Source organism: Quercus robur, chromosome 12 (genome assembly GCF_932294415.1).
Source record: "Quercus robur chromosome 12, dhQueRobu3.1, whole genome shotgun sequence".
Lineage (NCBI taxonomy): Eukaryota > Viridiplantae > Streptophyta > Magnoliopsida > Fagales > Fagaceae > Quercus > Quercus robur.
The window spans coordinates 29951276-30023364 of NC_065545.1; the positions used below are offsets into that span (position 1 = coordinate 29951276).

General features: G+C 36.4%; 4 protein-coding genes across 4 annotated transcripts in view; all 4 read left to right on the plus strand.

Moving 5' to 3' along the window:
• Positions 1 to 3239: 3239 nt before the first annotated feature.
• Positions 3240 to 5064, plus strand: LOC126709231 (zinc finger A20 and AN1 domain-containing stress-associated protein 1-like). Its single transcript, XM_050409369.1, has 2 exons — positions 3240 to 3470; positions 4340 to 5064. Exon 2 carries the CDS (start codon positions 4358 to 4360, stop codon positions 4895 to 4897), a length of 540 nt encoding a protein of 179 aa, XP_050265326.1. The 5' UTR covers positions 3240 to 3470; positions 4340 to 4357; the 3' UTR covers positions 4898 to 5064.
• Positions 5065 to 34162: 29098 nt separating this feature from the next.
• LOC126708364 (uncharacterized) lies at positions 34163 to 38248 on the plus strand. The gene has a single exon (XM_050408153.1). It carries the CDS (start codon positions 34163 to 34165, stop codon positions 38246 to 38248), a length of 4086 nt encoding a protein of 1361 aa, XP_050264110.1.
• A 1844-nt stretch (positions 38249 to 40092) lies between these two features.
• On the plus strand, positions 40093 to 56904 carry LOC126708571 (kinesin-like protein KIN-UA). The gene is made up of 19 exons (XM_050408360.1): positions 40093 to 40651; positions 41475 to 41575; positions 41668 to 41790; positions 42515 to 42700; positions 42900 to 43121; positions 43245 to 43398; positions 45828 to 45977; positions 46463 to 46551; positions 46861 to 47064; positions 47633 to 47779; positions 50889 to 51023; positions 51137 to 51268; positions 53016 to 53151; positions 53250 to 53342; positions 54507 to 54632; positions 54750 to 54875; positions 55669 to 55812; positions 56051 to 56179; positions 56262 to 56904. The coding sequence occupies exons 1-19, from the start codon at positions 40465 to 40467 to the stop codon at positions 56420 to 56422; spliced, it is 2745 nt and encodes a 914-aa protein (XP_050264317.1). The 5' UTR covers positions 40093 to 40464; the 3' UTR covers positions 56423 to 56904.
• A 13496-nt stretch (positions 56905 to 70400) lies between these two features.
• Positions 70401 to 72089, plus strand: part of LOC126708365 (L10-interacting MYB domain-containing protein-like) — a 3613-nt gene continuing 1924 nt past the window's right edge. Inside the window, exons 1-2 of the mRNA XM_050408155.1 lie at positions 70401 to 70733; positions 70823 to 71300. Coding sequence (XP_050264112.1) covers positions 70401 to 70733; positions 70823 to 71300 — 811 coding nt within the window. The remainder of the gene's footprint in view (positions 70734 to 70822; positions 71301 to 72089) is intronic.

Here is a 72089-nt window from a genome sequence, read left to right on the forward strand (position 1 = left end):
CAACTTCCTCGGTCTTGTATACCAATTGGCAATGACTCTATTTTCATATGGGTTTTGAGAAAAAAAAAAATTTATTTATATATATATATATTTTTTTGAAACTATTTATTTATATATATTATGTAGATAAGTAAACTTAATTAGTGGAAGCACATTCACACTAATTAAAATATACATATTGAAAAGATATCAAGCTCAATTCTAGTTAAGGCCCAATCTTTTTTTTCTTTTTCTTTATATATATATATACAAGATAGAAATTCTACTCTGGTCTAAATCTAAGTATATATGTATATGAAACTTGGAAACTTGAACCTCAACCCTTATCCTTCACATCCCACAAGCACTTATACTTGTAAAGTAACCATCACGCCAAGTATACAAGCAAAAAATACTACCTATGCTACAAGTTTATTAACTATGGTTTAATGTATAGTTAGTCTACAGTAAGCCTCTTATAAATACCCCATATTGGGTTCATTGTAATAGAGTAATTAAGTATAATAAAGATGTAGTAATCAAGAACTTTCCTTCATAAACATAGACATTTAGGCCAAACCATGAAACCTATAGCACTCTCTCTTGTATCTATACTCTCTCTTTATCATTCATAAATGGTAACCCATATAAATTTCCATTGGAGCTTATGACATATCTATTTTATATGCTTTAGAATATATGTTATCTATTTTAACATGATTTAGCTAACAAAACAAATCTTGAAACCTTAACAATGAAAAAGATATGCCATAAGCTCCAATAGGACCATCGGATTGAACATTATAGTCATATCAAATTTCAATTGATAAAATGTGATTAAGTTCAATCACATATGATTATGAACAATTAATTGTGATTGATTTTATGATGACTTAATTCAAATTAATGATGTGTCGCAATCATATTGGATTAAATTCAAAATTATCATGAGGATGCACACATCAAATTAAGTCTGATCATGATTATGTTGATCATGTTTAATACTAATATGTTTTAGATAATTGTTAAAATTATTCTTAAGAAAGAATATTAAAGAATATTGAAAGAAATTAAATTTTATATAATGACATCTTACTCAAAATTGGCTAAAAATTGAATTTAAACTCAGATTATGACTCACAAAAGATTTGAAGATCATTTAAATCTAAATTCGAAAACAAGGCAAGCTCAAGATCCACGTGTCAATGGACCATTCCCTCAATTGATGACCGACAGACACAGAAGTATTTCAAGTACCGATCAGCACTTGGATCTCCCTCATTAAAATTTTGCATCCTATCTCTCCCTTCAATATAAGTTCTACTTGAATTTTGAAATCAAAACTAATGGCTTGTTTGGAAGTTTATAAAAGGAGGGGGACTAGAGTAGAGGGAGGGAGAGTAATTCAATTACCTTGTTTGGAAGTTTTTTAAGGAAGGAGGGAGAGGAATTTGGAGGGGTTTCAACCACCTCTAACCTCTCATTTTTAATTCCCCCAAATTGGAGAGATTTGGAAGGAGAGCAGAGTAATAAGAAATAACTAACCAGTGGAAGCAACTAAGAAATAATTATTGTGCGATCGGTGATCCTTCATTCGGTTTGCGACCAATTCTTTCATTGGCTCTTTTCTAGAACTCTAGTGAAAATTTCTCCTTTTATCTTGTGCAGGTATTAGTTTATTAATTTTTCTTCGCATAATTAAATTGTATATTTGTTGCATGATTGATTTATTATGGCTTGTATGATCCCTTTGTTTATATGAATTTCTAAAACTATTCACATGCTAGATTTTTTTATTTTTTATTTTATTTTATCTTCATGAATAACATGCAATCACATGTATTTTTAAAGAAAATTCCTGACATAGCATATGCTAGATCTTTAATTCTTGTCAATAAAAATGTAATCATATGTTCATTCTTAAGGATACTTCGCATGTTTAGATCAGGTTCTTGTAGGTCATGCTCAAATCACATGATTTCAATTTATTCATATAATGTTCATGATCGTGCATCCAAATGATTTGATTGTTTGATTTAGGCGAGGTCGCAGTCAATCACAAAGAGCTAAGTAAATGTTTTAATAGATCTTTTTTGTGTAAAAAATTTGTTAGTTGTTTGCATGAAAAAGAGAAAAAGTAAGAATTTTCATTTTAGTTATAATTAAAATCAGAATATGTTAATAGATGCTAAATTGAACTTTTTATTGGACCAAGCAGCTTCCAATATATTTAAAAGTAGTAAAAGAAAATAAACAAAAGAATATGTTAGCAAATGCTCAATTGCACTCATTAAGGAGGGATCATGCGAGTTCCACCGCATTAGAAAGTAGCAAAAGTAAATAAATAAATACCTCTTAAATTGAATGTCGTGTGACTCCCCTAAAAAATGTACTTGATTAAAAATATAAATAAATAAAACTCAATCTTAAGTAATGTACAATTAGTGCTCATTAACCAAACTCATAAACAAATACCCTTATAATTTTTTTTGGCTAAAAAAATACTCTCTTAACTAAATATTGTGGTTGTAGTTGGATTTTCTTTGTTATTAGAATCAGCAACTTGCTAAAAAAAAAAAAAAACAAATGACTGATTCCAATAACAAAGAAAATCCAACTTCAACCACAACCGTATCTAAATTAGTTCACCAGACTATTAAAATTTTGATAAACATGGTGTGAATGGTCTGAGGATATGTACGCAGGCTTTACCAAAAGACAAAGTAACTCTTATAGTATGACTTTCTGATCTCCCACGCCAACGGTTCATCTCATGAATGGAAAAATTGTGTACATACTCCCAAGTCCCAACTGCAACGCCAGCTGCGATCGTGGGCCTCGTGCTCGAAAAGTAATACCCCAGTTTCAAAACAGTGGGACCCGCACCTCTAACCGGACCGGAGGGTGATGGTCCCAACTGAACCGGGTTCGCCGTAGCCACGCCCACGCCACGCCTCGGGAAGAAGCGTGTATACAAAGTATTTTTTTTGGGTAAAAGGATAAAGGCTCCACGAAAAGCCCAAAGAGAAAAGCAACTTTGTACTAAAAAAAAAAGTATAACGAAGGCAAATTACCCAAAATGACCCTTTATGGACCCCACAGAATTACACTAATCGTGACCGTATGATTGTTAAAAAGTGACGCAGGATTACATAAGATCTAATCTGACAGCTAATATTTGGTGTGGCATATAATGTTACATTGTACCTGACCCGTATGTCGTCATAGAAACCGTGGGATGCCGTGGGAAAATAAAAACTGTGGGTGGCACTAAAAATTACTAATACCAATAGACAATAGTGATATAGCCCTTCCTTCGAGACCATTTTCCTTAATCCTCACAAAATAAAAGCGGGTTGCTTGTTCCTATCTTTCTATGCCTTTGCCTTTGTCATCTCAACCTTTGTTAATCGAATTCCATTAATCTCAGAGCAAACCAAAGTGGGGTTCAAAAGAGAGTTCGGGATTTTGCATCTTCGTATTGAATTAAGGTACGAAAATACATCCATAACCTTTTTTTTTTGTGTTTGAGATTTGAATTCAATCAATTTTGTTTGTTTTGCCTATCGTCGATACATGCGATTAACATATGCATATGTTACAGATCCGATTGTTTGGTTTTGAAAAGTTTTAAATCTTTCTTTGTTTCTGATCTGTTTTGGGTCTCCTCGTATTCATCGATGGTTTTTGGGAAATTATGCAATTTGACTTTTTTCTTTTATACGTGCTAGTTGTTCTACGATGATGAAAATTGTTTGATGGTTGCCGTTTGATTGTGAAAAAACTGTTTCTTGTGGAAAAATCAAAGGGCTTTGGACGGTCCAGATCAACTTGGATAATGAAACGAACAACGCATCTGGTCGTTCTGGACATTCTGGCTTCTTCGGGAAGGTTCCCGATGTGGCTTTTCATGATGTCGGCCGAAAGGCCGAGACTCCTTAGGACAACTGGGTCTTTTTCTTCTTCTTTTTTCTTTTTTAATAATCCCACCCGTGTGTGTGTACAACTTTAATTTAATTTAATTTAATTATTATTCCTTTTAAAATTTAGAATTTTCCAAACGCCCACGAGTCCCAACTTTTAATTCTAAAAGGTCACGGTAATTAATTTCGTCTATATCCCCCCGAGGATTATGGGGGTATATTCGTCAATTACTTATAACTTTTTTATTTTGGGAAAATAAATATTATTATTTATAATATAACCTTGTTCATATCGTATTCGTATTTGGTATTCTATTTCTAGTCCAACCGAACCTTATTGAACCTAATACTATATAAAGAATCGTAGAGTCATTGAAATTCAAACACACACCACAACGCTAGCGTTCTAAGAAATTCTAATTTTTCTTTTTCAACAGAGAGAGAGAAAGAGAAAGATGAGTTCTGAGCAGAACGAGGGAACAAGCTACCAGCCATCAGAGCCAAAGCTCTGTGCCAACAACTGTGGGTTCTTTGGCAATGCAGCGACCATGAATCTTTGCTCCAAGTGCTACAGAGACTACCACATGAAAGAAGAAAACGCGGCTTCTGCTAAAGCCGCCATGGAAAAATCTCTCAACCCACAACCTCAACCAACTCAGCCCCTACAATCCAGTTTCTCAACGGAGAGCTTCAAGCCTGTGGGATCCTCTTCTTCATCTTCAACGACGTCGTTGACATTCGGAGCTACTGCTACTGTCGGTGTTCAAGAACAAGAAGAAGAAGCGCAACCTCCAAAGGTGTCGAATCGGTGTTTTAGCTGTAACAAGAAGGTGGGTCTGACTGGGTTCAGATGCAAGTGTGGGAGTACTTTCTGTGGGACCCACAGGTACGCGGAGAAGCATGATTGTACTTTTGACTTCAAGGGGGTTGGACGCAATGCTATTGCCAAGTCCAACCCTGTGGTTAAGGCTGATAAGATGGTCGAGAGGTTCTGAAAATATGTGAAATCTGGGTTGGTGATACACACTTTATTGGGTTTTATTTTGCTGCTTAATAGTAATAGATAATAGTAGAAATAGAATTTGTTTAGTTTGTGTTTGGATGGAAGAATTTCGATTTGGATTTACATTTTAAATCATCCCTGGTGCCCACTTTTTTTTTAGCTCCTATTCGAGTCCTTAAATGTTGGAAATTGTTCTCAATTTAATTCTTACGGTCAATCTCACTAACAAAAACGTCATAAATAATATCAGTATTTTAATTGAAATTAATTTTAAAAATAATTTATGGTAACTTTCTCGACATCTTTCTTGACAACCAAACACATCACAAAAATTAAGGGATTGTTTGGTACCAGTATTTAAACAATAAGTTTCAGTGTTTAAATAATAATAATACTTCTGACACATATTGCTATAACACTTAAACACGTATTTTCATAACATTGAAAACTGAACAAAGATATTAGAAATTTCCATGCTAACGGGTCCCAAATCTCAGGGGGTGTTTCGTAGAGTAGTTTGAGAAATGTTATTTGCAGTTTTTTGAAATACATGTGGGTGAAAAAGTATATGAAAATGTGTGTAATATTGTTTAAAATGTGAAACTGTGAGTTTGAGATAGAATACCAAACAGGCCCTCACATTCTAATTTCAGTAGACCAAAAATCATACTTAATCAAAAGTCTTTTGAATCCCCAAAAATCCAAATAAAAAACCCTTTGAATCTCCAAAAATGCAAATAAAAAACCCTTTGAGGCAATTATTCCCAGGTAGTTTTTCATTGTGTTGACTTGCATATGCTTCATGGCTCGTTTGCGATGAAGGTGCTACCCCATTAGTAGGTTCTACATGGCTTGAAGATGTTCCATGATCTTGGTTTTCCAAACTCTGTGTTGTTATATTTGGCTCCCTCACCTATAAATGTTACATCATAACTTAATAGTGCATTATCAACAAGGGGAAAAAAAAATCTAATTGTTACAAGCCCTACTCTATTGTTTACTAGCCTGAGTTGCTACCCTGCATTTGGCTCTCTCACCTATAAATGTCACATCATAATTTAGTGTAGCATTATCAACAAGGAAAAAAATCTAACTATTACAAGTCTTACTCTTTGTTGTTTGCTAGCCTAAGTTGCTACCCTACTTGCTTCATTCGTAGCAGGATTGCACCTCCTCTTGTTATGGCTTACCATCTCACATTGGCTACATTTAATGTTGAAAAAAATTGCTAAATAAAAAATTTTTGATTTAACAATATAAACCTCAAAAAATTAGTAATGACAAAAAATAAATAGATGGAGTTTGAAGGAGCTGAAAAAATCTGAAGAGAAAAGAGTGGAATTAAGGGTTTTATATGCCAAAACAAGGAAAACTAGTAGGATATCTAATGGGCTAGACCTTCAACGGTCGAGCAGCTCATTAACTAACCAACGGGCTAAACCAAATTTGGGCTAAAAGAAAGAAAGGGAAAAGGATAACATCCAAGAAAGATATAACAATCCCAACACAAGTCAAAGTCCAATACCTAGCCCATTCATTTCAAGTTACCATTTAAGTTGTGCAATAGTTTATAAACACACAAGAAGACTCATCTCTAACCAATGTGGGACACTATGCACAAGGCTAAATGTTTGAAACACAGCCCACTCCAACATTTAACATGGCTACTTTTCCTCTTCATCTTATATGGATTGTTATGGTCCACCAATACATAGATGTGGTTCTAACATGCATAAATTTATTATAAAATAAACTTTTTTGAGCTACACAACATATATTTGCATTACTAAGATATGGTTCTGACATGCATAATTTATTATAAAATAAACTTTTTTGAGCTACACAACACATATATTTGCATAAAATAATCTGACCCTTTATAATTTCAAAAGAAAGAGGGAAAATATTAAATTATATGCACTTAGTGGAAAATTTGTTTGACTTGGCACAAACAAAAATGCATGAAATTTCATACGTGGCTTAAAGGTTAAGTTTGTTATATAAATTTTCATTCTATTCTAGTGAATTTGTTTGCCTTGAGAACTGTAAGTAAAATCCCCATAGGTTTTTATTGTGAAAAAAATTGTTTCATTAGTTTTACTAGATCAGCATTTTGGTTGTCTTTGTGTGATTCATGTTTATGTGATGTTCATCGGTTTATATCCTAAACATAATTAATCTAATTAAATACTTGGTTGAGAATTGATTAACTTTATCCATCGGACCTAAAACCCTAATGTAGGGACACAAAATTTAGCCCCAGTGGAGCTCACCTCGAAACTCTACCATAACAGTTTACACAACTTAAATATAAATAAACAACAATGAATAAACACTCCACAATGGGAAACACAAGTAGTGAATTTCTTTGACTATTCATGTAACGATTATAATTACAGATGATATTATAGGAAACTATAATGTTCCCATGGTGACACTCTTGGTGTTCCTCTTTCTCTCTTTCTATTTCTCTCCCCCAAGTAGATTTTTCTCCCTCTCCATACTTTACCTCTCCTTCTCCTTTTATAGGTTCAATCCTTGCTCTCATCACTACAGTTGTCCTGTTGCTTATCATAACCTCAGGGATATTTTTCTCCACTTTATCGGATTCCTCCTCTCGCTTATCCTGGAATTCTAACTTTTAGGTGTTGCTGCTACTGTTTAGGCTGTCTCACTTGCATTTAATGTGGCAAGGGTGAGGTAAGAACCTCATCATTGATGCAGAGGTAAAGATCTTCAACCTTCTTGTATATTCCTAATCATTACCGTGGTTTCAGGAATCTTCTAGTGATCATACGTGGACCACTTACACCTCATACCTCAGATAAAATGACACTTTGCCATATCCACGAGAATTAATCTTTTACGTCACTTGTTTTTCCTGTGATGCTGGGGATGGCCCTACTATTCTCCTTGCATGGTGCGCTATCCACCGAGCTTTCCTTCTGAACATAGGTCAGGCCCAATTCTTTCTCGTGGCCTAATTGGTCCCTGGGCTTCAAGCTTGGGGTGTGACTATTCCACTCCCTACAGTAGTCCCCCACGATCTCCAAGTCATAGTAACTGACGTGGGGATCGTGGTTCGAGAAAAAACAGCAATCATTAACTGGCATTTATGAACAGTGGCAATGTCAGGCATTAAATGCCGCAGACATGCCCATGGCTCTCATTCCACGTTCATTAGCACGTGTCACTGAATAGACGGCCAGATAGGCCCTTTGGAGAACGGAAAAATGGGCAGGAAAGGAAGGGTCTCATCTGTCCCTTCCTCTCCCCTACCTCTCCTATATAAGGGAAAGGCCAGACCCTTTTCCAAGCTCCTCTATTTTTATACTTTCAGCACTTTAAGAAAACCTTCTCTTTCCCTTCACCAACTCCTTCTCTGACGAACCTCAAGTGACCTTTAGCTACTCTCTTCCTCTTGCTCCTCTTCCTTGTTGTAAGTGCCTCTCATCCATTTTCTTACAAATTTTAGCTTCGCCTTATCTCCTTCTTCCCTTTTTTTTTATTATTTTATTTTTATTTTTTTAAATCCATATCATAGAGCTTTCTTTAGTCTTATGGGGAAGTTTAAACCTATGGTAGATACTCTGGAGGGTTTAAGAGAGCTTAGGAGGAAATATTATTTTCCTAATGATGTAGAAGTAAGTTATTGCCCGAAATTTGAGGCAATACTTTCAAGGGGAGAGGGCAGAGTGGTGATCCCTCTTGTTGCCATTGTGGAGAGAGGAGTAAGGATTCCTATGAATGACCTCCTTACCAACTTCCTACATCATTTTAAGGTCTGTCCCGACTAATGTACTCGTAATCTCTTTAGGATCATTAGTCGCATAGACACTCTTAATAAAAAGCTTGGATTGAGGCTTACCGAGCCCAACATCAATTACGTTTATTGCTTCCAAGATAGTAAAAACTCCGGATATTACTTTAAGATCCAATGAAGGGAGGTAAGGCTTATCTCAGGCCTTCCGGATTCCGACAAGGAAACAGAAGGAGACTACCTAATCATCTCAGGGAACTAGTACCCCGGCAAAATTCATTACCCCACTAGTGCGGGTAAAGCAAGTGAGTAGAATTTTAATAGGATTTTCTTTTATCTAGCTTATCATTTCTACCCTTTTCCCGAATTGTATTTCATATTCTACATGACTAACCTTCACTTGTTTCTTTTTTTAGACAAACAAGCCCTTAAGAAGAAAAAGCAGTTAATCAATTCTATGGATTTAAACAAGTTGCTAAGGTTTCCAATTTACCCGCACAACAACGGTCAACTCCATGCAGCCTACTTGATACTCGGCTACTCTCCCGTGTATCAAAGTTTTCAGGCCCTGGGAAAGGCTATAACTACAAGGCACCCTCTTCTCCCTTACATTGACATTCATTGCAAGGGATACATTTTATCCCCGTCTAAGCAAGCCCGCCAAAAAAAAGGAAGGTATAGAAGCAACTCTCCTCTCCCTTTCACTTCTGAAGATCTCGAGGTTACTATCATTGAGACATCTCCAACTAATCGCCTGTGATGCTAGAGGAAGAAAAAAAAAAAGGGCAACGCTCCTCCCCGTAGTCCTTCCCCTCCACGAGACGAGTTTGACCTTCAGGAAGTCATCCCTTCAAAAGAATCCCCTAGTAAAGATCACGTTCCAACGAAGTGGAGTGACCCTTGCACAACTTCTAGCTACTCCTACAACACCTAGAACTCAAACTCCTCTAGTCCCAACTACTAATGCCCCCATGGTTACCCAAGCTGCCCCAGCTACCGTGATAGCAACAATTCCTATTTGAGAGACTAGGGTTGGACAAAAGCATCTAAGGGGGGCGGCCCACACTTCTACAGCTCCTAACTCTAAAAATTATCCTCCCGACCTAGGTGATTCTCGTGTTAATGTTGCGGGAGCTCCTGCCTACACACACTTTTTCACTATGGCTGGAGTCCCCCTTCTTGCAACCGATAGGGTTAGGCCAAGAAAGGAAGGTTGTGGGGGCAAGGTAGTTAAGAGTGTGGCTGAAGCCCTCCTCTTCCCCGAGGACATGAAGCATTGGGCCAAGTGGGATGATGATTCCCTCATTCTCAACATGAAGAGAGAGGCTATCATGGTAATAAATTATTTCCTTTCCTATTACTAACTTGATTCTTCTATCTCCCTTTTTCCTTATGAAGCCATTATCTTCATTAATTGGTAGGGGTACTAATGCTCCATGGTGATTGAGGAGAGGTATCAGAAGGCCAAGGCTAGGGTCGAGGATTTGAGTAATGACAACAAAGACCTCCTAAAAAAGATTTTAGATGTCATGAATAAGGTCTTGGAATCTGAGAGGTTGCGGTTCAAGGCTGAAGAAAACACAAAATCCTTCATGGAGAAAGTGGAGGTTTTGGAGAAGGAATTGCAAGAGGCCAGGACTGCTCTTGCAGGGAAGGATGCCGAGCTAAAAATTTTTGTGGCAACTGATGATGCCAAATTTAAAAGGCCTATTACCAAAGTCAGAATGACTGTATTGCAATAGGTGTAGCAAAACCTTCAAGTCTATTTCACCAAAGGGTGGACTACAGTTTTGGATAATCTTGAAGTGGAGGCTACATCTTCTCTAAGGCAAGAGCGCAATATTCCTATTCCCGAGGAGTTGGTCATCATTCCAAATCTTGAGATCCAAGCAATCATTAATGATGAATCTTTTGCCCGTGAAGCTGAAGGAGCTAGACCTACTACATCTCCAAGAGGGGGAACTATCTCTGCGGCTTTATCTTCAACCGAGGAACCTCCTCGTGCTTAATTTCTTGTTTTTAGTCTTTTCATGTTTCAAGACAATTATATAATTTTGCTCGATTTTGGAGGCTTTTGTTTTAATACTTAGCATTTGATGTATGTGCTCGACAATACTTATGCTTTTCTTTTATTCATCTACATTATTTGTTTGCATTTCCTGAGTTTATTTAAACATCCAATGGCTTTCAACACTTTTCTTCCTGTAGAAGGAATGTGGTCGCTCTTCTGTCACATTTACAGCTTGCTAAATCATGACAAAATTGGATAATTGGTTAATAAACCAAATGAAAAAAATTTCCAACTACTTACCTGGGATATTTACCTTAAGACATTATTTTCATTCAAGGTATACTTAAAGCTTTGTCCGAGGTAACCTCAGAGCTTCCCAATGCGGGATTTACATCTAATAAGGTTTTAAGCTTATTGTGTTAGCGACCTTGAGGCCTAGTTAAGGCAGGAAACTCAGCTTAAAATTTACCCAAGGTAAAGACATGATCTAATACCATGGGGTTTATATTGAAAGTTTTAATTTTGTTTTCTGTTAGTGACTCTAAAGTCTTGCTAAGACAGAAAACTCAGTTTAAAACCTACTTGAGGCAAAGACATGGTCTAGTACCGTGGGGTTTGTTTCTATTGAAGTTTTAATTTTGCTTTCTATTAGTGACTTCGAAGTCTAACTAAGACAAAAAAAACTCAGTTTAAAACCTACCCAAGGCAAAGATAGGGTCTAGTACCACGAGGTTTGTTTCTATTGAAGTTTTAATTTTTCTTTCTATTAGTGACTTTGAAGTCTAACTAAGATAGAAAACTCAGCTTAAAACCTATCTGAGGCAAAGATAGGGTCTAGTACTGCGGGGTTTGTTTTTGTGCTCTTGAATTGTCCAACTATTCACTGAACCTTGACAAAATAGCATTGTTATACATACACACCTTACATTATAATCAAAAGTAATACTTCTTCAAATTAAAAACATTCCATGGTCTTGCTACAAGTCTTTCATCCAAATCTTCTAGCCGATATGCACCAACCCCAGCAATTGATGTGATCCTATAAGGCCCCTCCCAAGTCAATCCTAGCTTTCCCATTGTTGGATCAAGGGTATTTCCTAAAACTTTCCTCAGCACCAAATCTCCTAGAATGAACTCCTTGTTTTTGATTCCTTTGTTGTACCTTTGACATATTTTTTGTTGATAGTTAGCTAGCCTTAGAAATGCCATATCTCAACTTTCTTCTATTAAATCCAAATGCTTGCAAAGTAATTGATCATTTTCTTCCATTTAAAACATGTCAGTACGAGAAGTAGGGAGCCCATTTTCCACGGGTATTACTGCTTCTGCTCCATATGTCATCGAGAAAGAAGTCTCTCTCGTGGAGTGGTTTGATAAGCCCATAGCACACTTGGAAGCTCTTCCACCCACCAACCTTTTTAGTCATCCAGTCTCTTCTTTAGGCCACTTACTATGGACTTGTTGGTCGCTTCTGCCTAATCGTTGCTCTATGGATAAGAAGGAGTAGAATACCTGTTGATAATTTCCAATTCTGAGCAATAGTGCCGAAAGGCTTTGCTATCAAACTGTAATCCATTGTCTGATATAAGGACCCTTGGCACACCAAACCAAGTCATAATATTCTTCCAAACGAACCTCTTCACATCTGTATCCCGGATATTAGCTAGTGGCTCCGTTTCCACGCACTTTGTGAAATAATCAGTCCCGACCAGGAGCCATCTTCTACTCCCCATGGCCTTTGGAAAAGGTCCAACTATGTCTAGCCCCTACTAAGCAAAAGGCCAAGGACTAGAGATAAGGTTAAGAGGACCCCTAGGTTGATGAATGCTTGGTGCGAACCTTTGGCATTGATCGCATTTTTTGGAATACTCCAATGATTGTCTTTGCATATTTGGCCACCAATATCCCTGAGTAAGGGCTCGGTGAGCCAATGATCTGCCTTCCATGTGACTTCCACAAATTCCCTTATGTAACTCTTCCAAAAGTGTTTCAACTGCCTTGGGATGTACGCATACCAAGGACTAGAGATAGGGTTAAGAGGACCCCCAGGCTGATGAATGCTTTGTGCGAACTTTTGGCATTGATCGTATTTTCTAGAATACTCCAATGATTGTCTTTGCATATTTGGCCACCAATATCCCTGAGTAAGGGCTTGGTGAGCCAATAATCTGCCTCTCATGTGACTTCCACAAATTCCCTTATGCAACTCTTCCAAAAGTGTTTCAACTGCCTTGGGATGTATGCATTCCAAGGACTAGAGATAGGGTTAGGAGGACCCCCAGGCTGATGAATGCTTAGTGCGAACCTTTGGCATTGATCGCATTTTCTGGAATACTCCAATGATTGTCTTTGCATATTTGGCCACGAATATCCCTGAGTAAGGGCTCGGTGAGCCAATGATCTACTTCCCATGTGACTTTTCACAAATTCCCTTATGCAACTCTTCCAAAAGTGTTTCAACTGCCTCGGGATGTACACATAGCAAGTAGGGTCCTGAATACGATCTCTTATACAATTTCCCTTCCTTAGATACCCAATACCGTGGAGACCTACACCTAACCCACTCAGACTCTTTCTTATCTTCGAGCAAAATCCCGTTTCAGAGATATGCTCCAATCGGATCCATCCAACTTATAGACAGATGTATGCTCAGAACTAAGTTCTTGTCGGAAGGAGTTAGGCTGGAGAATGGCAAAAGTTCAACCGTCACCATCCTAGGGGAGGGGATCTTCCACCGAAGAAGCTAGAGTGGCCATAGAGTTTGCATGACTGTTACTGCCCCTTGTGATATGTGATATCTCTAGCCCCTTAAATTGACATCTGAGCATCTCAACCTCTCTTAAGTAGCTCACCATTATTTGGTCCTTAACTTCAAACTCGCCAGTGATCTGACTAACAACTAACCGTGAATCACAATATAGTTTTACTCTGTCTGCCCCTACTACCCTGCTTCCTTCTACTTGTGAAACTTTGAGTTGCTTAGGTGTGAATTTCGCAACGAAGTCTACTAGCACTTGCCCTTTGATAGAGTTTTAAGGCCTATACTAAATATCAAAAGCATCCAAAGAAGCTCCCCACTTGGCTATCCTCCCCGTGAAATCTGACCTTCTGGCAACGCTTGTAAGGGATGCTCAGTTAGCACAATTACCTTATGGGCCTGAAAATAGTGGGGTAATCATTGTACTGTATGAATTACTGCCAGTGCAGCTTTTTCTAAAGGGAGATACCATGTTTCTGCTTCCACCAAAGTCTTACTGACATAAAAGATTGGCTTTTGCATCCCCTGATCCAATCTTAACAGAACAACACTCACCACATAATCAGTCACAGCCAAATACATATAGAACATTTCTCTAGGGACTGGCCTTGACAAAATGAGAGCCTGGGCTAGGTACAACTTTGGTTCTTCAAATCCTTGCTAGCACTCATCCGTCCACTGAATGCCCTTCCATTTTTTCAACAACTAAAAAAAAGGTCAACATCTATCCGTGAACCATGAAATGAATTGACCAATAGCTGCAGTCATCCTAGTAAGTCGTTGCAACTCTTTAGGGCTCTGAGGAGATTTTAGACTCTACAGAGTAACAATCTAATCCGAATTAACCTCAATACCCCGATGGGTCACCAAGTAGCCCAGAAATTTCCCCGAGCTGATCCCAAAGGCACACTTTGAGGCATTCAACTTCAAACGGTGCTTTCGCAAGGACTCAAAAGTTTCCGCGAGATCAGTGATGTGATTCTCAACTGCCTTACTCTTTGCTACCATGTCATCGATGTATGCTTCCACATTCCTGTCCAATTGCTTTTTGAACATTTTGGTTACAATTCTTTGGTAGGTAGATCCCGCATTCTTCAACCCAAATGGCATAACCTTATAGTAAAAATTACCAGTAGGGGTTATGAAAGAAGTTTTCTCTTGATCCTTCAGAGCTAAGGCTATCTGGTGGTATCTTTGGAAAGCGTCAAGAAAACTCATCTTGGGGTGCCCAAACGTTGCATCAACAAGTTGATCTATCTTTGGCACTGGAAAAGGATCCTTAGGGCATGCCTTGTTCAGATCTGTGAAGTCTACACATACTCTCCATTTTCCATTCTTTTTATTTACTACCACCGTATTAGCCAACCACTCGGGATAATAAACTTCCTTGATTGCCTCGGCTTCTTTAAGTTTGTCCACTTCTTCCCTTATTGCCTTAACATGTATATCTAAGGGCCTACAAGGCTTTTGCATCTTCGGTTGAGAACGAGGGTCAACATTAAGTCAATGACGAATAAAGTCTGAATCCACCCCGGGTGCTTCATATGGACTCCACACAAATACATTTAAATTTCTTATTAAAAACAAGATTAACTTAACTTTTTCCAACATAGGGAGATTAGCTCTTACCTAGAAATACTTATCCCCGAGGTCGATGTGTATTTTCTCCAGTTGTTCACAAGTATCCTCGGGTGGAGACTGTAGTTGCTACAAGGGGTTTGTTGACTCGAACTCGGTCTCCTACTTGTGCCCCACAATAGCTATTCGGGCACTTCCGAGCCATACATTGGTCTTCACGTATTTCCACAATGCCTCGCTCAGTTGGGAATTTCACCTTTTGATGCAATGAAGAAGGTACAGTTCCCATGGAGTGGATCCATAGTCGTCCAATGATTGCTATATATAGAGAGTATGAATGCACTACTATAAAGTGGACAATCTCCTTTCATCCCTCCACCTCCATGGGAAGGGCCACCATCCCCACTGGCATAATAATGCTACCATCAAAGGCCACCATAGGACTATCATATCTTGTTAGATCCCCAGGGGTAAGTCCCAATCCCTCGTACAGGTCCGAGTACATTATCTTTGCCCACTTCCCTGATCTATCATAACTCTTTTAAAATCAAAGCCCCCAATTCGCAGTGTAACTACCAGGGCATTATCATGAGGCTGAATTGTATCCCTGAGATCCTTTTCCATGAAGTCGATGCTTCTATCCTCCCATCGACTTCCTTTGTGTATGGGTACTTCCAAATCTGTGTCAAAAACCAAACCGTAGGTGGTGTTTTCATAGTCTCCACATGTTTCCTAGCTACATGTATTATGCCTATGAGCCCCTGAGCTAGTGTCGAAGTTCCGGTAGTGGTTCCCCCTTTTAAGTCCTGCAGGCGTGAATCTTCCTGAACTAGGAATTCTGCTAGATAACTTGCTTTCTCAAGCTGACGCAAATGTTCCTTCAGAGTTTAGCAATTTTTAGTTGTATGTCCATGATCTCGGTGGTACGAACAATAAAGGCTCTGATTCCTTCTGGTAATATCCCCACTCATCTTGTTAGGCCAACGGAAATATGACTCATTCTTTATCTTTTCCATAATTCAGTAGACGGGCTCTTTATACAATGAGCTAACCATTTCTATCCTTTGCTTCTGAGCTTGGGGGAAAAAATCCCTCCGAGGTCTTGGGACTTGATCTACTTTAACCTCTTTCTTTTCTTCTATGGGTACTTTTGCTTTAGCTTTATATTGCAATTGATCATCTTCCAATGTTTTGTACTCCTCTACCCGTTCCATCAGTTTGTTCATGATAGTTTTTAGACCCCTTAAAACATAATTGGATTAACCTAGGTAATTAGCCAAGTTATTACTTAGTCCAATTTATCAACTAGTGGTTACCACAATCAAAACAATCATATCATGCAAAGCAGCGGAAAGATAAATAACACAAAGATATGATCACCTAGGAAACCAAACCGGTAAAAACCTGAGGAGGATTTGACCTAGCTATTCTCAAGGTAAACTTGAATCCACTATCTTGAAAGAATCGAAGTTCATACAATAAGACTTACAAGCCCCCACGCTCGACTTCTTATTGTTACCAACCAATAAAACTTACTAACATAACCACGTGCAAGCTCCGAATCCATGAACTCCTTCTTTCTTGGATTCACCACCAGATACAAGCACACCCGCTTGTGTTTTCTTTAAGCTTCAATGGCAACAAACTGAGTTAATCATCAAGGTGTAGATAATATCTCCTCCTTGAAAACCCTAAGTTTGTGTAAAGGAAAGCTCCTCTAGATCTCACAAGAGATTTACACAAACAGCAATATGAGCCACACTAAAACATGGCTAGGGTTTGCCTTTTATGCTTAGGACAAATTAGAAAACCCTAAACGTTTTAAACAACTAGGACTAAGTTGGAAATCTGCAGAAAAACACATTCTGCCTGAGATTCGATCGATCGAGCCTAAGCTTCGATTGATCGAGCCAAGCCGAAATGCACAATACTTTCTGCATTAGCTCGATTCCAACTTTACATAAAATATACAACTTTGAGCAAGACTAAAACACTTCTAAACACATTGTTTTTATCATGGTTTGCCAACAATACACATTAGAGTTCTAAATACATAAAAACCTAAGTCTTTAGAACCTAACAGTTCATATCCATGACTGGCTTTAAGGCTAGTGAAGCCTTCAAGTCGGAATCAATGGAGAGGCCCACCTTAAAGGTACTTGCAGCGATTCCCCCGTTATCTCCCCCGATCTCGTTGTACAATTCCCAATAGCGATCTGAGTAAGCTCTAAGGGTTTCACCTTCCTTCATTGCTAACGAGAGGAGTAAGGCGAATGGTTTCGAGGTCCTGCTGCTGCATGTCACAAACCTAGCCCCGACTGCCCTAATCAACTCATCATAACCTCAAATAGCCCTTTTTCTCTAACCGATCAAACCATCTCATAGCTATCGGTCCCAAGCTAAAGGGAAAAATTTTATACATCAGGGCCTTGTTTTTAGAGTATATGGTCATGCTTTGATTGTAATAACTAACGTGCTCTACGGGATCCATCTTGCCATCGTAAATTATGAAAGTTGGCCTAGTAAATCTCTTGGGTAGGTTTTTTTTCTCTATGTCTTCTGAAAACGGGGATTGAGATATTTGATGTAGAGCCTTACTCATGACATCTTCATTGGTAACATAGGGCGTTGCATGGACTCGGGAATGATGAATTGGCCCTTTAAGCCTCTCCCCATCCAGCTCCTCCCTTTTACTCTTATGTGGAGGTGGAGAAACCGTTTTGTCCCTGAAGGGAGTTTTCTCTTGCTCCCTATAGGGAGGAGGTGATCTCCTATCCTTTTTCTGATTCCTATCACCCACTCCACGTTCATCTCCTTGGGAGTGACTGGGTGCTGGACTCGGTCTCCTTTGATGATGCAGCTCCTTGTCTTTACGACGAAGCAATTCTTTGTCCTTCTCCTCATCCCTTTGCAATAGGGCCACTTGCTTCCTCAACCTTTCTACCTCCATATCCCTATTAGCATAGGATGGGCTCTCTAGATTGGTAGCTAGCCCTTCTCCTTGCGAAGAAGGGATAGGTTGTCGTTAAGTCTCTTTATGAACTTCAAATCTCACTCGTTGATCCGCATGAATAGATTCTTCCAATACACTGGGCCATTCCAAATGAACAGGACCGCTCTGTGTTCAGTTGGCCATAGTCCCAGACAATCCAACTCTTGTGTCTTCTGCTTAATAGAGTGATTCCCACAAATGACGCCAATTGTAGGGACACAAAATTTAGCCATCGTGGAGCTCACCTCAGAACTCTACAATAACAGTTTACACAACTTAAATATAAATAAACAACAAGGAATAAACATTCCACAATGGGAAACACAAGCAATGAATTTCTTTGACTATTCATGTAACGATTACAATTACAGATGATATTATAGGAAACTATACTATTCTTGTGGTGACACTCTTGGTGTTCCTCTTTCTCTCTTTCTATTTCTCTCCCCCAAGTAGTTTTTTCTCCCTCTCCATACTTTACCTCCCCTCCTCCTTTTATAGCTTCAATCATTGTTCTCATCACTACAGTTGTCTTGTTGCTTATCATAACCTCAGGGATATTTTTCTCCACTTTATCGGATTCCTCATCTCCCTTATCTTGAAATTCTGACTTTTGGGGGTTGCTACTATTATTCAGGCTGTCTCACTTGCATTTAATGTGGCAGGGGTGAGGTAAGAACCTCATCACCGATGCAGAGGTAAAAATCTTCAACCTTCTTGTATATTCTTGATCCTTCCTGTGGTTTCAAGAATCTTCTGGTGATCATACATGGACTGTTTACACTTCATACCTCGGATAAGATGACACTTTGCCATATCCACAGGAATTAATCTTTTGCGTCACTCGTTTTTCCCGTGATGCTGGGGATGGCCCTACTATTCTCCTTGTATGGTGCACTATCCACCGAGCTTTCCTTCTGAACATAGGTCAGACCCAATTCCTTCCCATGACCCAATTGGTCCCTGGGCTTCAGGCTCGGGGTGTGACTGCTCCACTCCCTACACCTAACATCATTGTTTTCCTTTCATTCTTGCGTGAACAGAAGCTGAGGCTGCTAAGCATGCAGTGTTTCAGGCTTTTAGCATAATAGTTGGCCAAACTTTGTCTCATTTTTTTTAAGTGTCGTTTCTAACCCCTTCTGTTAACACACTTTGGCAAAAAAACATTACAAATAGTAGATGAGTATGTTGTATTACAGTCTATTCCCACGAGTCTGGAACAGGTAAGTCAAGCTGACACCAGTAATAAAATTTAGGCGAAAACACTATTTTGGTCCCTATATTTTGGAGTCATAGTCAATTTAGTCCTTACATTTTGGTAACAGTTAATTTGGTCCTTGTTATTTTCAACTTGCAATCAATTTAGTCCCTACCGTTAACTCACTAACAGAAAATGTCTACGTGGCAATCAGTTTGCATTGTTGGCATGTCCAATATTTAAATATTAAATAAAATGCTAACATGGCAAAATTTTAGTGGCTACATCAATGCTTAGATGGCAAGAAAACTCCACATCAGCTTTTTAGAAAATAATTTTCTTTTCTTTACCAAATTTTTTCCTATCTTTATTTTTTTCTTTTTAATTTTATTACAATTTCTTTTAGCCAAACACCCATTCGCACCACCAATCTTTGACAACAAGTCCTCTGTAGCACCTAAAAATCTCCTCCATCACAGATCTAGGAAACCCATGTGAGAGACCGAGAACAGGAGCCTCGTGTTTGGACAGAATTAGAATAAGTGATAAAGGGTTAGATTTAAATTTGATTGTGAGAATTGAGGGTTTATTTGAGGAAAGGGGAAGAGATAGAAGCCACTGACATTAGCGGTGGTGGTAGTGCAGATGTAGCCATGGTGGCTAGTCAAGAGAGACAAAGAGGGCTTAGAGAGAGAGAGAGAGAGAGAGAGAGAGAGAGAGAGAGATTAAAAAATGAAAAAGGAGCTTCAGCGGTGGCAAGATCCATGTAGATTTGCAGACAAAGAGAGGCAGATGCAGTGCTGGCTCAAGCATATAAGCAACTGATGCAATCGCCTAAGGCCTCAAATGAAAAAAGGCCCCCAAATTTTAACCAATAATTTTTTTAAAATTTTTTTTTTTCTTAGAGAAAACCAACCAATAAATATATGTCTTTAACATATATGAGTATTAATTAAAACCCAAATTTTTATTATTAAAGAATCATCTGGAAAACAAAAACAAAAAATTGTTGGATGTGCTAAACGATTCGTTTTCTTTATGGATAGTGTAAAAATCATTTAATTTCCTACATATATTGAAGCTGAAAAATCACACACTATCTCTCTCTCTACAAAGCAAATTGAAAGCAAAAAGCCCAAAATAAATTCAATCTCAAACCTCAATTTTTTTACTGATTGTTGACAAATTTCTACGCTCTTTCCATTTTAAGAGAAAAAGTGGTTTTCTGAAGTCTTCTTTGGAGTCGGCTTTGGATCTTCAAACCTCCCTTCTTTGTTGAGCCATAGCCTTCAACATCCAGGTTTGGAATTTTAACTCTAAAATCTCTATTTCTTTAACCCTGTTCTTTCTTGCTTTAGTTTGCCTTCTTTTATTTTTGGTTGTTAGTGGTAGATAGCCCTCACACTTGTCAATGATCCATACATTTTGATAAATAAATAAAAAAAGGGTACGTGAGTATTGGGTACTAGGTTGCATAGGTTTACCTCCACACTTTAATAGTTTTATATGTACTTCCCTTTTTGTTTGTTATTATTATTATTATTATTATTATTATTATTATTATTATTGTGAGAGGATTCTTTTGGTTTTGTTAGTATATAAATTCTTAATTTGTTAAAAAATAATAATTAATTATATCTTTATATATAACAAGATCAAGCTATGTTTTTGATTCCTAGTACAGTAAACAATGATGATAGTTTGAAAAAGTATTGTCTATAATATCTTGAATGTTATTTCAAACATGATATTTATGATATTGATGGCTTATATTTATTAATAACATATTATTTAAGATCAATTATGCCATTATTCTCCTTCACAAAAAAAAAAAAAAAAAAATTATGCCATTATTCTAAAAAAATGTGGATAAGCCAATTATCATTTCAAATGGAAATGTTAGTAGAATTTGATTACAAAAACTTGATTAATACTTTTACATCGCAAAAATTAATAAAATTAGGCTTTAAATAAAAAAAATGATATCAAAATTTAAATAAAAATTATTTAATTCATATTTGATTAATAAAAAGGCCCATTTAAAATTGTTGCTTTAGGCCCCACAATTCATTGAGCCGACCCTGGGCAGATGCTTATGCTGTGGTGTCGGCGGTAGTGGCGGCAATGAGCATTGTTGGGAGGCCGATGCCTCTCTCTCTCATATTCTTTGTTGTCGTCACTGTGTGATCTGCAAAATGGATACATGGATAATGAATTTTATTGAAATGTGTTTCAGTTTTGGGTTCTCTTGTTGTGTATTCTTTTTTAGATGTAGTGATCTTCTTGATTTGTAAGCATATTTTGATTATTGGGATCACTAGGAAGTGAGTATTGGTTTCAAAATGTTAGACATGCCAACAATGCAAACTGTTTGCCACGTAGACATTAGGTTTACTATCTGAAGCAACCTATAAAGCAATTGGGTCCATTATCTTATTGCAGGTTCCAAATGAAGTACTGACAAAACTTAGAAGTATATTTGTCATACACAAAGCATCATCTTGTAGAACATTCAGTTCTGCACTAAAAAATTAAAAAATAAAATAAAATAATGGTGCAATGATTCACTTACTGTTGTTTGCAAATGCTTACTTCTGCCGAAAATGGAAGATGACTGATCAATGCTTGTTAAGATTTTTACATAAGAAATGCTTATAAAAGATCACCATTACCGGTGACGCTAGGGGTGTGCAAAAAACCGACGAACTGAACAAACCGACCAAACTGTTGCCAAATTTTTGGTTTGGTTTCGGTTTCATTTTTTAAAAACTGAAATTTTCAGTTTTGGTGCTGGATTTTTTCACACCGAAACCAACCGAACCGACTGAATATATATATATATATATATATATATATATATTCATGTAACTCTAGTACATAATTGATCAGTGGCTTAGTGGTATGCTCCTTGTGGTTTGGCTAGCTGATCCCAAGTTTGAGCCTTCGAGCGGGGCGTGCGTTTTTTTTTTGGCTATTTAATTTTTTAAAACCCTAGAGCATGAGATAAATACGGAAATACCCCTCCCCTATTTTATTCTTCCCTTTTCTTTTCTTCAATTCAGCCGCCCCCTTCCCCAACTTTTTCTCTCAAATTTTTTTGTCTTTTTCCTTGGAATCATCGATGTGATTGTTTAACACACACACACAGAGCAAAATGGAAGAAGAAGCTTTCTTCACTCAAATTCTTCAGTCTCTTTCTTCAGTTCAGCCGCCCACTTCCCCAACTTTTTCTCTCAATTTTTTCTATCTTTTTCCTTGGAATCATCGGTGCGATTGTTTGACACACACACACAGAGAGCAAAATGGAAGAAGAAGCTTTCTCAAGCTTTCTTCACTCAAATTCTTCAATCTCTCTAACTCGTATATCTCTGATTCTCATATAATCAGTGAGTTTTTTTTACACTTTAGACTGTGTTTGTTTTGTTTTGTACTGTGATTTTTTTTTCAAGTGAACGGTGATTTTGCTTTAGAGTGATCTGTGTGAAAAGGTTTGAGCTTGTGGTTTTTAACAATTCTGAGTGTGATTTTATATGCTTTGGTTTTTGCTTTATCGTTTGAAAGAGTGTGGTTTTGAAAATCTCAATAACCCTCTCTTTGAAAAACCGAAATCGACTGAAACCGAAATACATCGAAACCGATTGATTCCTAGCCATTTCAGTTGGTTTTGGTTGAGAATTTCACAAACTGAAATATTCGGTTTTGGTTGGCCATACCCATACAAATCGACCAAAACCGAACCAAGCACACCCCTAACTGGTGCAATGTTCTAATTTTTTCAAGATTGTAAGATAAAAATCGCAACAAGTAAATTGGCATTTAGAGTTATTGGTCTAAAAAATTGCCACTATAAAGCACAAATCTGTCTCCAATGATCCCATCGCTATAGAATTCATCGATTATGAGTACATCAAATGCATGTACCATAAGTACAACTTAAAGCGGTGGCTTTGTTTTGCCTCATTTTCTATATTCTAGCAATGCCTTATTGTGTTATTGAATGGTATTTCAGCAACAAATTATGATAGTCATTTAGGTGATGTTTGGATGAAGAGAGTTTTGAGTGATATCATCCTGTTTTCATAACTCATGATCCAAAACTGGTGGGGCCCATGGAAAAGCACTTGTTTGGACTCCATGACTCATGATCCGTGACTCAGTTTCCGTCACTCAATTCTTTGATTTTTGAGTTATGAGTTATGGAAACTGAAAACACATTTTAGCTGTTTTCAGTTTCCATAACTCATAATTCAATGACATTTTTGTAATTAAACACACATGGAGGGACCCACAGCCGCACCTTTTTACCTTTGACTCTTTTTTTTTTTTTTTTATTCCTTTCTTCTCCTAGGTTGGGTTTTTTTTTTTTTCCTTTTTTTTTTTTTTTTTTTTTTTTTTTTTCACTAGGTTCGGTTTCTAGGTTTCTTCTTCTTCTTCTTCTTCTCTCACTGGGTTCAATGAGTTTGGGTATTGGTGGTTGAAGGAAAAAAAAAAAAAAGTAAAAGCTGCACAAGGTACAGGTATGGGGTCCACAAATAGTTGAAAAATATTGAGTGATGGTGCCAAACGGGGTGGGGTGTTTTAAGTGATGAGTGATGAGTGATGAAAATTGAGTGATGAGTGATGGGTGATGAAAACTGAGTGATAAGTGACCATTTTTTTTAAACCAAACAAGTTAGTAATTTAATACTTCAAAGATAGGCAGATAATCTTGCCTCTACTTTAGCTTCAACAAAAACTATCTGCCTTCATTTCTCCCAATCTGGGAGTTTATAGACAGATCATTCAGCTATGTTTTGGGACCATTCAAAGCGAGGAAAATTCTTTTCATGTGGTGCCACATGCTTTTTCGTCAAGGAAAATTCTTATGTACTCCTGAAGTATAACGAAATGGTGCTCTCTTCTCTCTCATTCATAGTGGACTTCACCATAAATTTAATGAGTGGACCTCACTATAAATGTGAGAGGAGGGGGCCACTCACTATGCCCTGACTAGGGGTGTTAAATGGGTAGGTTTGGGTGAGTTTGGGATGGGCATAATTGGGTTGGGTTATAAAACCCATTTACCCATTAAAACCCATTTAATTAATTGCTTCTAACCCAAATCCATCCCAACCCAATTATTATGGGTAAACCCCAACTCACCCAATTACCCAATTATCAAAATTACCAAAATGCCATTAAAGTGAAAATGACCATTTTGAAGCTGGAGGATCTGGTGGCGTTGATACTTCACAGGGATCGTCTGATCTAATAATCTCATCCTACAATTTCAAAATTGCTCGGACTTTCAAGTGACTTAGTAAAGGCCTCGGCCAATACTGAGTCACTTGCTTCCGACTTAGAATACCCTATTGTTCTCAACCTAGATGATTTTTTGCCACCCCTAGAAGTTCTATACTAAGCTAAAGCAGAAGCTTAAGAACCCGATAGATTTTGATAAGGATGAATTTTTACTAATTTTGAATCAGTTTCTTGAGAAAATTATTGGTTGGCAAATAGGCTTTCAAGAATGGTGGAGATTTGGCGATGGCAGAAAGGGAATGGACAGCGGGGATGTTGGGATCAGAGGGCGGAGTGTTCTCTGCGTTGGATTTGGAGTGTTTGGAGAGAAATCTGGGGAAGGAGGTTTCAAATGGACGAGGCGGATATGGTTCCTAAGAAGCGAGACTCGATGGTCTCTGTGCTGTGTTTGTTGTGCCTCATTGTTCTCTATGAGAGAGAGAGAGAGAGAGAGAGAGAGAGAGAGAGAGAGAGAGAGAGTGAGAGAGAGAGAGAGAGAGAGAGAGAGAAGTGTTTGGAGGCCGAGAAAATGAAGGAAAATGAAAACCCTGAAATACTAAAATGTCTGAGGGTTTTTTTTTTTTTTTTTTTTTTTTTTTTTTTTTTTTTATGGAAAGGGCTGGGTTGAATTTGGGTATATTGTTTTTGAGTTAAATGGGCCTCAATGGGTTTTTAGTTAAAACCTAATAATCATTGGGTTTAATTGGGTTGATGCTCATTTAACCTAACTAATAATTTGGTGGGTTTGGGTTCAATTAGAGTGAGTGGGTTTGGATGAGCAAATGGGTTTAGGCTTACTTTGCCACCCCTAGCTCTGAGAGAGTACTTAAGAATTACTCTTCTGTCTAAGTTAACGGCAAACTTAATGTCGATGTGCAAAGTGTAACAATGATCATAGTTTATATAGAGCAAAATGTGCATTTAAAAAGTTTATGATACAAAGCATAATTAAGAGTATAATTTAAGATGATAAAGTGTAATATTCCCTAATAGAAGTCCTAAAATCTTTTAAACACAAAAAAAAAAAAAAAAAAAAAAAACCCTAAAACCTATGAACCCTAAACCGTAAATGCTAATTGCTTTAACCTTAAATCTCAAACCCCAGGGTTTGATGAATAACAGTTTTCATATAAATATAACTAAATGTTAATTTTTTTTTTCTCAAGCTAAAACTAAAAAAAAAAAAAAAAAAAAAAAAAAAAAAAAAAAAAGAAGTCCATAATCTTTAAACTTCTAACCTTAAACCATAAAATTTAAAGTCAAAATTCCAAAGTTTGATAAATACCATTCTTTATTTACATGTAACACAAAGTAGTTTTATAATTAATTTGTATAAACAAAATGAACAATGCTAGCTAGCTCAAAGTTCGGTTGGACTATAATATTTATCCATTTTATATAATTTTTTTTTCTAAGAATTTTTTTATTTTTATTTTTTATAAGTATATATATTGTTGCACATTAATGGAACGGAAGTTTGCAGTTTAGACATTAATGGTTTTTTTTTTTTTTGTTTAGTTTCTCTTGTCCTGGTGTCTCTTGTTTAGTTACATTTGTAAAGTCTATGATGGTTGTATATATAAGAGATTTGAGGTTCAATTCTTATTTATACTAAAAACTAATTGGTGTCTTGAATCTCTTGATCTATGATAAAAAACTATCATCAAAAGTAAATGTTATAAGTTAAAATTCCTTAAAAAAAAAAAAGAAGTTATATTTTCATAATAAAATAGTGAGCTTTACGTGAAATAAAGGTGGGGAAATCACATTGAACAAATCAAGCACAAAATCAGTGATCATAAGTCATAACCACTCAAAATTTTGACGTGTCACCAACATTTTATCTTTTTATTCTGGATTCTTTTTTTTTTTTTTTTTTGAGAGAATTCTGGATTCTTATTAGTTATTAGTTTCTATATTTTTACTTTTGGATCTTGAAAAATTATACAAAACAGAAACGTACAATTGAGAGCACCTGAGAAGGCGAATAGTGGCACATTTACGAGTATTTTATTCTGGGGATGTTTTTTTGTTTTTTAATTATTATTATTTTTAAATTTAAATTCCTATGTGCTAAATGCATGACTTCCATATGCCGATTTCAATTAAAAAAGAAAAGAAAAGAAAAAGAAATGCATGACTTCCATATGCCGACTTCAATTAAAAAAAAAAGAAAAAAAAGAAATGCATGACTTCCATTCTAGTCTATGGCTATATAACATAAATAAAAAAGCCCTAAAATCTTAAGCAACCTTAAGGCTTAAGGGTGATCGCAATATGGTTTGGTGTGATTTTAAGCCATTTTTAGCACTGCATTAATTTTGTGGTGCGCTTTAACCAAAACCATAATTACATCACACTTCATTTTTACAGTTACATGTACGATGCAGTGTATAAAATGCGGTTTGAAACCAGTTTGTTTTATGAATTTTGGGTTTTTCCTACCCAGCTTAAAATTGATTTTGCCCTTTGTTTTGGACCAAATTTTAAACTATTGAGCTAGTTTTTCTTTATTTTGGGTTGACTTTCCTAATCAACACTTGCTAGGGTTATTAAACTTTTTTTTTTATTTTTTTGAAAATTAGGATTATTAAACTATTAATAATATATTTAGTATTAAAAAAATAAATATATTAATATATAGAAAGGGTGTGGTGCGGTGCAGTTTGTACAGTTTTCATATTATAAAACCGCAAACTGCATTGCACTATACGGTGTGGTACACTATTACTTGCTGTGTATTTTGCAGGTGGTTTTGGTGTGGTTTGTGTGGTTTGCTGAACACACTTACTAAGGCCTAAACCATAAAGCAATATAAATCCTGAAAATCCCAAAAAACCTAAATCCTACACCTTAAAAAACTTAAGCCAACTACACCTACATCCTACGAATCTCTAACCCGTGCCTTTAACTATAACTTTTAAACTCTCTACACCCTAAAATTGGACAATTTTCTCTCTTTAAGCCAATTGGTGCGTAACTCTTTCATATTTCGATTATTTAATAAATAAATAAAAAAAAAAAAAAAAAAAAAAAAAATCTCTTCATATTTCTTCCTTCGTTTAAGTAACAAATCAAGAATGTTTGCGACCATTTCTGCGTTTCACAACTTCATCATCGTGACCAAGGTATCCTCTTATTTGGTGGTCAGGATGAGTGAAGATTGGTGTCCAAAAATCTGTTGCGTAGCGCCGTGAAGAATGGTCATATATTTAGTTAGCATTGTTCTGGCAAATAATTATACTGGCAAATAACATGATTGTTTACAACATAATTAATGTGAGAGTGCTGTTAATTTCTATCTCATTAATCCAGGGCTTAGTCCCCCGTTTGCACATACTTGGTGTTCAGTGCTTCTATTATTGTTTGCAACTCAGCTAGTTGTCGTAGATCATGAACAATATATGTTCTTTTCCTCAATTACCAGATGATAGATTGAGTTGGTATATGATATAAGAATTATTGCTTACACATTATATATATACATGGGGAACACTGAAGCATTTAACATGTACTTGTACCATGATTTCAGTACCACTTGCTCTGAAACTTTGTAACTTTAAAACTGATTGGTCTTTGTCAAAACAAAGTGAAAGTAGGGGGCTTATCAAAAAAAAAAAAAAAAAAAAAAAAGTGAAAGTAGGGGGAAAAAAAACTATTAAAGGCAGCCTATAGCTTAAGAGGTTGGATCAGACTTCCCCATAAGCCTGCGGTGATGGGAACTCTGAGTCTTCTCTCTCTCTCTCTCATACTTCTCGTGCCATTCAATTATGGAAGTCTCTATCAAAATAAGGGGTTTCCTTTAATTTCTCCCTTTCTCTGAGGCTTCCAGCCTTTAGAACTGAAAGGATAAGAATCTACTTTATATAAAGAACATTGTAATCTCATGATGTGAGAATTCGACTGCTCAATTATAAGTGCCCGTGGCCATCTCCTTTGGACCAGGTAGTACGATGAGCACTTACGAAACTTTGTGGCATTCATTTTACCCTCCTTTTTTTGGTTATTGTCACGAGTTTTCATATGACTCCCTTTCTAAGAACCAATTATATAGTTTTTGTTTTGTCAACCAAAATCGTTATAGTTTTCAATCTAGATGGTATATAAAGATGAGTTTTACTAACGTATGGCTATAGTGCATATGTCAAACTATTTTAGGATTTTTTTTATATGAAAAAGTGAAAGAGTAATTAATTTTTTTTTTTTTTTTTTTACAGCCTTTTCAATTTTCTATAAAAAAAAAATTTCTAAAATAGATAATTAATGTATGCCTTAACTGAACCTTATAAAGATATTGAGTTTGATTGTAAAAACCAAGATTGATATTTATGAATAACAAGCTAATATATCAATATCAATAATATACTATAATATCGAGTTTAGTCTCCTTAACCCACTTTAATATACTAATATCATTATAGGTTTTTTTTTTTTTTTTTTTGGTTGGACTAGATGGGTGTATAGAGCTTTTAAAGAACTTGACTAATCCCTGAATGAATGTAATCTCATCTCCCACACATATTGAGTAATTATATGTATGGAGAAATTCATTGAGGTAGCCCAAAGTGTTGTATTAGGAGAATTGAATCCAGGAATTCATAAATTTTATGAGGCTTGGAAACCATGGCAGAGTTAGGATTTCAGTTAGGAGGCAAGATTAAAATAAAAAGTTGAAAAAAAAATTTCCAAAATGTTAATTAGTATAAGCAAAAAGCATTTTAATTAATTATGAAAAGTTTAATTGACATGGAAAAAAAATGTAAATATTAGTTATAATTTAATTAATCATGCTTAAGGATAGAGTTGAGACTTAGTATAATATTTCTTATGCTTAAGGTACTTTATAATCTAAGGTGACTAGAAATATTTATCTGAAATAAGTAAAAGGTATAAATAAAAAGTTAAAAAAAATTAATATATAGTAATTAATAGGTGAAGTTGAAATTAATCTAAATACATGATATTAAAACAAGTCATTTAATAAAAGCAAAATGGAAAAAATAAATTAATATAAAACTACTATATAACGAAAATATATTAAAAAAATTTAAAATTTTCTATGTATGTCTTGATTTTTTAAAAAGATTGTATGAAAATTTTATTAATTTTAAATTAACTAAAAAGAATCAACCTTTATCTATTTTATCTTAGCTTTCATTTCCAACTATAAAAATGTGAGATTATTGAAAAAAATATAAATAAAAAATAATGCACTATCAAAGTTTTTTTTTTTTTTTTTTTTAAGTAAACAAATAAAATTTGATATAGTGGTCAGAGGAAGTTGTGATAATATACACTTTTAATGATCACTTTAAAGCTTCATATTGGATATTTTCCCCCACATTTCAAACCTTGCCTAGCATTTGAGGGGATATGTAGACTATGTATAGCTTATGTTTATATTGTTATTATGCAACATCGACCTCTCATGTCTTTTGAATAAATTAACAAAGATGCACATGCCTTCTCTTCCAAAATGTAAGAGCCGTATATGTCTGAAAGGGGTTTAATTTTGTTGCAAGTTTTTAGTCATCATAGGGCTTCATTGTGTTGTCAATAGTCAGTGTCAAACTTTTCCTTCGTATTGAGTTTAATCCTTTAAGAGGGGCCCTGATCAATGGACTTGTTAACCACTAGATGGTGGATCTAGTTCAAATGTTAAATCATACTTATTCTTTGCTAATACATTAATTCGAGCTCCTGAGAATTTGACAGTACTTTCGACCACCCGAAGAAGTTGGGAATCACTGTCTCTCAAGTTTTGATTTAGGCTCTCCATCTGTGTTAGCTATAGTTACATTGTATACAAATTGATTGTCAATCAATATAAGGTACCATGACCCACCATGTGATTAATAGAGGGATGGATTAGAAGTGAGATGATTTATACCACTAACTAAAAAACATTATCTATCATGGAGCATAATTCGATAGCAGAAGTTCTCGTATCGCTTTACATGATGTTTAGTAGGAGTTGAGTAGTTTGAGACTTTGAGTAGTGGTACTTCAAATGAATGTGTTATGCCTACAACGATAGTTTCATCAAGGTCTTGGTAGTACACATGGTATTACTCTTACCCTCACATGATGTGGACTAATTTTTTATTCAGTAAAAAAAAAAAAAAAAATGATGGCATAGAGATTATAAACATTTTATACCATTTTGGTGGGTGCACCCATGATTTATATGCAGAACTGGACCTTCTTTCTTTTCCTTTATTGAGTCAGAACGAATGAATGTCAGATGAACTCCTTACCCTTTTATTGTCCCTACAACTTCTGCCATTGGATTTCAATGAAAGAATAAAGATTCCAAGGCGTGTTATAGTGAATAGAGAAGGCTCTTTTAGAATGGGAAAGAGGCGGACGTTCTTTCAAATGAAGGCGTGTTAATAATGAATATGAATAGAGACTTTTATTTGAAATCATAGTAGAGGTTGATGCTCTTTTTTTTGGCTCCATAGTTGAATTCGAAAATTGTATGTCAGTAATAGTAGATTCAAAGCAGTCCATCTTTACTCACTTTTCTTCTTTTTTTTTTTTATTTATGCAAAAGCTATCTCTCTCTCTCATGTACTTTCCTTATCACTTTTTTCCTTTCTATCTAGTCTCAAAATTTCGAAATCATAGTGCTGAATCTCGAAGATTTATGACTGCCCTTCTAGTATCTGATATTGGCTCAAACATCACTCAAGGTTGTCGTATGCCTTTGTTTTACTTTTTAAGTATTTTTTTTTTTTTTTTTTTTATTGAGTTTTACTTTAAGTATAGAAGTCAATAAAGTTGATGAAAGATTTTGAGCTATCTTTGTCCCACTGTACTGAAATATTGAGTTAATTCATGGGTCATGGCATCAAATTTCCAACCAATTGGGTGTTTTCCTGGTTATCCTCTCTCTTTTACTGATACATATCAATGGATGTATAGTTATGATAAAGCACAGTTTATTATCTTCTAACAAGAAAACTTATAATCTTTGTTCTTTGCATATAATGCAGGGATGACAACCAAAAAGAGAAAAACATTAAAAAAAAAAAGTTATAATGAAAGTAATTAACGCAAAGTGGCCATAAGTCTTGAACCCAATACTTCTTGGTCATATGAAAATTGGAACCACTAATCATTTTCTTGAGGTTTCACACTCAAAACCAACATAAGACAAATATTCAATTCTTGTGTATTTTTTGCTATGTAAATAGTGGGGAAAGTATTGGGTACCATTGAAAGTCTTTGTACCATCGAACTATTGCTTGAATTCCAATTAATTGTGTTAAAATAATTAAACAATAAAGTTTTTATTCCTAAATAGTACACATTTTATTAGGAAAAAGTACGTCTTTGTAACCAATTAACAAAAAAAAAAAAAATGTAATTGAATTCTCCAACTATCTTCCTTGATGTGATTTAGAGCTTGTTTGTTGCTGCTATAGGAAGTAAAGCTTTAAATTTTGTAACTTTTGGGATAAAGAGTTCAAGAACTTGGTTTGTTTAACAAAACTACAGTGATGAAGTGTTTTGAATTTGTTATACTTATGTTTGGTAACCAGATTTGATTGAGTTTTTAGATTTGAGAAATGAAAGAATCGAAGAATACATAATAAGAATTTGTTATACAAAGTGTTTTGAATTAGTATTTTCATATTTGAACAGAATTGAACCCAATCAAAATCATTTAATGGACAATATTTTAATTTTAATTTTATTATTATTAGCTCTCTCTCTCTCTCTCTCTCTCTCTCTCTCTCTCAAAATGGGTGGGCATTAGGTGTCATTTAAAAACAAATTAACATGGACATTCATGTCCAAAGTTGAAGTCATGCAATAAAGAGCTTTAACGCTAAGGGCTTGTTTGATTTTGAATTTGGAGGGGTTGAAGAATTCTTTAAAATTAAGGGGGTTGAAACTCTTTCTAGCTAAAATTGCTAAACGATTTTCAATCTCACTAAGGAACTTTAAGGGTACTCAAAATTGCTTTTAAATCTTTTTAGCTTTAGTGCATGTTTGGCATTGCTCTAGAAAATAAAATTTTAACTGGACCTTTAATCATAGATTTAACTGAAAGATCTGAAGTAGTTGCTTGTCTTGGTAAGGTTTTCTCTGTAAACCCCTGCCAAGCCATGGCACTGTAGTCCCTTCCTTTGGAAGGAGAGTCTGTCCCTTGCATTAACAGTGTTAGTGCAAGGCTAGTTGGGTTTTTTTCCTGGGGATTGGGAAACACCACGAGAGCTTAGTGCTGGATCTCCTTCCCTAGACATGGAAGATTTAACAAAACACTGGAGTTCTTTATCTCTGTCGGAAAATGAGGGCCTCGGTCTAAGCCTTAAAAGCGAGCAAGCAGTCAATGAAGTCGGTATCGTCGCGAGATTCCTAACCAGACGCCCTTTGAACCTAGAAGCAATTGCCAACACTTTTTCTCCTCTGTGGCGATCTAAATCGGGCTTCAAAGTCAGAAACATCGGGAACCATGCGACCTTTTTTTCTTTTGACAATAACTTAGATGTTGAGCGTATTCTCTCGTCGGAGCCTTGGAGCTTCGACAAACACATTATGGTCCTATCTCGATACGACAAGGAAAACCCAACCATTGTCTCCGAACTAAATAAGGTTGCATTTTGGGTTCAAGTCTATGATATTCCCTTAAGGTTCAGGAACAAAGAAGTTGCAGAGCAGATTTGTGAGATAGTTGGAACAATCCTTCACCCCAGCGGAGACTCAGATTATGAGGGAGGGAGTTTCATAAGGGTCAGAGTCATGGTTGATATATCCAAACCTCTCTGTAGAGGCCGACGCATATCGCTTGAAGATGGGAAAACGCATTGGGTCTCCTTCAAGTACGAACGCCTCCCCAACCTCTGTTATTGGTGCGGCTGTCTCACCCATAATGATAGGGACTGTGAGAAATGGATTGCGAGCGAAGGAAGCCTAAAACCTGATGAACAACAATTCGGGTCATGGTTACGTGCTCCTCCTTTTCTTTCTTCGAGGAAAAATGTTATTTCAGTTCAAGGTTTCTTTACGAAGAAAAAACAGAGCACAGCAACTCACCCCACCACCGACCCTCAACAACCCTCCCCTCCGGCTAGAAAACAACATCCCTCCCCCGAAACTCCGCCACATCCCCCGAGGACATCCGCTGTGATTCCTGACAAGGAAAAATCTGAAGCTGTCAAGGCAGCGGATTTTCCGCTTCAAAAACATTTTGTTAGTTCCGAGGAGGTTCTCCCGCTGAAATTTTCGAACCATGGGGACTTCGAAAAGGTAATCCAAGACCTTGACAGTGACATTCACTGTTTTGACAGGACGGAGTCTTCCCCTTTGGTCCCAAAAAATGCCTTACCTGTGGAAGAACAGAGTAACCCACCACACAAAGCCCAATCAGCGGGCCCAACGGCTGTATGTTCTCAGGCCCAGCCCAACGAGCCCACTCCTCTAAAAGATCTAACGAATCTGGACTCAGACACCACGATGACCAAAACCCAGTCTGAAGGCAAATGGTTAAGAATTCAAAGGCCGGCCCAACTCAAGGAAAATCAAAACCCCGTTGTTACCTTAGGTAAACGCTTCTCCATTGATCATCTAGATTCCTCCATTCCTCCAAAACGCAGAGGCCGTATCGGCGCTGCACAAGATGAAATCTCCTTACCAGAGGCGGTGGCTGACATCCAGCCCCGCCGTAAGAGATGAGTTGGCTCGTCTGGAACGTGCGTGGGCTTGGGAACCTGCGCACATCCCGAGAGCTCGAGGTAGTCACTCAAGCACAAGTCCCCTCTGCCTTGTTTTTGGCCGAAACGTGGGTAGGTGAAGCTAGGCTACGTCGTTTATGCAATGAGTTGAAGTTTGATCACTGTTGGATCAGTCCAAGCGCCGGTAAGACTGGTTGTTTGGCTTTGTTCTGGAAAAAATCTCTTACGATCGAAGTGATGTCTTGTTCGCCGAACCACATCGATGCGTCTGTTGGGAAAAGATCAGAGTCCCAATGGCGTTTCTCCGGTGTTTATGGGTTTGCCGACAAGGCCAGGAAGCACGAGACTTGGTCCCTTCTCCGTGATCTCCACCGGCGATCCCTTTTGCCGTGGATGTGCGCCGGAGATTTCAATGAGATTCTCTGGTCCCATGAGAAGCTTGGTTTGGGTGCTAGACAAGAAGGAATGATGAAGGACTTCAGAGACGCTTTGGACGTTTGTGGGCTTATGGACCTCGGTTTCGTGGGGGATAAATTCACCTGGCGAGGCAAACGCGTTGGCGGTTTGGTCCTTGAAAGGTTGGATAGGGCGGTGGCGGACAATGCTTGGTTCTCTCTTTTCCCCGGCACCAAGGTTCAACACCTCCGCACCCATTCCTCCGACCACAAAGCCATTCTGATCAAGCTGGAAGGTATTTCTCCCCATCCTGATCGCCCTTTTAAATTTGAGCAGATGTGGCTTAGTGAGGAAGGGTGTAGCAAAACCGTTACCTTGGCTTGGGGGCCTACTTCGTTGAATGCCTCTATGGTGCATATTGCCACAAAGATCAGAGTGTGTGGTGAGAAGCTCCTGGATTGGAGCCGGAATTCTTTTGGCAGTGTTAGGAAGCAACTTGAAGCAAAAGGCAAGCAACTCTCCAAGGCTGAGTCTAATGTTGCTAGGGGTTATCTTGATTACGAAGTGGTTAAAGTCCTAAGAGCTGACCTCAATGATCTTTTAGACAAAGAGAGTAAAATGTGGCAGCAGAGGTCCAGAGCTCTTTTCCTTAAATGTGGGGACTGGAACACAAGTTTCTTCCATAGTAAGGCCTCTCATAGATGCAGAAGGAACAAAATCTCTGGCCTTAAGAACTCTGTCAATTCTTGGTGCTCGGAGAGCAGCGAGATCAAAGAGATAGCCTTTGAATACTATCGCACATTATTCACTTCTTCCCAACCTTCTGACTTCTCAGCTGTATTGGAGGCGGTTCAATCCTCTGTCTCTGAAGACATGAATACTCGCCTCCTTAGGCCCTTCACCAGAGCAGAAGTTGATACAGCGATAAAAGAGATGAAGCCCATCACAGCCCCAGGCCCCGACGGTATGCCTCCCCTTTTTTATCAGTCTTTTTGGTCGTTAATTGGCGATGATATCTGTGCTGCTGTGCTTGATTGTCTAAACAACTGTAAAATCCCTAAGGAAATAAACTGTACAAACATTACCTTGATCCCTAAAGTTAAATCCCCTGAATTCATTACTGATTTCAGGCCAATTAGCCTGTGTAATGTAGTATACAAAATTGTTGCTAAGGTCCTAGCAAATAGATTGAAAGCTATCCTCCCTCATGTGATATCTGAAAACCAAAGTGCCTTCCAAGCTGGCAGGGTTATTACAGACAACATCCTCATGGCTTTTGAAACCTTGCATTACATGAAACACCATCAAAAGGGTAAGTCGGGGTTTATGGCTTTGAAGTTAGACATGAGCAAAGCCTACGATCGAGTGGAATGGATTTTCCTAGGGAGTATCATGAAAAGAATGGGTTTTGATGTCAAGTGGGTTAATCTAATCATGGAATGCATTTCGACTGTCACTTATTCTGTTCTTATTAATGGTGAGCCTACCCAAGTGATCCATCCCTCTAGAGGTTTACGTCAAGGGGACCCTTTGTCGCCTTACTTATTCCTTTTGTGCTCTGAGGGTCTCCATTTTCTGCTCCAGAGGGCAGCGGAAGCCAGGCAGATTCGAGGTGTATCCATCTGCAAAAAGGGCCCTCGATTGACTCACCTTTTTTTCGCGGATGATAGCTTGATTTTCTGTAAAGCCTCGCTTGTTGAATGCCAAAAAATCCAAGACCTTTTGGAATGCTATGAAAGAGCTTCCGGTCAAAAGCTGAACCGGAACAAGACCGGCCTCTTTTTCAGCAAATCTACCCCTTCCAACATTCTGGACCAGATCAAATCTTCGCTTGGTGTGCAGGAGATTAAGCAATTTGAGCGCTATCTCGGCCTTCCCTCACTAGTTGGGAGGAAGAAGAAAGCTAGCTTGCTCTATATTAAGGAAAAAGTAGCAGCTAAACTCCAAGGTTGGAAAGAACAACTCCTTTCCCAAGCCGGTAGGGAAGTTCTCCTCAAATCTGTGATTCAGGCGATCCCAACCTTTGCTATGAGCTGCTTCAAACTCCCCCTCACTCTCCTCTCCGATATTGAGGCTTTAATTAGAAATTTCTGGTGGGGTCAAAGGGGGAATCAAAGAAAGATACACTGGTCTAAGTGGAAAACTCTGTGCCAGCCAAAAAGTTTAGGAGGGCTGGGTTTTAAGGAGCTCCAGAAATTCAATGTTGCCATGCTGGCAAAGCAGGTCTGGCGACTAGCGGACAACCCAACCTCTTTGTTTCATAGATTCTTTAAGGAAAAGTTCTTCCCAAATGGCTCCATTTTTGATGCTAAAGAGGGTAACGGCTCTTTTGCTTGGAAGAGCATCTTAAAAGGCAGAGACATTATCAGCAAAGGGCTGCAATGGAGGGTGGGGAATGGTGCCTTAATCCGGATCTACCATGATAGATGGCTCCCCGATCCTTTCAACAAGAAAATAGTGTCCCCTAGTGACTTCCTCGGCTTGGATGCCCAGGTGGCTGTCCTAATTGATAAAGAGAGGAGGTGTTGGCTTCGGGAAGCTATTGACAACATTTTCATGCCTCATGAGGCAGCCATTATTAAATCCATCCCCCTCAGCATTTGTGATTGTGAAGATAGGTTGTTCTGGCCTCACTCTCCGGATGGCAAATACACTATTTGTTCGGCTTACAGACTCCTTATGGATGAAGAGTTGAGTGACTCCCCCTCTCCATCTGATTTAACCCCTACCAAGAAAATTTGGAAGGGCATTTGGAGTCTTCATGTTCCGAACAGAGTTAAGACCTTGATCTGGAGAGCGGGCTCAGATTCTCTCCCCTCTAAGGCCAATCTTGTAAAACGTAAAGTGCTTGTTGATGACACTTGTCCCGGCTGTAATAGGGAGAGCGAAACCTCCTTTCACGCCCTTTGGTCCTGCACTGAATTAACTTCAGTTTGGGAGGGCACCTTTGGCTGGTTAAAGAGGCTCTCCAAAGATTGCAACTCTTTTTTGGATGTCTTTCAGCTTTGTCTTTCTCACAAGGACCTTGTTGACTTGTTTGCCATGACTGTGTCTCAGATTTGGACACGCAGGAATCAACTTAGAGTTGGTGAAAGTTCAGCCCCTCTGAGTAAACTACTCTCCTTAGCCTCGGACAACCTGCTGGAATTTCAAAGAGCTTCGGCTGAAATCCCAGCAGCCAAAAAGGTTCTCTCCAGCGCCAAATGGCTCCCCCCTCCTTTGGGCTGGTTCAAGGTGAACTTCGATGGGGCTACTTTCAAGGAGAAATGCCTAGCCGGTATAGGCTGCATCATTCGAAACGACAAAGGTCTTGTAATGGCTGCCTTTACACAAGTTATTCCGCTGCCTACATCTGTAGAGATGGTGGAAGTGTTGGTAGCGCGCAGCGCCATTGGTTTTGCGCAAGAACTTCGTTTTGATCAGATTATTTTGGAGGGCGATTCAGAAACTTGCATTAATGCGCTATCCAAAGTAGGTTGGGAGTCTTCAAGCTTCGGACACATCATCAAGGATATCAATTTCTCCGCTTCAGCTTTTAGGAGTTTATCCTTTAGTCACACCCGCAGGCTAGGGAACATAGTTGCCCATAAACTAGCAAGATTAGCTTGTAATTTTCCTTTTTTTCATGCTTGGATGGAAGACATCCCCCCTAATATTGCCTCTGTGTATGCCTCTGAGTTGCAGTAATGAATTTGCTTCCCCCTTGTTTCAGGGGTGGTTTCTCAAAAAAAACTGAAAGATCTTTAGTATTTTGAGTGTTTGGAAAATTACAATGAATAATGTTTTAATGTTTTAAATTTATCAAACATGAATAGTGAATTGTAGAACTTTTCTTAAAAGTTTTAAATGTTTTCAACTTTAAGGACCCCTTGAAGTTTTTTTTATTTTTATTTTTATTTTTATTTTATTTTATTTATTTATTTTTTTAAAGTGGATTGTAGATAAGTTCTTAGAAATAGAACTTTTGTGATATATTACTTTAACTAAAAAGCTTTTTAGGGTTTTGAGTTTGACAAATAGCAATAATTGAAGCTTTAAAGTTCTAGATTTATAAAGCATGGATACTGAAGTGTGGAGATTTTTTTACCTAAAAGTTCCAAATATTTGTTTTAACTTTCAAACTTAAAATAATTTTAAAGACCCCCTTAAAATCTCTTTAGTGAAATTGCCAAACAATTTAACAATTTGACAATTTTTGCAAAAAAGAGCTATAAGGCTTTTAAAGCATTTTAACACCTCTTCAAAAGGTGAACTAGATGGTAGAGAACTTTAAAATATCATTCACTATAATTTATAAAACACTAAAGCGTTTTTCAATTAAGGCTTTTTATTAGAGAAACGCTATCACTAAGGATATGTTTGGTTCTATGTTTGAGTTGAAAAGCTTTTTTAATTAAGCAAAAAATGATGGTGTTTGACAACCCATTGAAAAAAAGGTTGAAAAGATCATTCAAGTTGAAAACAACTTTAAGGTTAAAATTAAAATTTGGAGATTTTAGGAAAAAAGTTATACAATTCACTAGAACTTAAAGATACTATTCATTGTAATTTTCCTAACGCTCAAAACACTAAAGAGCTTTTCAGTCAAAACTCTATATTGCAAAGATCTACTACAAAAGTTCTACCATTAAAGCTCTATGTACTTCTTATAGCAATGCTAAACGGGAGCTAAAAGCCTAAAACCCTATAGTTAAAACTCTACTTCCTATAAAGATATCAAATGGGCACTACATAAGCTTACAATAATAATAAGGATACACAAGGTTTTTACCTCCAAAGATCTTGTTATTGCACCCAAGTTTTGTCTTACTATTCAGAGTACAAAGATTGTTATGCAAACTTTTCTCTATAATAAATATAGTACACTTTATGTAAGTGTTTCTTAAATGAGTGTGTTTAGGGCTTTAGGCTCAACGAGAGGGAGAAGATTTGAACTAATGATTTCTACATTTATTATAATTGTGTGCTAAACTACACTACACACCTTGGTGTCTCCTTTATTTACCAGCTTGATTAGAAACTCTAATGACTTTGAGACATTCTAATTACTTCTAGAGATTAGGTTTGTGTATCACATGAAAACTTATCTATACTATACGTGTCTTCTTCATCTTCTTATTTTTTCCAGCAACACAAAATTGAAATCCTTGCCAATGTAACTTTCCTTTAGCAGTAGAAATAGCTTCCTTTTGTAAACCCAACCAACTTAGCGGTTGGAAAGTTAGGAATTGAATGCAAAAAAAGTCGTGGTGAATGTGAGGAGGGGCAATTCGGTCAAATCACCATACTCCCCCCACTTTCACACGACTCACGTTATGCCTCTCACGACACATCCATTAAAGCCCCGTAATTCACAACGGTAAGCTTAAAAAAGGAACAAATTTCCAAATATACCCTTGTAAAAGTAATTAGAATTCAAATCTTCATGGGTTTTCTCGTACTTTTTACTCAAAAAATAAAATAAAGTTAAAAATGACCCACTTTTGTTTAATTGCTAAAAATAAAGTCTAATACTGTCTCTCTCTCTCTCTCTCTCTCTCTCTCTCTAGAGTCTTGAAGAGACTGTCTCTCTACGCTTTAAATTGAGGAATGCAAAGCAAAACAGAGGCCGTGTTTTTCTGAGTCACATCTTACACGATTTAGGTCCACTTCTAGTTCCACAAAGTACAACTACCTTTGCCAAACTTCAATTTCACCACTTGGGTCTTGTTGGGTCTCTCTTATTTTCTTCTCTCTTACAAGAAAGATTGCATTTTTTTTGCACTACTATTATTTTGTGTGCTACTGTAACATTGAAGTATAAGCCATTTCTTCAATGGCCTAGATAACAAGTATCAGTAGGCAGTGGCAGACCCTTTTTTTTTTTTTTTTTGGAAGAAGCTTCATTGGGTTTGGTGTTAACAATGGCCACTTCAGGTGGTGGTAATTACAGAAATGGGACACACAAGAGCTCCATGAAGGTGGATAGGTCTCTCTCTTTGAATTCAAACCCAAAGTCCTCTGTAAAGTCCAAGTCTTTGCCTTCTTCTGGGCCCCGCCGCAATAGCACTGGCTCTCTAGCCGGTGGAGCAGCCAAGGATAATGCTGGAGGTGAGTTTTGTGGTTTTTATTTTATTGGTGGTTGAAGAATTTGAAAATTGTTGCACTTGGTTATTGAGATCTTGGGCTACCCATTTCTTGTTTTGGTTGGTATAGGTGTTGTGTGTATAAGGAATGTAGAATTGTGTTACAAATTTTGATGGGTGTTTTGGGTTGTGGGAAAGAGAGGCCTTTTTTTAAAAAAATTTAATTTTTTATAAATATTTTGGGTTGTGTACTGCCATTATGGTTTTTGCACTTTGCCTTATTTTCTTGCTTTGAAGGCGAAAGTTGCATTAGGTAATTGGGTTACTGTTTAAGAGGAAGGAAAGTACTTTCAAAATGCTAAGCAAATTGAACTATAGAAGTTTGATTATTATTGTATTTAATTTCTGAGGATAGATATTGGATAGCCTTTTGATCACTTATAGAGGGAACTCCTTTAGTTTGGGTAAATTTGGGTGTCTTCTGAAAATAAAAATGCTTGTTAAACAGTCTTGGTGGGTTGGCACTTAAATTATTGTTTAAAAATAAAAAAGAGTTTTTCCCTTCTACAACTTGTTCATCATTCCTTTATATCCCTATTTCTCTATAAAGCTCTGAATGCTATGAATTGGTTTGTCCTGGTAAGGGTAAGAGATTATGCTTTTCTATAATAATACCAACTTGTAGAGACTTTGCCAACAGTTTCTTTGATAAGTTTCTGAAGCATTGCCTTTTCGTTAATTAAAAAGGGATGACTAATAAGATTTCCTTTTTAGAGAAGCTGTGTTTTTAGCTTTTGTCAGGTAATAAACCTTTTGTTGTTCATTATATGTTTCTATTTTGAGAGTAGTTCCTGGAAGAGTTCGAGTAGCTGTGAGATTGAGACCGCGTAATGCTGAGGAATTGGTGGAAGATGCTGATTTTGCTGATTGTGTAGAATTGCAGCCAGAGGTGCTCTTCAATAGTTATTGATAATTATGTTCTAGATGGTTTCAATACTTGTTTTCAGTATAGGAATTCATACTCAAGTGTTCCTTTTTCAGCTTAAAAGGTTGAAACTTCGAAAAAACAATTGGGACTCAGACACTTATGAGTTTGATGAAGTGCTTACCGAGTTTGCATCCCAAAAACGTGTTTATGAAGTTGTAGCAAAGCCTGTTGTTGAGGTGTGTATAAATGTGATGACAGTTTCTGTCATACATGTTAATGCATTTGAATTTCAGTTTTTGTTTTTGAAGACATGGGTGGTTCATGGATTAATTTTTGATTATGTTATTTGTCTTGGTAATCTGTTGGGAATGTATAATCAGGATAGTGGATCATATCAGTTAGATTCAAATATGGGATCAAACCAGGAATTTTAGTATAAATGCAGTTAGAAAGTTACTATAATATATTTGCATATGCTGAATTAAAAAAAAAAAAAAAAATCTGAGAGCCATATTGTAGAAAATAAGAAAATAGCTCTTGGATTATGTAGGCTTTCAAGTAATGAATAAAAGTTCAAATAAAGCTCTTTTATTTTCACTTGAATCATAAATAGGGTCAAAGTATAAGCACCTAAAGGCGTTATTTAAAGTTGAGTTTTCTTTTTGAAATTGTAACTACATGTTGTGTTTGCTGTTCCGGACATATAAAACTATCACTCACTCACTTCATTTGTTCATATAAGCCAGCTCAGAAAGTCATCAGCTGCTTGTTTTCTTACTGTTTTTTATTTATTTTATTTATTTTTTTATTTATTATTTTTTAAATTACTTTTTTTTTTCTCCTTTGATATGCATTCAAGGGAACTGTTTATATGTTTCATTACATAAATTCGGGTAAGTTTGCTTAGTTTTTGTGGAACTCCCTCCAAGTGATGTGCTTCTTTGTAATTTTCTTTTTCAGAGTGTTCTGGATGGTTACAATGGAACCATCATGGCATATGGGCAGACTGGTACGGGTAAAACATATACTCTTGGACGACTTGGAGAGGAAGATACAGCTGCTCGTGGAATAATGGTGCGTGCTATGGAGGATATTCTAGCAGATGTTTCATTGGAGACTGATTCAGTCTCGGTCTCATATCTGCAGGTTGTTGTCCTTGAAAGTAGAACCTAATACATTGTTTCTAATATCATCATTGTTGTTTGTTTAATTCTTTATTAGCTGGTTTATACACATGACTTTGTCATCATTTTAGATATATTATGTTCTGAAGTCTATGTTAAACATTCTGACAGCACTGTTACAAGTTCATGTTTAACATTAGGCTTCCTACACATACATGCAGCTTTATATGGAGACTATACAGGACCTTCTTGATCCCGCCAATGATAACATTCCTATTGTGGAAGACCCAAAAACTGGTGATGTTTCAGTACCTGGGGCTACCCTAGTGGAAATTAGGGACCAGCACAGTTTTGTGGAACTACTGCGATTAGGGGAAGCTCATCGCTTTGCTGCGAACACAAAATTGAATACAGAATCTTCTCGTAGTCACGCTATACTGATGGTGAATTACGCATTTCTTTTATTTTGATGCTTGTGCTCTTGAAATTTCTAGGCACTTATTGCAGTTATATGAAGCTTTTTGTTGTTTTTGATTGAGAATTAATAGATGTCCCTAATCCCGCAGGTACATGTAAAGAGATCTGTCAAGGCAAGGGATTCAGCATTTTCAAGTGAAAATGGTAACAGTCCTCATATGAAAACATTAAAACCTTCCCTTGTTCGGAAGGGAAAGTTAGTTGTGGTAGATCTTGCTGGTTCAGAGCGTATTGATAAATCAGGTGTGTGAGTGTAACAAGAGGACTTAATTAGTCCTCTTTCCTTGTTATGACTTTGTCATTTTACTATTGTTGTTTGTTTTATGGCCTGACTCTTTATTCATATGAATAGTGTCCTTGCTGTTCTTAAATTTTTGCTAAACTATGTTACAATCTGTATCTTTATATGGGTACTTTTTCCTCTCTCTTGGTTTACTGAAAACATTTTCTAATGAAATAGTCAGTCATTATAATTCAGTTTCTGCTTTTAAGGTGAGTTTTGGTCAGCCAGGGTGCAAAGTTATAACAAGAAGTAGCGGGAGCAGATGAAGAGGAAATCTGGCACTCCTGGAAATTGAATAAAGTATACCTAGGAGCTTAAAGTGTGGATTGGCGAATATTTATCCCAAGAAATATGTCCAAAGCTAGACATCATCACAAGATTAATCCCAAATGAAAACGCAGTTAGCTAGATCTCATTAGAATACCTTGGAAATTAAAGGAAAGAGAAATTTGCAATCCACCAGAATTTGAGAGAAAATTCTTAGAGAAATATTTATTGCCATCTGATAAAGCCAGTGAAGTACAATGTCTTGTAAAGTTTCCTATGACTTTGCTGAAGACTAAATTAACAAGCCATTGACCTCAATTTTTGACGGTACTGCTTTTTAAAAAATTCCAAGGAAACATGTTCTACATCACATATGTAATTATAATGGGAAAGAGTTACAATCTAAAAAACATGTATTTTTCAATTCTTCCTTCAAATAAAAATAGATGTAAGTTACACATACCATGGGAAATTTATATTTTCAGAGAAATACTGTATGATGATATTGTTAATAAGTTAAAGAAAAAACTGTCAAGTACCAAGATCTTCGTCATATTTATTTTAACCTACGTCTTTTGGACTCATCTTTAGGTCAATTTATACATCAACCTGAAGCAAGAGTCTTTGATTTACCCCCTAATTTCTTAAATTGTAGCTACAAATTCAAGTAATTTCTTCTAGTAGGCTGTGTGAAGATACTTCTCGTTTGGAAAAACATGAATAACTCATGAACTTAGTGAATAATATGTATTTGATATGAAACTGAAAAATTAAACCCATATTCTAACAGTGGAATCTCTAATTTATCAAGTTCCAATAATGTTTGATAAATATAAAGTGGTGTATTCTGATTTGTATTTGTTGTACAATATAAATATGGATTTTGGTGATATCCTTTATTATGGTTTTGGTTCAACTCAAAACAGATATATTTCAAGACTGAGATGGTAAGAATTTGAAATTTTTAGGCAGGTCAAACATCATTTCTGGTTTTGAACAAGCTAGAGGTGTACTGGGACAATGCTTGGGCAAGATTTGCACCATGCCTTGGGGGGGGGTTAGTTAAGCTGTATAAGGAAGACAAGGATAGGGAGGAGAAAAAAAAGAGAGGTCTTTATGCTGCAGTGGTCTAAGGTGCATTCAAGGTAGTTCTGGAAAAGAAAAAAAAGAAAAAAGGGAAGGGCTCTCGCTGAGTGGAGGTCATTGGGTCTTACAAGGCAACTTGTTCCTTGCAAGTCCCTGACTCCTTGTATCAAGTTGCCCACCATCAATTGGCTAGAAGAATTGATAGAGGGCTTTATGTCAGGGAAGTTCAATGGTGCATTATTGGAAGGTCATGATAAGAAAATTGGATTACCCTGCAGCAAGTTTGCTACCATCAGTGGTCCAGTTGGAGTCCCAATGACATGGACATTGAAGGTTGTGGCCTTTAGGGTGTATATTTAAGATTGGTAGCTGCAAGGTTGGCAGGATGAATAGCTTAAGGTGACAAGTCAATACATCTGAAATAGCTGGCTTGGGGTTGTTTCCCTCTTATATTTGACAAAGCTTTAGGTGGTGCTTTGGGCATGGTATGGGTGCACCCTTGTTTCCATTCCTTGATTTGGTAAAGCTCCTCAGTGGTTTCTCCTGCTGAGGGAAGTGTCTTATACTCTTATGTCAGGATTACTGTTGATAAAATCACCTTTTTCAATTGGGGAAGCCAATATACATGCCTTACAATCTATTCAGATTTTGGGATTTCATACCAATCGCTTGTGATTATTGATTTGGGAGAAACTGACAGCACTTGACTAGCATTGGAGAGGTTCCAACTGCTAAATTTTATTTAAATTCTGTGAGTTTACACCAGGGCTTTTTCCTTGAGAAGGCATTCTTGTAAAATTTTCACCTTAATTTTTCTTCATTCAGTGGAACAGCAACTATTGCCAGTTGTAGATATGTCATATTGATAGATTCTGCGCATGCATGAAGAATGCATAACAGATTCATATATTTTCTTTCTTTTCTTTTCTTTTTTCCTAATGATTTGTGCTATTATCTTATTTTATCTTGCCATGTGTTAACCTATCTACCACATATTGAAAATTGTTTATTCTTCTTTTCTCTTTTTCTTTGGCAGGAAGTGAGGGGCATACACTAGAGGAAGCCAAATCCATCAATCTCTCCTTGAGCGCATTGGGAAAGTGCATTAATGCACTGGCAGAGAATAGTGCACATGTTCCTGTTCGTGATTCAAAGCTTACAAGATTGCTTAAGGATTCATTTGGAGGTATGAATCATGTTACTATTCACATGGATATGAATTCAATTTTCCTTTTGTGTTATGGGTTTAACCTCCAATTTTGACAAATGATTTGACATGTTCATTCATTAAAATGTATTGCAATTTGAATAACTGAATTCGTATTTTAAATTTGATCTCTTTCACTTTCTAAAGTTTATTGTGTGTTTGGTAGAGATTCAAATTTTTGAAGGTGTGGAGATTTAGATCTCTAAATCACCAGTTTATGTTGACTTTTCATGTACTGAATTCATATATAGACATATAAGGAACTGTGTTTAGGGCCTGAGATTTTAGACACAAGATGATTTTATCATATGCTTGCAAATACAGTTTCAAGGCACCATTTGTGGCAGAATATTCCATCTTTGATAGTGCCTTTTATTAATTAAATGTCCAGTATTTTCTTTATTTTTTTATGAAGTATCATTTGCGTTTTGCTACGTATGTTACTGACATTGAAAATTTAACAGGCACAGCAAGAACTTCACTGGTTATTACTATTGGTCCATCCCCACGTCATCGAGGAGAGACAGCAAGTACTATAATGTTTGGACAGAGGGTGGGTTACGAAGTCATTACCTTGCTTTCTCACATTCTGAATATGTATCTCTGACTTGTTAGTGTAGTCCTGATAGATGGAGTTATGCTATTTCTCTTTCAATATCATTAGGGCAGGCTGCTAGCATTTTTCTGCACAATAATCCTTCTTGTCTGCTTGGATCTCAACTGTGTGATCTATGGCAGCAATCAATTTTTTCATGGGGGGCTTTTTAATATTAGTGTGTTTGTGTGTGTGTGTGTGTGTGTGTGTGTGTGTGTGTGGCTTTTTTATTATTTTGGAAGGTGCTAATATTTTGTCATCTCATAGGCTATGAAGGTGGAAAATATGTTGAAATTGAAGGAGGAATTCGATTACAAAAGTTTAGCTAGAAGATTAGACATACAATTAGACAAACTTATTGCAGAACATGAAAGGCAGCAGAAAGCATTTGGGGATGAAATCGAAAGAATAAATGTAGAAGCACAAAATCGGATTTCTGAGTTTGAAAGTAACCATGCAGATGCATTAGAGGTAAACACTTATATCTACATTTTATATATATATAACTAACTTGAATATTGTATGTGCTTGCACCTGCATAGAGATAATGCAATATTCCAATAGCTTGCCATAGTACGTTTGGCTTGTTTCTTAACTATGATGTAATAACTACAAGCATTGTCATTTATATCTCTGTTGATTTCTTAAGGTAAAAGTGATAATGCACACAGTGACCTCTCTACGACTTACATTTGGGAAATCATATTCTACATGTGCATTGTTCTCTACCCCCTTCTTAAGAAATCTGTTAGCATTTACATGATTGGTAGCTTGGAGAATTCTCTATTATTTATTTCCAGAAGTTTTGTAAATCTCTTCATAGGAATAGTTGTTATAAGTAGCACTTTTTTGCCAATGAGCTCTAGCTCAAATGGCACCTCCTTCCATTGTAAGAGCAATGTGGAGAGTGAAGTTGTAGATTCAAAATCCAATAGGTGCATACTGTGTTTGAGTTTAATTGCCAGTTGAACTTCATTTACCAATTATCATGCTTATCTCATTGCATATTGAAATCCATGTGTACTTTTTTCTTTTGTAGAAGGAAAGATTGAAATATCAAAAAGACTATATGGATTCAATAAAGAAGCTTGAAGAGCAATTGGTGAAGAATCAGCAAAAGAATGGCAGTGAAAAAGTTCCAGTTGGACTCAGAGAGGATGGCTCTGCCTTGACATCTAACACAGAGGTAGCCTAGTTATGAATCTGCATATCTTGTCATTTATTGTTGTCCATACTGTAGGTAAATGCATGGTATATGTGCTACTGCTATTTTAAATATCTGATTTATTTTATGGATCTTGAATGCCCAATACCTTTGTCACCGAGTCCAAAAAGTGGCCTATGTAACCCATGTTTCTATCTTTTGTCTCTTACTCTTCATACTAGGGTTAATTTCACTATAATCCTCTTCCATTGTCAATATTACTTTAACTTTTTGCATATTGAGAAAAATAGAAGAGAATTTACTAGAGGTTATGGATGCACCATGCTATTGTGCTGATTCCACCTTTTGGGTAGCTGCAATTTGTGTCAAAATTTCCTTTCCTATGGCTAAGAAAATGAATCTGGTGTCAATAACAGTTGGAAAATTTGAATAATAATTGGAGCTTGATTTGAGTTCAGTACAAAGATGTAATATTATGAGGCACTGGAAGTTCTTGAGATATTTGCTTTCTCCATTTTAATGGCCAACCAAATCCACCAAAAACCCTTTTGGAATTTTGGGCTTGCAGAAGCATATTCAAACAAACAAGAAAAAAAATCCACTTAATAACAATATTTAACATGGTTGGCCAACTTCATGACTATATCCACTGGCAACACTAATCAAAATCCACTATCAATGATATGGGCTACAACCATATGCCTAACCATGACAGCATAAACTCTTAAGACTCTCACAAGCAACACTCACAACCTTTGAAACAAACACTCTCAAAATACAAACTAGCCTACATCTCCCAATATACCTAATTAAATCAAATTCTTAGTTCTAAATCACAGACTTGACAAACTCAGTCCTAAAACTCTAATATACCTAATGGTGCTCTTACACTAACACCTAAACAAACCCTTAAGTCACACATGCAAGTATCTCTCAACCCTAAGAGAGACACTAAAAAGTTTTTCAAAGAAATCCAGTCACTTTCTTTTTTTAAGTGTCTTCTCCTCTCTCCATATGGGAGGACCTCTTGGGCCAAAAGCACCAAATCCCTTATAGTGTTGTATATAAATAAGAACTCAATACTAATTTCTTGTTTGACAAGTAATACTACCTCCGTTCCATATTGTTGGTTATGTTTAGAAAATCCAACTTGTTAAGGGAACATCATTTAATGTGTTGTCTTTTAGTTAAAAAGGTACAAGTTTCCAAAATTACCCTCATTAATATAAACTCTAGTGAGAAGTTGATAGAATTTTTAAATGAAGTAAAGGGTAAGTTAGGAAATTAATTTATTGACTTTTCAATAAGGACTACATTTTGGGATGTCCCAAAATGAAATAGAGGACCAACAATTGGATATAGAGGGAGTATTAAATTAATTAGTTTACAAAAAATAAACCTTCCTTCCATATCAAATAGCCCAAGCTAAATCAAAATTGGAATTTGAGTCAATTTCTACCAAACCCTATAACTAATTGATATGGTATAGTATTACCTATGCTATAGCCTTCATTCTTGCCATAGCACCATATCCATATGGCAGACCTGGGAGGCTGGGTTTTTCCCCCAGGACTTTAGTCCATAGTCTTTACCTAATTTTTTGTTCTTTTTCTCTCTGTAGTTCTAGAATTCCAGTGGTTGAACCTTACAAGGGGGAGGGGTGAGTTTTTGGATAACAATTTATAGGGAAAATGGTGTTTTAGGCACCATGTTTAAGAGAAGCAAAAGAAAACAAAACACAAGGAAAAAAAAAGTGGTCTTCTGTATTGTTTTGTGACCTTTTATTTATTTATTTATTTTTAAACATATTTTTCTTTGTTCTTTTAATTTAATCTGCCAATAAGATTTTAAAATTTCAAAATTTCTTAAATTTTTTTTTTTTTTAAAGATGTTCATAATTGATGCCACGACTTTTTTCATTGGATACAATTGCAAAAAAAAAGGGTAGAAAAGAAAGGAAAACTCCTCAACATTATACATGTACCCCAGGGTTTTTTTTTTTTTTGAAAATTTCAGCAGGTGCAATTGCACCCACTTGCTACGATGTGGCTCAGCCACTGCCGGCTTTGGACTGAAATCATCCTATTAAGTATACCATTCATGTATGGAGTTGGAATTTTCTACTATTATTTATGGAAGCTTGCAGTGTATGGGGAGGCCTATGAAAGGAGTTGAACTTGAATATAGTAGGACTATGGCCACAGTGGAGGGGAACTATCTATTTAGTAGCCTATGCCTATTTGTAGGAGATTTCTCTTTTTAACATGACATGCAGTGTGGGGAGATGGCTCTAAAGATGCTGTTCTTGGCTGTATATATATATATATATATATATATATATACATACACACAAACACAAATAATTGGGTAAAATGTAAAACTGACCTTCTAAGTTTTTTCAGATTTCATTTCAGTCCTTTAACTTTGCTTTTATTCATTTCAATCCTCTAACTTTCAAGTTTATTTAATTAAGGCTTTTCCATCAACTTTTGTTATATGTTGTTAATTTTTCAATTTTATAAATTTTTCTTCAAATTTTTTAAATTAAAAAAATTCAATTAATGATTGAAAAATATTTTCCAGATTTTTTTTTTTTCAAAAATTTTTAACAAAATTTAACAGAAAGGCCTTAATTGAATAAATCTGAAACTTAGAGAACTGAAATGAAATTTAAAAAAGTTAGAGGGTCGGTTTTGCATTTTAGCCAAAATAATTTAATGAATTTTATGTAACAACTGGGGAAGGAATTCACTAGCATCCAAGATTTCAGAAACTTATGATAATGTTTATACACCTTTGTATGAGTTATCAATGTTGCTCGTTCTTTTAACCTACAACATTAAAACAGAAGCCAGCTCAGTTTTTAATGCTCTTATGCAGTTTTAATTACCGTCCTTTTTTTTTTTCATTTGTATTATTTATTATCATTTTTTAATATTATTGGTTTACATGTTAAACCATCCCTTAGCATGTTCCACCCTTTTTAATGTTTTGATTTTTTGGATAAGTAGAAAGTTTTTTGAAAAATATAATTACTTCAAGTTCATGATAATGAATGCAAAGTGTCTAAAAATATTACAATGAATGAAACAGAAAAGCTAATAGTTCCACCACTTTCAATGTTATTCAGAGTTCCAAGGTCTCTGCTGCAGAGGAAGTTGCTGAGCTGAAGAAATTGCTTCAAAAAGAAAATCTTTTACGGAAGACTGCTGAAGAGGAAGTTAATAATCTTAAAAGTCAAATAGCTCAATGGAAAAGGTCTGAGGTATGTTTTATCTCTCCAAGCATTTCTTATTTCAACATTGTCTATGCTCCATTCTCTGCACCCCCATCTTTGGTATCTTTGTCATATGTAGAGTGATACTTTTGATATCATAGGCATCAGGAAACTCAGAGATCTTAAAGCTTCGCAAGATGCTGGAAGATGAGGCAAGTCAGAAAGAGAAACTTGAAGGAGAAATAGCAATACTACAAAGCCAGTTGTTGCAATTAAGTTTTGACGCTGATGAGGTATTCTGTGCTTGGAATTTGTAAGGCTGTGGTTTAAATTTTTTGACTTTCTAATCAGACATCTGCCATTGGAATACTCCCTTTTTGGATTTCTCCCCATGTTCCTTGCATCACTCTTATCTGATAGGGCTGAAGTATTCCTCTTTGCAAAAATTGTTTATTTCATGGGATTAGATGGTCAAGGTTTATAAATTCTGTTGGTTTTGTTCATTGTGTATTAGTTTGAACCATATATGTATATTATCAGAAATTTATGGAAGGTTGGGTGTTCATGAATTAAATTTAAATCCTGGGATTCTTAGCTCCTGAGGATGCCTTAATTCCTAAGAAATGTGGGTATTTTAAGTCTTGGTTAAGGCGTAATAGTAGTTACTAGAGCGTTGAGCATTTTTGCTATATCCTGATTTTAGCTTCCAATGGTATGATTAAGGTATTGAGTAAGATGTGGTTGTTTTTTTTTATTTTTTTATTTTTTAGATTGGTACACCTAGTGGGTTTAAATTTTTGAAGTTTGAATTTGCACCTCACCCTCTACTCATTATTGTGGGAGGATAAGTGCAGTTTGAACCAGAGCTCATTGCAGACGTGGTTATTTTATGCATGTTGTTTTTTGTGGTTCCTTTTTTGGTTGCACCATGCATTCATGCCAAACACAATAGGCATGTTCTTAATTCATGCATTCAGCAAAACAAGGTGGTTTTCAGCAGCATGATAGGCTGACGCCCTGAGCCTTCCATGTGGTGGCTTCCTTGGCTGTGTAAATGGTGTGGACACAAGATACAGTCCCCCAATTACACAGACTTATGGACATAGACGCAATGAGAAGACGGTCCAACCAATGGCCCTATGGATGGAGACTACTATTTATTGGGCCTAAGGCCTGATCAATTAATGTCTAGGATTTACTTTATTTAATTGGTTAAACATTATTTTCTTTTCCTACATGGTTTAGGAATTTAATTCCTTTTCTTACTGGGATGAGTAGAATTAATTCATTTTCTTACTTGGATAATAACTATTGGAACTCTATAATCTATTTAAAGAACATAGGGTTCAGTATTGTTTTACAGTTCGATTCAGTAATAAATTTATTGTTCGGGTTTTCCTTAATAGCTTGGTGTTGATTTCAAGCAACCCTAGGTTTTGATTCCTTGATTATTATTTTCTCTTGTTTGGTTCTGATTCCAACCAAGCCTTGGTGCTGATTCTTAATGCTATTTTACTATCTGTTCTTTGTTGAAATCTGTCTGTCTTGTCCTGTGTCAGTAAGCTTGGCTAGCATCAAGCCATACCTTGAGTTTGCTCTGATGTTTCTGAGCAGATGATTAGGAGGCCTATACAGGAAAATCTAAATGGAAATGAGGCCTCAACAATTTCCCGTTGCTAAATTGTTGGTTGAACAAGGAGTCCAAAGCACATTTAATTGGAAGTTTAATGCACTATTGCAAAGTGTGCAAGTTGATAACAATGGCTATTTGGGGTATCTACAAAGCGATATCCTTTTGATATTCATTACTTGACTTGCTAGGAATTTACAATTGGAAAACAATATGAATCTTAATTTTTGGGACTTATTTACTCTCATGTTGGGATCTTGTAACTTTTGTGAATCACTTTCAGCAAATTAGTGGGCATTAAATGATGTTTCTTATGTCATCTTTGTATGCATTTAAACGTGTTCACGGTATGCATCTGTATCTATCAATGTAGTATTTGATGAATTCTAAATTAAATATATGACATGTAGACAACAAGAAGACTTGATAGAGGTGGATCTGGTAAAGTTCCAAGCGGTCTAGATTCACTTATATCTCAAGTTAAACATCACCAGCAAGATTCAGGAAATGGGGGAAAGGCCTCAATAGCCAAACTCTTTGAACAAGGTAGCAGTCAGTGCTGCATGACATTTGTTTTTATTTTATGCTAACAATTAGGGTTAATCTGCCTACTTTCTTGCTAATAAAATTCAATATTCTTATAGTGGGATTGCAAAAGATCTTATCATTGCTTGAAGCTGAAGATGCTGATGTGCGAATTCATGCTGTGAAAGTGGTTGCAAATCTAGCTGCTGAAGGTGTCTATTTTTCCTTACACTATTATTCTGTTGTATCACTAGCTCATTCTGAATTGCCCTGTCAAATTGTGCTTGCACCATGGTCCTATGTTATTGCCACATGTTCAATTCAAAGTTCTTCTTTCTCCAATTCTTGCTTAATGTTTGTGATCTGATGGGTTTTGTTAAATTACCGATTGTCCCAAAAGCTTAAGCTTTTAGGGAAATCGGTAATTTAACATGGTATTAAAGTGGGAGGTCTTGAGTTCAATCTCTGTCTCCTCCATTCTACCTACCATTTAAATTCCCACTTGTTGGGCCTCACCTATAAGGGGGAGTGTTAGAAGTATGTGGTTAAATGATTGAATTTACCATATCCCAATAGCTTAAGTTTTTGAGAGAATTGGTAATTTAACAAGTTTGACTTTTGGGGTGCTTGCTTAGTTGTTTTGATTATTATTATTATTATTATTATTGAAATGGGAAGACTGCTGGTTAGTTGCATGCATGTAATAGAGTTGATAGAGATAAGGATTTCTATGAAAAGTATAAGATATTTTCTTCCTATAACCACTAAAGGTGATAAATATTCCATGAAATTAGTGCATATCACTCCATGTAGAATTGGAAAATAGAGATAAAGAAATTTCTGGGGGAGGAGGGGAAAATTTACTCAAGAAGTCATTAGTGAAAACAAGTTTTAGATATTAGGTACCAAGGTGTTGACATCAGAAGACTAGGGAAGACTGGGATCCCCTTCTTCAAAGTTGACTTTGAGTCTGTATCTTCTTTCTTATTAAAATGATTTTATTGGTTGTTCTTCAGAAGACTGGAAGTTGAAGTATTATAGGAGGTTTAAGATGTATAATATCTTGGTTACGATCAGGTGTTATGAGGAGGTTTAGAGGTTGATTTTCCTTGTCGTTCTATTTGGAAGGCAAAATTTCTGGCAAAGTTGGCATTTTGTAATATGTGCTTGACTTTGATTATAATATTGTGCTGAAGTTGAAGTGGAACTTTGTTCTTTCCCATCATGACATATGTTTAATTTTGTTTACTGTTCTATATTGAACCAAGCTCTCTTTTTGAACATTTGGCTATCACTTTAATAGCACCTGATATGTGCTATTATATTACTTCTATCTGCAATGATATGAACTTCCTTTCATTCCCTCTAATGTGCAGAGATGAATCAGGAAAAGATTGTAGAAGCTGGTGGACTTACATCGTTGTTGATGCTTCTTAGGAACTCTGAGGATGAGACCATACATAGAGTTGCAGCAGGTGCTATTGCCAATCTTGCAATGAATGGTAAATATTTTGGGTCCATTTCTATGTGATTTGTAAAATATATGCCAGTCTTGGCTGATAATATTTCTAGTTTGGCTATGATTTTCCTCATATGTGCAACCTTTTGTGGCCTGTCAGAAACCAACCAGGAGCTCATCATGTCTCAAGGGGGCATTGCTTTGTTATCAATGACAGCAGCCAATGCTGAGGATCCTCAAACCCTTCGGATGGTTGCTGGAGCTATTGCAAATCTTTGTGGCAATGGTAAACTGTCTGACCTCTTTTATTTGTATGAAAATTTGACAGTGTGTTACTAAGTATGAAAGAGATGTTTTGAGTATATTCATACTTGATTAAGGAGGGATTGAGATGGAAAATTGAATAAATTTAATAATCTGTTTGAAAGAAACTGGATTTAAGTTTATGGATACTTGGAGTGAGCTCCATATATTTTTTGTGCTACTCAAGCTTAGATGAAAAGATAACATTAGTAGAAAATCAGTATTAATAGAGAAGATTACACTGCTTCTTCCTGCTATAATGCTAGACATACTTGCAACTACTAATTTTTGTTTCCTTTTCCTTAAATTCTGTCATCAATGATAAACCATATATTTAGAGTAATAGTTTAACCTGAAAATCTGAATGGGATTGTGACTTTCAGCAACTAGTGTAATAATATTTTTGCTACTTATGGAAAAGAGAATCAAGTTTAAATTGGGTATACGTTGGAAACATGATGGGTTTGAGTGTAGAATGCAAACTAGTGCACTTGTTCCCTTGGAAAGTGATAACATCCTTTTTTTTATTTTTTTTTTTTTATATAAGATAGAAATTCTACTCTAGCTTAATTTAAGTGTATATGTGTGTGAAAGTTCCCTCCTGGAAACTTGAACCCCTGCCGTTATCCCCCCACATCCCACAAATACTTATACTTGTGGAGTGATCATTGCGCCAAAGGTGATAACATCTAGTTACCCAATAAAAAGTTCATATGAGCTAGTCCAGTACATTGGCAGTCTACTGTCACTAACAAAAATAAAATTGCATCAATTAGATAAGTTGCAGATGAAGCTAAGGAGTGAAGGTGGTATCAAAGCATTGCTAGGAATGGTCAGATGCAGACATGCTGATGTTCTTGCACAAGTTGCTCGTGGAATAGCAAATTTTGCAAAATGCGAGTCAAGAGCAGCTACGCAAGGTGAAAAGCTCATAAAAGCATCTTACTGATGTTCTTGTTGCTCTGCTTGTCATGTGATGCACAAAACTATCATCTTTATTCTTAAGAACTGCTTCCTAAGTTTTGTTGTCTTTTTGACAAAATAACCAGTTTATAAGTCTCAAATTATACCATTTATATTCATCATGATATTTTCATGAACCATCTGTATTTAAATCATCCTGTTTTTTGAGCTTAGACAGTTTTTTTAATGGTATAGGAACTAAGACTGGAAGGTCTCTTCTGATTGAGGATGGTGCACTTCCATGGATTGTACAGAATGCTAACAATGAAGCCTCACCAATCAGGCGTCATATTGAGCTTGCACTCTGTCATCTAGCACAACATGGTATGTTTGCCTTCTCTTGTCCTTGAACAAGTTGAGTTCCCATAGAATGTTGCCTAAGAAGGCTTGGATTACTGCATTTCAGAAGCAAATGCAAAAGATATGATCAGTGGAGGTGCTTTGTGGGAGTTGGTTCGCATCTCGCGAGACTGTGCACGGGAAGACATAAGGACTCTTTCACATCGAACACTAACTTCCAGCCCTACTTTCCAAGCTGAAATGAGGCGTTTAAGGATAGGTCATTGATAAATTTGTGGAAGTAATTGAAGCAGCTGAAGGTGAGGTAGCTTGGAAATATACATGTAGCTGATCCCAGCTGGAAAGATTGATCTTTTCAAGGTAAAAGAAGCAGGATGCTTTGACTTTGCTGTCAGTGTCAGCTGTATTGGCCAAAGTTTTGTTATTAGTGGGGCATGCTTGGGTTGTAGGCCTTGTATGAAGTTGATTACAGATGATAACTCTAATTTATTAATCAAATTATAGTCTTGTAATCTCATTTAATGTATTCACCCAGGTATGACCTTCCCATGTGTAGCTTCTAATTAGCTTGTAAATTGATTTGTATATGAAATCATTAGGAAAAAAATTCGGGGGGCGGGGTGGTAGGAGAAAAACAATATTTTTGTCTCAATAAGTATTGAGATTGTAATTTATGTAGCACATATTAATTTATTTGTTCAGTTTATGCTGATATTGTTTAATATGAAATTTATCTACCATTTCTACAACTTTCTCTGATATTTTACCTTCGATGAGATGCTGTGCATAAATTATGCGTTCAAATTATCTGTGGATAATTGAATTGTCTCACTCTCAAGTCATTGATTATGATACTCTATAATGGTATTGAAGATTCTGCTTAGTTTGAGGTATTGAAAGTCTGCTTTTTTTTTTCTTTTTTTTTTTTCAGGTGACTTATTATGTTTAGATACATGGGAAATAAGCATATCTAAGATTTTTTTTTTTTTCTTAAAATAAAATTTAAAAAAAAAAAAAAAACTTTTTTGTTATGTAAGCATATCTAAATACTCCAACAGTAAGGGTTTTCTATTTTAGTTTCAGATTTTGAATATCAGCACTACAAATCAAAGGGAACATACTGTGATGGACCCGTTGCCTGTTAATTCATGTTAGTCCTCATAAAATGGGCGATTCCTCATTAAAATAGAAGAGATTAATTTTCCAGTACATGGTTTCTTACTTATTATAAATATTTTTGAGAGATTGACGTCTGTTACCAGTTACCACCTCCACCTGAGACAGTTGCTTTCCTAATTTCTTTTTGGGTGGTGTGGGTCAAAGTCCATGCCAATCGTATATTTTACAGGCCAGTGCTAATCATGCCTCAATCTGGATAACGATATTAAACTTCATTGTGTACAAAGGGGCATGTACTACGTTTTTCTTTGATAGAGATTATTTAAAAGAGAGGAGTTTCTTTATTTTGGAAACATCTTGTCAGTGAGAGTTGTAAGAATATTCACAAGGTATGCATGAGTATTGCCACAGTAGTGACAACCTAGAAACAAACAACCTCGAGGGGTTGGTCTAGTAGCTCCCAAAGTTTTATCAATCTTAACCTGCATGTTGGGGTCACTCTAAGGAATTTTTCCTTGTAATTAGCTTGTGGGATGAGGGGATATACACATTTAGAGAATAGTCAGGATCTTGAAAAGCTCTTGACACCCACATTAACTAGTAAAAAACAATTAAAAAGTTAGAAGCAATATCAAGAAAAGTAATCTTGACAAACTAGAGGGCTTTGAATAAAAGATCCATGTTAGAAGCAAGCACCATGGGAGTATTTTTAGCATTTGATTTGTACAATGGATGCCGTACAACGTGTGAACACCACAAGTTCATGAGATCCATATGCTATGAGACACTTGTAACATATAACGAGTGTAAGTGCATGAGATTAATAATATTGTGAGACACCCGTTGTATGTAATGGATTCATAAGATACTTTTAAAGCCTAGGTCAAATTGTGTTAATAGTATAACACAAACCCAAACTAGTAGTAAGTTTGTAGGCCTGGGGCAATATCAGACACATTGTTCATATGATTGTACACATGTTTGGTGTGGACATGAATATGTTATAAGGGTGTGCTACTCTATTAATTGTTCATTTGTTAATTCTCCCTAGCATAAAATTAATAGAACAAAAATGCTATAGTCTACCCAATATTATTTTTCTAGTATTCAGAGTTTATTTATGAAAGAAACTAGGCACTTGGATTTCAGCCAAAACATTATGAGGGAAAGGACTGTTAGTACTGTTTACAGCAGGATTGTATAATGTTGTATATAATGATGGTTGCTAGCATTCTCCAAACGCATGATTTATACAGCATCCACCGTGAGCCAATTTTTGAGAAAGAATATCTCATCTGGTACTTCATAGTTCTTGAAAAGTCATCCACTAATTCTTGAACAAGCATATTACATTTTGATATGCTTGACGTTCAAACATGACAATGTTCACCAAATGCATCCATGGCACCGATGGTATACCACTTTTCTGCAAAACTTTAATGTTAACCAAATGCGACTATAGCTAAAATAATAACCCCAAAAAGGAAAAGCCAAACTATTACATGCAACTTATGTGCTTGACGTTCATAACTCCGTTGGTCATGCACTCTCAAGTTCTCAAAAAAAAAAAAAAAAATCCTAGAGATAAGAGTAGAAAACAAAATGAGTTCAAGCTTGGAACAAAAAATATAATCATCCCAAAGTTCAAAATTAAAGGCAGCCCATCTAAGAAAATAAGATTTCAAACCTATGGTCAGTTTGGGTCCACACAAATAGGTTGATTTTCAATCATTTCCTAGAGAAAAGAGTAGAAAACAAAATGAGTTCAAGCTTGGAGCAAAAAATATAATCATCCCAAAGTTCAGCATTAAAGGCAGCCCATCTAAGAAAATAAGATTCCAAACCTATGGTCAGTTTGTCTCCACACAAATAGGTTGATTTCCAATCCAAATTAGGTTAACTTGGTTGGATTTATCCGTAACCTTGCTGATACATGCTTTTATAGGTTTTCTTTTTCTTTTTCTTTTTTAATTTTTAATTTTATTTTGAGACTCAAAAGCTACTGTTATTAAATGGCAAACTTCTAAATTGGGTTCAGTCTAGCTAAATATTGATGGGTTCTTCGTTCGATAATCCAGAACTAGTGGTGAGGTAATTAGAGATATTTATGACAATATTTGAATCTATAAACATCACACGTTTTTTTTTTTTCCTTGCAGGTTACTATTTGGTCTAAATAGGTTTGTGCCAAAGTGAGTGGTGTTGTCCCACTTTGACATGATTAATAACAAGCGAGTCAATTTTGATTTGGCTTCCGTAACTCACGATCATCGATTGTGAAATAATTCAATTCATATAAATAAATTCCCTTTTTACCCAATATAAATATAAATTTTAAATGTAGAATTGAGTGATTAAAATAATTTAATGATGAAAGCTCAGATTTGTGCTAAAACACAAGAACTTGTTCAGATCCCCAATTAAAAATTACGGCCAAATAGCTTTTACTCTAACTTATACCAAGTGTAGAATAAGAGTAAATAAGTACAAAAAACTGTTAACACTACCCTAAGCCATATTCATCCATTATCAACAATAAAATGAAAGCTTAAAGAGTAGGGAAGAGAGATGTAAATACAAGATAACACCGAGATGTGTTATCGAAGATAAAACCGAAGAACTTAGCGAAAAACCTCTCCGCAACCCTCCAAGTCGAAATTGATCCACTAGAGAATAAAGTTGGAGCACATGAATAAGAAAAGACCCTCCAAGCCTAGTCTACCCAATGTACTTGAGCCCTCCAAGCTCCTGCTACCAACGGACTTCTTAGAGTCATGTCTTCTCTAGCTTTCCAGATCCTGCAATACGTCCGATTGCATCTGCCAAGCCTCACTGGCTTCTCTTGGCAAATCCCCAAAGTTTCTCAAACTCCAAAACACTCTCTACACTTTGAAAATGTGTGGATTGTGTTTGGGTGCAAATCTCCTCTCAAGTTATGGCAATGGGAGAGAGAATGAGAAAAGGCTACAATGATTTCTCACTAAAGATGAGTAGCTCCCTCTCTCTAAAAGATGGGTGGGTTGTGTTGTAGAAAACCTATCTAAGATTTTTCTCTCTGAAAAGTCTCATTATAATTTGTGGGTAATGAGGGTATATATAATGTGGGTAAAGACTTGATAAAGCAAAACACAACTTTTTGCCAAACAAAAAGTTTCATGGGTCGTTCATGGGTTGGCCTTACCCACGAGACAGTTGCGAAAAACCCAACCTGGCACGACTCTTCATCTTCCAGTCATGTGCTCTATACGTGGCTCTTTTTGTGAGTTGTTTCTCGCGAGATAGGTGCGAGCCAGTCGCGAAATCCACGTGTTCAACTTTTGAAGCTTGATTCTTCATCGATCTCTCACACTCATCCCTTACAATTAATCCCATATACATACAAAGAAAATGATTGAAGAAATTACAATCAAATTTGGTAGGAATTAAAGCCAACACAAAATAGTTGGAAATCACAACTTTACAATCTTTCCCTTTGGCTATTCCATGACAAAACCCCTAAATAAACTCTAGACTTAAATGTGAGTTTGGGAACATAGGCAAAACTCACTCACACTTAATTCTAGAAGTTGTGAAGCACTTGCACCATATACACCTGTATCCTGAAACACTTGCACATGACACAAAACTTCATTAAGCTCAAGACAAGTAGAACACAAGGCACGTATAAGGAAAAAGTAAAAATGTGATCAAGATACCAATTGAGAATATATAACATGAAGCATAACTTGAGCAAACATGAACAGTTATTAGGAAATGACTACAATAAACATTTATCAAGTAAATAATCATCTGGACACGCAATACAATTAAAAGCAATGCTAAAATCAATTGCATGTCTAACAAACACATGATGCATTAGAGAAACTAAAGCTAAGAGCATTAGAAAGAAATAAGCATCAAAATGGCTATAACCAAGATACAAAACAGTACTAAAGAAAACCAAGTTTTAAATTAAAGTACTTGAAAGTTTTAAATGAAAGCATTGTAAAAACATCCAAAAGTTATAAAAACTTAAAGTAAACTAGAAACCACCAAAATAAACCAATATATACGAAATTTGCTACTTTGCTACTCCCCCTCAATCTACTCCCCATTTTTGACCGGAATGGCCAAAAAGGCTAGAATGCATCGGACTTTGAATCTGACTCTAGCTCCAATTTCCTCATCATGTCATCAATTTGAGACGAGAGGGCAGTGATCTGGTCTTCAAGGTATGTGAATTGAGATGTGGAGTAGCTGATATGTGAATCTAGAATTACATGCAACTCTTCAACCCTTTCGATTAGATGATCGATGCGATCGGGTGCTCTTGCGCGCGCTTGGGAAGAAGGTTGTGTAGTGTCCTCCGGAACTGAAGTGAAATGCTCAATTTCCTTTTCAGTGTCTCCTTTTTCTTTAGCAGCATCATCACTAGGAATTTGAGAGACATCAACAGTTGGTCCGGGGATATGAGCTTTGCTTCAGATGATGGTTTGCTCACTAATAGGATCTTCCATTTGCATCACTTGAAGTCCACTTGGAATCTTCACCCTTGCCCTTAAAATAAGAGACATGATAGGGCTTGGGAATGGTAGAGTTAGCCTTGAACTCCTTTTTGTGATGCTTTTGATGAAGAGGTGATAGATGTGACCATAGATGTTGATCTCCTTGTGAGTGAAGAGATCAAATAGGAATATGGTCCTTGATGTGGACAAAGTGGTCAAGTTCTTCATTGGGTAAAGGTTGAAGATCATGATGTAGGCCAAAGCCCGCATTTCAGAGGTGAACGTAATAGTGTGCAAGGTCTTCTTCTTAAGTTGTCCACCAAGAATTTCCACGAGGGGTTCTACTTTCTCCTTTCTCTCATCATATTGCAAAGATGTGTCTGGAGTCATCGGTCGAATCTCCAAAACATCTTGAATTAATTCCCTCGTGATTAAGAACTCTCTCCCCCTTAGCCAACAGTTGATGTGATCACCTTCCACAATGGCATTTGCGAAGAATTCTTGAATGATATCTTCAAACACATCCCTTATCGGATTAAGTAGCTTTGTCCATGTCCTTTCTTTGAACACATCTGGAATAAAGGTTCCCTCTAGGGAATCTAAGTCCACAAGCCTCTCTAGGACGATTGGGGCCCGTTTATAGTGATCAAGAAAAGTCATGTTAGCATCATCATTGCAAAATGAATCCAAGGTGGTGCGGGGACGCTTAGAAGACTTCTTTGTGGCCTTTTTCTTAATAGGAGACATCTACGAAACAAACAACAATACAAAGAAACAAAAACAAGTACAAACAAGAAAAGAAACTTTATTAGACACAGTTAGTTCAAAAACAAACAAAAAGTCCAAAAAAACATAAAAACAAATAAACAAAGTTACAAGACCATGTTTTAAGTGCTAAAGGTCTAACAAGACTTACATAGCATGAATGAAATCCAAAACATGTCAAGTGATCAAGTGTGTGCATCAAGTGTGCATGTGGTGTGCTTGTGAGATGCATAAGCAATGCATGATAAGGCACTCATGGGGCAAAGTGTGTGAAACACACAACCAATGTTTAAAACATGTTAAGAATGTAAAAACATAGAAATCCTCAAAATTTGGTACTCATCGGAGTTCAAAACAATGAGAAAATGCGCATACAGACCACTAAGAAAACCAATGCATAAATATGTTGAAATCTTGCCTAAATACATGTTAAAAATGCCACTTGGGGCTAACACAAACACAATGGGACATAGCCCAGTCAAGAAAATTAAAAAAATTTGCATGAACATAACTTTTTCCCAACCCCTTTCAAAAATAACCCAACCCTAGAAATCCTAGAATCTAAGACTTAACCTAAGGAATCAAGAGTGAAAAAGTGTTAAAACATACCTTAGATGAGTCTTAGGGATGAAAGTTCTTGAGATTTGGGTGAGATTTTGAGTGAAAAGGTGTTTTGGGTTGAGAGAGGCACAAAGGAGGCAAAAAGGTTGATTTGAAAAACTGTCACTATTTGCCATTTAAAAACTGAAAATCCGCTCATTTCGTAGGTAAGCTACTCGCGAAATGGCCTTTTATGCACAGAACATGTTTCGTGGAAAGCCTCTTCTAGCGAAAGAGTTGCAAGGGAGTCGCGAAACTCCCTGTGTAAATTTCTAGAAAAACTGAAATTGGCTACCTTATTTTTGCAGGTAGGTTCTTACTTGCGACTTACTCGCGAAAATGCCTCTGAATGAGTTTTTCAACAAAAACAAAAATGGACTATTTGGAAAAAAACTCTTAACACACAAAAATTTATAAAAACACTTTCAAAAACATATAAAATACTTAAAAATCTTTTTGGGTTTGATCATCAAGCAATTGAGTATATACATATTTCATTTGAACACGTACAATCACACAAATGAAATAAGCATTCATCGAACATTTGACTTATGTGTTGTGTGTGTGGAGCAAGTATGAACTAGTCCATAGTCTAGTATGAAACTTCAATGATCAATTCAATTAAGTCATATACAACTAATACGAAGTCAAGTGACCTATCTCACTTGTAGAAATGAACATATATGACCCCTCACCAATGTGTTTATATATTAATTGAGAGCTTTTCATTTGGCTTCCATATTTCATATTTTTGATTAAATACAACTCAAATTTTTGAGAAAAAATGCCATGAAATTTTTATATATTTTTGACAAATAAGCATTTGGCTTTGGCACCATACATTTTAATACAAATTTGCTCCACATTTTTCTAGTCAAACTAGTTTTTGAAGTAAGGCTTTTTCAGCAATTTCTCTTTTTAGAGACTGACATTTGTAGAGCGCTTTTGAAAAAGAAAAAAAAAATGTGAGAAGATATATAGGCACAAGTCTATGCATGTATCAAGATCAAGCAAGACCATTTACCAATCATTCATGACAAGCTTGAAGATCTATTTACAACAATCAAAAGTACATTTCTAGATGTCACTCACACTTAAAAAATGTGCATACATAACAAGCTAAACTCGTAAATGCACCACGCTGTTAGTACGGAGGTATTAGGCCAAACTCAACATGTGATATACATAACACAAGCGATCAAACTTTTGAGATTTTTCACTTTTTAATGGTTTTTTGAATTTTTCAACACACTCAAAAACAAAGACAATAAAGTAAGATCAACAAAAACAAGGAAAGCAAACAAAGGCTTGTAAAAGAAACATGCTTAAAACGGAAGCAATGACATAAGAAGATTGCATATGTTATGATGCATGAAACTATAACCCTAATACGTTGGAAGTATTAATGCATGGACCTAGTGAGTGATCATGCATGAGTACCCTTCTTCACCCACTCCGTACAAGTGTTTTGGGTGAGATCCTTGGATGGAGGGGCACGACCGACATAATTCTCAAACCTCGGGATAAAGCTAGCAAGGAATGATGAAATGTTCTTCAACATCTCCAATGAGTTGTCCTTCATTTTCTCCTTTGGTTTGGTTTCCCTTTGGCATTCTTCTTAAGCTACTTGGCCACATAGAGAGTTTGCCCTCTTAAAAGCTTGAAGCTTGAAGCAATTTGGTCTTGTGTAACCTCGCACGCCACAATGGTGACAAAAATGCTTCACTTGAGGTTCCCTTTGACTTTTTGGTAATAATTTCTCTTTTTCCTTTGGTTTTGCACTAACGGTTCCCTTTGTTGCAACAACAGGGGTCTCAACCTTCGGCTTCTCTACACTTTTGGCCAACACAAAGCTTACTTCCTTCTTGGGTTCTCTGCTTGAGCTTCCTTCATTAGTATAGCCTAGACTAGTTTTGTCATTTAAAGGTTTTTGAGAAGAGAGCACGCTGTCAAGTTTCTTAGTAGAAATGCACTCCACTTTGACATTTGCTTGAATGATTTCAAGTTCAAGGAACTTGATTTCAAGTAGGCCTTCAACAATTCTTCCTTCAGCCCTTCAACTTCATATTTTGCGTCCTTGAGTTGCACAAGTGTGGACTTATGCTCTTCTTCAATTTTCATCTTTTTAACTATGTTCTTTACAACTTTGGCATATTTGCCACAATTTTCAAGCAATGCATCATACACTTATTGAAGGTTCTTCTCACCTTCATTAAGATACACATCTTCATCTTCAAAATCATCAACTTCTTAACCTTCGGAATGTACTCCTACCTCATCAACCAACTCGCTCAATTCATCTCTAGAGTCAACTACGGTAATTGCCATGAAAGCTAAATAGTTTCCCTCATTGTCACATTTTCCTTTCACATCAGAATTTGAGTTTTCAAAATCACTAAGGGTAGTTGCAAATACTTTACCCTTTCCTCGCAAGTAGTTGGGACATTCTTTCTTGAGATATCCATGCCCATTACATTCATAGCACAAAATTCCTTGAATTGATGACAAGTCTTTCCCATCCTTCTTCTTGAACTACCTCTTGTCATTCTTGGAGGATGAGAACTTTCCTTTGCTAAACGACTTCCCTTTGTTCTTCATCTTGAGAAATTTTAGGAAGTTATTCGCAAGAAATGCCACCTCTTTTTCTACGTCGTCTTCATTGGAGGAATCACCCATTCGCTCATTTATAGTTCTGAGAGCAAGGGATTTGCTGAATTTGTGAGAAGGCTATCCGAGCTCATATGTTTGGAGAGATCCAATGAGTTCTTGAATCTTTTATCTTATCCAAATCTTTGCTCTCCTCTATGGTTGTGACCTTAGCCCAAAAGCTTTTGGGTAAGGATCTCAAGATCTTCCTCACCACCTTGGAGTCTTCAATCTTCTCCCCAAGATTGAGCTTGGCAATCACTATCTTGTTGAGTCTCCCATAAAATGAATCAAACGACTCATCGTCACTCATCTTTATTTCTTCAAATCGAGTAGTGAGCATTTGAAACTTGGTGTCCTTAACCTTCTTAGTACCTTTGTAAGTTATCTTAAGAATGGTCCACACCTCTTTGGCGGTCTTCACATGTGAAATCTTGTAAAACTCATCAGTAGAAACACCACAGAAAATAGCGTTAATCGCTTTGCTATTTGAATTTGCTAAAGCAAGAGCAGCCTTATCCCATTTGGATTTGGCAGTAGTGGGTCTTACATACCCATTCTCAACAGAATCCCACACCATCTCATCAATGGCACAAAGAAAAGTACGCATACATACTTTCCAAAAGGCATAGTTACTCCCATCAAAAAGGGAGAAGCATTAAAGGATTGAGATCTATCCATCTCACTTGGGGTCTAAGATCACACTAGGATAATGAAATCTGATAAGTGTACCCGCTTTGATACCAATTGAAAGCTCGAATTTGTGCTAAAACACAAGAGCTTGTTCAGACCTCCAATTAAAAATTACGGCTAGATATCTTTTACTCTAACTTATACTAAGACGGAACAAGAGTAAATAAGCGCAAAGAATTGTTAACACTACCCTAAGCCATATTCATCCATTATCAACAATAAAATGAAAGCTGAAAGAGTAGGGAAGATAGATACAAAAACAAGATAACACCAAAACATGTTATCGAAGAGGAAACCAAAGAACTCGGCGAAAAACTTCTCCGCAACCCTCTAAGTCGAAATTGATTCACTAGAGAATAAATTTGGAGTATACAAGTAAGAAAAGACCCTCCAAGCCTGGTCTACCCAATGTACTTGAGCCCTCCAAGTTTCTGCTACCAACAAATTTTTCGGAATCATGTCTTTTCTAACTTTTCAGATCTCGCAATACGCCTGATTGCATCCGCCAAGCCTCACCGGTTTCTCCTGGCAAATCCCTAAAGCTTCCTAAGCTCTAAAACACTCTCTACACTCTGAAAATGATGGGTTATGTTTGGGTACAAATCTCCTCTCAAGTTATGGCAATGGGAGAGGGAAGGAGAAGAGGCTACAATGATTTCTCACTAAAGATGAGTAGCTCTCTCTCTAAAAGATGAGTGTGCTATATTGTAGAAAACCTATCTAGGGTTTTTCTCTCTGAAAAACCTCTTTATAATTTGTAGGTAATGAAAGTATATATAGTGTGGGTAAAGACTTGGTAAAGCAAAACACAAATTTTTCCTAAATAGAAAGTTTCGCAGGTTGGCCTTACCCACGAGACAGTCGCGAAAAATCCAATCTGGCACAACTCTTCATCTTCCAGTCATGTGCTCTACACATGGCTCTTTTTGCAGGTTGCTTCTCGCGAGACAGTCGTGAGCCAGTCGCGAAATCTATTTATTCAACTTTTGAATCCTGATTCTTCACCGATCTCTCACACTCATCCCTTACAATTAATCCCACATACATACAAGGAAAATGATTGAATAAATTACAATCAAATTTGGTATGGAATTAAAGCCAACACAATATAGTTGGAAATCACAACTTTACAAATGACTATATTGATAAATTATTCATTTTGTGGTAATCCTTTATATTAAGTTGAAATGAGTCATGTTTATATTAACCGTATGCATGTTTACTAAAAAGGTTGAAATGGGTTGTGTTTGTGTTAACCCATCACGGCCTGTATCTTAAGCGTGTTACATAAGTCATGTCATGTCAATTTGCTTAATAAATATGTTGTATTAGGGTTGAAGGGATTTGAGTTTTTTTGACTTAATTATTAAATGTATTGAGTTATACGGTTAACCAATGTTATTGAATACTCTTATCTTGATATGATACATACTTGACCTTAGGGGTGTTCGCGGTACTGTTTTGGGCCATTTTTAGCATCGCACTTTGCGGTGCGGTTTAGCTAAAACCATAACTGCACCGCACTTTTTTTTTGCAGTCATATGTGTGGTGCGGTGCGGTGCGGTATGGTGAGGTTTAGAGTTTAGCCAAAACCATAACTGTACCGCACCTCATTTTTGCAGTGACATGTGTGATACTAAGTATAAGATGCGGTTTGAAATCGGTATATTTTTCAAATTTTAGGCTTTTCTTACTCAGCCCGAAACTAATTTTTTTTCATTTCTTTGGGCTAAGTTTTAAATTATTGAGCTAGGTTTTTTTTTTTTTTTTTTTTTTTTTTTTTTTTTTTATTTTGGGTTGGCTTTTCTAGTCAACACTTACTAGGGTTATTAAACTTTTTTTTTTTTTGAAAACTAGGATTATTAAACTATTAATAATATATTTAATATTAAAAATAAATAAATATATTAATATATAGAGAGGGTGCGGTGCGGTTTGTGCGGTTTTCTTATTATAAAACCGCAAACCACACTGCACCATGTGGTGTGGTGCGGTGCGGTGCACTATTACTTGCGGTGAGGTGCGGTTATGCCATTTTGCGGGCAGTTTGGTGCGATTTTTGCTGTTTGTGCGGTTTATGCGGTTTAGTGAACACCCCTACTTGACCTACTAACATGAATGTCACTCCTAATTAGATATTGTGATTAGTGGGTTCTCATGTCATATTGGATTTGCCACGAATGTAGTGGCAAAACTTTAGGCTTGGGATTGGGGTTATTAGAGATCAATGTGGCTAGTGGATTTGTGGGTTATCACAGCATATATATATATATATATATATATATATATATAGGAATTACCACAAGTGTAAAGGTAGAACTTTGGTCTTTAAAGGTTGGGTTATCCTATCTTCATCCTTAGGCTATACCTATTTAACGGTTGAATTGGATGCTTTGACGGTGGTCTCCTTCCTTAGTACTATTATCGTTCATTCAGGATTGATTACAGAAATGGATGATTGCATATGTCTCTTGTCGATAATCCACATATATAGACTAAATAGTCAAGTATGCTTACAAGGAAGCAAATAGGTGTACCTTGGTAGCTTTGGGAAGATCTCAAGTAGAGGACTTCTCTTTGTTTTCTTCACCCCCGTTTAGTGTTTAGTTGTTTTTGATGTTTTGGAGATTGTCAGTATTCAACTTATGAGCCCGTTTGTTTAGGCGTATTGAGAGAGCTAAACATCCGTTTATCAAATCGCAAAAATCAGTATATGTTTGGCTGGGCGAAATTTGTGGAATTGCGTTTTTGAATCAGCAGATTTTCGCGTTTCAGGAAAAGCAATTTCCCGTTGCGATTTTGATATTGTGCGATTTGCAAATCGTGATTCCGCCAAAAATTTTTGCTGAAAACCAAAAATAGCCTTCAGTCCTCTCCCTTTACCGTTGCGTCTCCAGTCCTCTCCCTTCACCATATATATCCTCAGTCCTCTGCCTCAACGCATCAGCTTCACAAGGATTGGTTCTCTCTTCAACGTTTTTGCTCTGCTCCGTGTATCGTCGTTCTTCATCGCAATTCCAGGTAACTACTCTCCATTACCCATCTTTGAATTTATGATATAGATTTGGGCTTGTGGCATGTTGGTTTACACTATTTGAACTCAAAATATTAGAATTCAAAGATTTGTTGTTGTTGTTGTTGTTGTTTTTGCTCTGCTTCGTTTATCGTCGTTCCAATCCACCAATTACAAAATCTTAGTAGATAGGGACAAATTTCTGTTTGATGTTCAAAGGAGATATGGATTCTATCTTCTTAGCATTAGATAATAGCAATTACACAGTATGATGAATGTTTGCCTCAGAAGAAAATGTTGGAACACTGCCCTCTGTGGTTTGCTAGTTTTTGAATGTTTGCCTTAGAATAATCCTTTAGAAAAGATAAAATGAACTAAAATTGTTGTGCTGTCTTTTGCTCATGGATCTTAACTCTGCTTGGACGCTCAAATTTTAGTGGCCGTAGTGATATATTAGTTGGGTTTTGTGCATTGAGTGGCTGTGATAAAAATTAGATTTTTATGGTTCTGTTGTTAGCACAAGTTAAAGTTTTTGGTGTCCTGTTGCCATTGTGCGTATTAAATCTTATGCAATCATCTTCACATGTCTCTTCCCTTGCTAATAATACTGGAAATAAAAATCACATTTTCGTATAATCTTAGTCTTGACTCATCGACCAACTTATCAATTTGTCTGATTCAGAAATACAAAACACAGCCAAAGAATTTCTCTCCATTTTCAACTTTGTCACCATTCTTTGTTTATCAAAGCTTTTAAGCTTATATATTTTATCACACGGACCATTTGTATTACCATTTGTAACTTTGTGGCTGTAGAACTTACCTAGGAAACTTACTCCTACTATGCAATTTTCTCTTGGGTTTGGCTGTAGAACTTGTTGTATTTGGCTGAACATTAATATTAACAAACTTAAATTTTTTTTAGATGGGTAAGCCATCCCAAAATAGCTCAAATGTTAGAGCTCAATGGCCATCAAGAGTAACAACTATCTTTTGTGAAGCTTGTGTGGATGAGGTATTTAAGGGTAATCGACCTAATACCCACTTTAGTAAAAAGGGTTGGACAAATATTATAGCAACTTTTGAAAAGAAAACTGGAAGGGAATATCCTAGGGCAAAGTATAAGCATAAATGGGATAGTTTGAAGAAAGATTGGGTACTTTGGAATAAGTTGAAGGGAAGTGAAACTGGATTGGGATGGGATGCAGCCGAAGGAACAATAACTGCAACTGATGAGTGGTGGGAGACGAAATTAATGGTATGTTTTGTATAACCCATTGTACATATTTTGTATTAGTAGATAAACCATGCTATTTGAGTTATTAATGAAAATATTCAAAATTGTAGGAGGTTCCTGAAGCTGCAAAATTTCGAGAGAAAGGTTTGGAGAATGTTGACTTATTAGACATTATGTTTAAGGACATTGCGGCCATAGGAGATTTAGCATGGGCCCCCACCTCAGGTGTGTTACCTGATGATCTTGAGACACCTAAGGAGGGGTTAGGTGATACTTCTGCTGACTCATCTTCTCCAAATGATGATGATGACGTTCATGAAGATGAGACTCCTAACCTCACAAAACCACCTAACCCAACACAAAAGAAAGGAAAGAAGCGAGTTTTACCATCATCCACACAAAGTAAAGGGAAGAAAGGAGGAACGGCATTACAATTGACACAACAGCTTAGTCGTATTTGTGATGTTGTGGAGTTAAGGAACTCAACTTTTTTAGTGGAGCCAAGTAGTACTATTCGTAATGTCATGGAACGCGTGTGCACCTTAGATGGCATTGAGAAGGGTTCCGAACTCTACCTCATGGCAGCACGTATTTTTCAGAAACGAGAGAAGAGAGAGATGTTTGTCGTGATGGAAGAACCATATTTACAACTTCAGTTTCTTCAAGAGGAGGCAAGATTGTTAGGAGGGCACTACTTTGGCACTTAGGGTGTTTTATGTTTTATCCTATGAATAATGTTTTATGGAAGAGAGATGTTTAATGTTTTATTGTTTTATCCTTTGAATAATGTGGTTGTTAGGGAGGTCACTACTTTGACACTTAGGGTGTTTTATGTTTTATCCTTTGAATAATGCTTTATGGAAGAGAGAGATGTTTTTAATAATTTATTGTTTTATCCTTTGAATAATTTATTGTTTTATTCTAGATGGCATTTTTTTTGGGTAAAATCTTTATAGTGGTCCAATTGACCTTTTTTCTCATAATTGTTAACACATAGCAACTTCAGCTTTGCAGACAGTACTGAAAAAATGATATAGTTGGTTGTTTCTAGTGGAAATCAAGAAAGAAGAAGGTTATGAAAAAAGGGTTAAGTTGGACTCAATTGTTACTGGTATATCTTGTTTTAGTTGTAGCTCTTAAATTTATTGTACTAAACTTGAACCTCTAGTCTCTAATTGACTGATGCCATTGTTTCTGGAAGTGTGAATTATTGGCCTACATGTATTTTACTTTCTGCTAGAATTGGTGTTGGTTTTAATTTTGAATATAAAGCTAGAAGTTAATTCTTTTTCTTTTTCTTTTTTCAATTAGTTGTTCTTAATAGGGGTGATTGATTGTGACCAGCACAACATATTTTTTGTACACCCTGTGCCTATT

Bases quoted from the DNA above. Each gene is read 5' to 3' on its own strand.
- LOC126708571 (XM_050408360.1), top strand. From the start codon at position 40,465: ATGGCCACTTCAGGTGGTGGTAATTACAGAAATGGGACACACAAGAGC. The intron at 43,399-45,827 runs GTGTGTGAGTGT...TTTCTTTGGCAG, and splicing joins AGAGCGTATTGATAAATCAG to GAAGTGAGGGGCATACACTA. The intron at 46,552-46,860 runs GTGGGTTACGAA...GTCATCTCATAG, and splicing joins CTATAATGTTTGGACAGAGG to GCTATGAAGGTGGAAAATAT.
- LOC126709231 (XM_050409369.1), top strand. From the start codon at position 4,358: ATGAGTTCTGAGCAGAACGAGGGAACAAGCTACCAGCCATCAGAGCCA.
- LOC126708364 (XM_050408153.1), top strand. From the start codon at position 34,163: ATGAGTTGGCTCGTCTGGAACGTGCGTGGGCTTGGGAACCTGCGCACA.